This window comes from Papilio machaon, chromosome 5 (genome assembly GCF_912999745.1).
Source record: "Papilio machaon chromosome 5, ilPapMach1.1, whole genome shotgun sequence".
Classification (NCBI taxonomy): Eukaryota; Metazoa; Arthropoda; class Insecta; order Lepidoptera; family Papilionidae; genus Papilio; species Papilio machaon.
This window is the reverse complement of record NC_059990.1, coordinates 5,867,515-5,939,603: the sequence shown is the minus strand read 5'-3', so window position 1 is coordinate 5,939,603 and position 72,089 is coordinate 5,867,515. Positions and strand designations below refer to the sequence as shown.

Here is a 72,089-nt window from a genome sequence, read left to right as displayed (position 1 = left end):
ACAAAAATTTTTCAAAATGGTGCCTTTAATTCTCCTAAAAAAAATTAACAATATGTTTTCGTACAATTGTTTCGGGCGTTGGGACACAAGGTTATATTTGTCTGAACCACATACGTGGTTCAATCAATTTTGCCGTATATTGCCGTGTACTGCAACGCAACGCTAATGAACTTCGTGTTGTTAAATACCAGGAGTACATAAAGTTTGTGATCACACTGTTATGTCAACTCATAGCAATAGAATGGCATGATTGCTGTAAACTATGAATGAATACATATACATACATAAAAAGGATTGATGCAATTTGTGTTCGTCTCTGTCACCTTAAGTTATTGCTTTTTGTATGTTTACGAAAAATAATTCATATCATGTTAAATTTTAAGTCACCGATATAGCGGAAGTTTTTCTCGTTTATCCCAACGCTTGACATCCATGATGGATGTATCCATTAACACATCTTAAAGGATATATTTTGTTGGTAAATGATTGATTATATTTTAAACTAATATTTTGTACAAAATTAATAATTCTTAATAAATTTTTTCTCAAAAATGTACCTTATTAGTAGTAGTACCCTAGAACATCAAAATCAACGGAACGGAAAACATCATTATGCAACCTGCACATGTCTGAGACGAAATTCAATAATATTTGTGAAGTCAACCCGCACTGGGCCAGCGAGGTTGACTATGGCCTAGTCATCCCTAACTTGGGGTAGGTTCCGAGCCCCTCAGTAGGGACATATAGTGAGCTGATGATGATGTACCATTATTCAGTTATATTTAAAAGATGTATGATCTGAAATGAACTTATTTCTAAACGGAATGTTTGGTCCATTAACCAACAGTTTTAACACATTTCGCAATTGGAAGAAGCAAGAGAACATTTCTACAAGAGACGGCCATTTTGCATTAACTTTGTATAACACTCGAGTTGACATGTCGTGTGTTAGTACAAAATGCCGGGTACTACATAAATTGGGTCGATCTGTTCCCGCAAATCGCTTGTTACGAGATGCGGAAACTTTCTTAATGTTTCCACAAATTTGTCGCGTCATGAAAGCATCGCGCTGTGTGGGAAACATTACATGGCTATAAAACTAACGTATTAACGTACACATCCTGTCACAAAATGTAACGTAAACAGTTTAACATACCAAACGCAACAAATTATTCTTAGAAATTCTAATTACATTGATTAATTACACTTACAAGAAATATGACGTAATCAGGATGCAACTAATTATTTCAATTTCATAAATAACACAGGTATATTTTATTTGTTACCTTTATTTTCTCAAAGATAATCAGAGATCATAATATTTTACACGTATTTCGACTGCAAAAATCACAATTTTTTAACCAAAACATTGAAAAAGATTTTTAAAACATTTGCACACTATGTTCAATGATACTATTAATTTTAACAAGCACAATTCTTTTATGTAGAAGTATGTTTTAAACGAAGTTCTTGATCTCAGAAAACCAACGTTGATTTGTAATATGATGTTCAATTGTTAAATCAATTTCATTAAAGAATTATTGTCAAATGAGAAAAAAGTAAATAGAGCGTGGAGCGTCAATTACATCTGATTGAAATTTATTGCGACATACGCCATTATTCCTAATAAAGTAGCATTATACATTATCACTGTAGAACTCTATTGTCATGCCCCTTGTATTAATAATTCATACACCGTTGTCATCCCTTTCATTTTCTCTGACAAACTAAAGACTACATAATGTAATAAGACAAGCGCCACTGCATTCTAAACCCACAATTAACAAGTTAACGGGTGTTTCCCGACGGGTCGATCGGCCTAGCGATCAATCGGCCCAATGGGATTTTTTTGATTGTATGGACTTAATTGGCCCAATGGGAATATTCTTTTTTCTACAAACTTAACTGTGCGAGTAATTATGCTAAAGAAATTCATTACAACAGTTCGGTCTGGTTTAATTGTCTTTTTCTAAGATACAGTGCCAGAAAAGAAAAAGATCAGGAGCCAAATGTCATGCAAAATAAATTGAATATTACACATTCCTATAAATACCATGCGGATGAGTGTATCTTATTTATAACTTTGTATTTTATTTTAAAAGCCGATCGCTTTGATGTTACACCTTCGAGCAAACAGATTTTATTTACTCAGAATATTGTGTGAGCAATTTTTTAAAATAAAATATTATATATTTTTAAAGAAGATGGCCAACGATTCACTTAATAAATGACCGCTAACCAAAAATCGGGAAAAAAATTCACAGAAAAAAAAAAATCCTTTTCTTATCCACATTATTAAACTCCATTGCCATTAGAAAAGAATAGCTCACACATCAGAAATACGAAATACTTTTAGTTCACTCCTGTTTTCTGTGAGTTTGTGTTTCAGCGGTTAACTGGATCATTTATGCAACAGATGTTACTTGAGTACCTTTAGTGCTGTCTCACTGAATTAGGACGACTAATAACTTCAAGGCAATGGCAGCAACAAATAAACAAGGAAGGGAAGAAATTAAGTTTGCTGTATACCATATTTGTACCAACTAGTTGAAAGATTGATGGTTATATGAATGCACGGAACACATAAATAAATTCATCTGCATTTCTTCCTTGTCGATCAGACGTCAAGAGCGTCGAATTGTGTTTGAATCAATATTTGCGCAAAGTCCATCTAACGCGCTATATACGTTTATAAATAGATCCATATCAACTGAGATGTTCTTTGCGAGCACTTCACAAAAAACAATCCGCCATTATTGCAGTGATTTATTATTCTCGGCTGTCAAAAGATACATACGTTAAAATTTATAACTGATACCCGGATGAGTGGTCTGCCACATACACTTCGGATCAGATTTTGTAAGATACTTAATTATATTTATATTATTAATAATAATAATCTAAAGCACGGCTTATTGCCACACTCGCTCTATCATACTGTATACTATAACAAGTGAGTAGTTATTTAGGTAAGGCGTCAAAACAAGAGGAGAGTCGCAAAAAATAAAATATTCTTTTAACAAAATGCGTATAATCAAATTAACTGGTATTAAAGCAACATTACAGTTTCTTATACAATATAATAAACATTCATTTTCATATAAAACTAAACAACTGGCAACATGCATAAGATTTTCCATCATGAACACAATTTTATAACCGTTCCATAATAATTATTAGTTATTTATGATATACAGTGATAGTGGATATAACATTATACATTGACAAATATCTGGCAACTTTTCTAAGCATTATGTTTAATAAAATATGTTTAGGTGGTGTAATAGGTTTACAGAAAGTTTTACGATCAAATCGGTGACATTACGTCGTTTTAAATTGAATTTTATTGCTTATGATTCACTTCGCATTTTCTTTGTTGAAAATTTTATCTTAAATAATGTTTGTTTTTCAAGCCAACGGCTAACAAACAATATTCACTTGCCAAAAAAACGGAATTTATTGACTTTTTGCTTTATTTCGTAACTCTAATGGAACAAACATTAAATTTAATGAAATAATTATACTTTATGAGGCTTTTAGTGCTAATCACTAGTGGGTTCACCCATTTGGGATGATAATCGTTCACTAAAAAGAAGACAGTAAAGGAATTAAAGTATGTCGTGTTAAACTCGCTACAAACGTTCACCTATACAGTTTTTAAATAAACAATTTGACTGTTCAGTTGAAACTTAACGTCTATACCGGCCTTTAACTAGAAAACTAAAACGACAAGACACACAGTGTGATTTGTGCGTGCCAACAATTTGTTTGTACTTTTAAATACAGCGTAGCTTTGGATTATTGTAACCATGTCATCATACAGTATCAGAACTTTAGGTCTCTATCACATTTCATTGAATAGTTACATTACCACTATCTTTAACATCAGGTTGGATTGTGCTGAAGCGTAGATTTAGTCGGAAAAAACATCTTACTTGTACTTAGGTACTTTATTATAATAATTACATTATTGAAACAAAGGACATTCAATTCCTTTCTCAGACATAGACGCAGAAAATTAAAGTTCTTTGACAAGATTTCTTTTAGTATACCACAATCTGCAGTCAAAAATGGACGCATATATAAAAATATTTCACCAATATTTTGTGCGTAAAATTTTCAACTAAAATAAATCAGCACTAAAAAAAATATAAAACAAGTGTCAATCTTTTTGTGTAATTGGCACAGCACCTGGGTCGAATACCGCGGATCAGTCCGACCGAGGAATCTGGCATTCTTACTCTTTAGGTACGAATGTCCCAAATTAGACGTTACTTCAGCAAACTGACACGTAATTGTCACCACAAACATACCTTTATTTTATTTATATGTGCGCATCATTTTTTTATATTCTACATTATTATATCATAAATAAAAAATGTTCTACTAAAAATTATTTTTCAATTAAACTACAAACATTTTATACTTAAAGAAAACACATCATGGAAACAATATTTGACAAAAGAATGTCTTATGTGTCGTTATAAATAATACTTGAATATAATAATTATTTATAGAATATACAAAGTTCTTTACAAAATTGCACGTTAATATTTATAATACACCTTTTTTCTGATTGTATCTTATCCTGTATTGATAAATAAACTTAAAATGTTTATAAAAATTTCACAACAAATTAACAAAAAAAAACAATTGATTTTTCTATTTTAACAAACAATTTATATTCCGTTTACAATATTAGAACAGTTCATTTCAAAACATCGCTCACAGTGATACACAAAACTGTCAAACAATTGAAAATATTTATTTTTAAATTCAACCTTAAAATATCAAACAAATGTCTGCAGTAGACAAGAGAGTTAGAAGTTAACAGCTGCCAAAATGTCTGAATAATGATTAACGCTAGGCAGCAATCAGCTCAAGAGTAGAGAAATAATTATACTTCGGGAACCGTAAGTAGGACCAGATGACATTTACAGGTGTACAGGTAGAGTTACAGAATAGCACAAATGTATTTTCATGCGACGGTAAGCCATAGAAAAATATATTTTCTTTGTAAGTGAAATTAGGTTTTTATTTGATCTTATTAGATCGCTTGAATTTGAAGCAATTGAATAGAAAGTGTTTCGAGGTCCATCAGTGGGTTCAACCGTATAACACATGCGTTGAAACGCAAAGGAATTTTGTTACTTTTCTCGAAAAGTTGTAGCCCCAGTTGTATCATATCTTTTCCTGTCATACTAAGAAGAGACGTGTTTTACTACAAATGTACTTAAATTATACTCTTAGCAAAACAATGTGAGAAAAGAGTGTGGTCCCATATGGTCATGCGCACTATTTACGAATGGTCAACAGTTTGTATAGGGCTTCATCATCTCACTTATCAACACGAATTAATAACTTCAACCATAAATTCTTAACTAAAGTAATAATACTATGAACAACAGTGTACTTCTTATTATAATCTACATTTAGATGAAAATCTTAGCCGGGAATAAAGCATTCGTTGTCCTCTTGCACGCTATAAATTGTACATACGAACAAAAGACAAGAAAAATATCTTTAGACTCTTTTTTTTTGTTTATTTGCCTCTTCGAAGAAAAACAGTTTTGGAATGAAAGCATCAATTCCAAACGCTTAAATAAATATCGCTCAGCATCTGTGCACTTTTAAGCGTATATTTATTTTCTCGAAATGTTTCTTGATGAAAGATTTATTCGCTCAAGAAACGCAGCGTGCGTATTTCGTGTAATCAGAATGTTAGGCGAGTAGATGCTAGACAGACGATTCGTAAATAACTATTTGCACAATGGGAGGCTTCTGAGGGCTTTGTATTGGAGTTGTGATGTCCCTGATGACCGCTTCTACGGCCGCCTCCAACTCTAGTTGTCTCTTCTCACCCAACATATCTTTACCGCTTCCAAGTCTAGGCATGGTCACCTATAACAAAAAATAAAAAAAATCCACCATCTCAAATCATTTCCACTGTTTTTTTTTCATTGTAATTTAAAAATATTCCGTAAATGATGATAAATAAAATTAATTGCTAAAAAAAATATAATATCGCGGACTTTGTACGTAATAATGAAACAATTTTGTTTTTAATGTAACAAAAAATGATCTTCGTGCGTAATTGATTACGCCATATTTCCAAATCAAGTTTTAAATAAAAAATTATATTCTTATATGAAGAGTATAAAAGCAAACGCGTTTCAATCCAAATGTTTATTATATAACAAGCTACAATTTGGTAAGCCTAGTTTAAAAAAAGAATAAAAGAAATTGGACTGAATCATATTAGTTTTTATACCCCAAATATTATACTACCTATAATTATTCCTTTATATTTTTGTCTAATTTGATCATCAGTTTTTACAGTTGTAGTATATATTATTTTTCGTATTTTATTAAAATGATTTCTAAAAATTTAAATGAAGCTATTGTGTCTCTAAAATAGATAAACTAAAGTGCACTTTAAATATTTACATCTAAAATGTAAGCTAAACTGTTTGCTGACGAATTTACTTACCACAGAGAGTAAAATTAATAGATGAAAAGGCCAGCTAAAGATAAATGGTCTTGTGCGTAAATTACTTGCAATAAGCATTCTTAGAATGGACCATAAATTTAGTTGATTGATAACTTGTTCTACGCTCCAGTGCATTTACGTATTTGAATTCTAGTGGAATTATATAATTAATATTTAACCTTCACATGTATATAATAAATGCGGTTAAGGCAAAACGATAAAATCTCTCAGACTTAGATACAGATAGATGTGGACATTTATATTGGGCTTCCACGGTCAAAACACGTGAATACATCATATTGTAATACCGCTCGGTCTCTTTGAAATTTACATACATATGTTATCCTACTGCAAGTAGACAGTCACATATCTTATTTGAGTCACATTTCAATTTAAATCCTTCCAAAATGACGTAGTGTTTAGAGATATCAGGAAGGCCGCCGTGACTATGACGCACTTTTATAATAGATCGATTTTACAACCAATGGATCAGAAACTTATAAATATACACCGTAAAATTCTACTCGTAGCTTATCTCATTGTATCAAAATTTAACGATTTAGAGGAACTGCGGTATTTTAAAATATTTATTTGTCTACACAGTTTATTTTATTTCATTTATTATCTATGCTCATAAGCCACTACGAATCTAAGTTACTTTTGTGAAATTTAAGAGTATGCTTAAATAGCTACGCTTTAACTATATATAGATATATACATAAAATAATAGCCATAATATGTACATAGAATTTATGCTTACCAATAGAAGATTACTTAATAAATAGTTAAAGATTCAATTTCCTTTTTCAAATGTGAACGTTATGTCTATATTTACTAGAAAATAATTCTTGATGAAAACAAAAAAAAAGCATTTTTATTTTGCTTTAATACAGTGATATCACAACCTAAAAGAATATTGTCATAATTCTGTCATTTGCGTTGGAAAATATATCAGAGACAAACTCACCTGCAATACTTCCCATTTAATAAGAATCAAAGTTTAAAACGTAATTTTAAAAATGTATATTTAAGAATGACAACTGAAAAATTCTGTAAAATTAAAATTTCTTTTTGAAGCTTGTTAAAGTCGCAAATTAAGTAACTGGCGAATAGCTTATGTGGCTTAAAAGGCGCAAGCTTTTTTAGCTAGCGTTTGCCTTAAAAACCCTTGTAAGGCATTGTACCAACATACCCTCGTCCCAACGTGAGTCTTGTTACTGCTGTCTTTCTGAAATGTTTGCACAACATGAACGTAGATGAAAATGTTGTATATGAAAATTAAAATACAACAATAATTTCGTTATAAAACATCCACCTAACCATTGCTTGCCTGTTTTCTAAGGTCTTTCGTAAGTTATCTCAATTAACTTCTTTGAAAAGACAAAGACAAACAAGATATAAATAAAAAAATACTATATTTAAATTGAGCTTCAAAGGTACAATTGTCAATCCGATACATGTTCTTTACATTGGACAAATGAAAGTGTAGCAGTTCTAAATACGTTCAATGGAACTTGAGCGGCATAAAAAGAACGGTTGTTTTATTCCAAACATAATAGAGCTGTTCCGAACGGTTTATAGGGTACTAAAACTAAAAGGGTGGCTGTTGCCACATCGGTACTCGATGACCTCGATCCTGAGCATAGCACAACAAAATAAACAATTAGACTCTATAAGAGACAATCGTTTGTGTTCACAATGTTACAAACTTTAACATCACTAATACTTAAAACAAACGGCCAATGTAACTCTCGCACAGATTAGCTATTTTCCAGCAAAAGTATCGTCAAAATCATTTCGGAGGACTTGAGGATAGGCAGACAAACATTTTTTTTTTTATTTTCGTTATTAATATCGGAAATACATTATGTGCGGGAAATATGCTTTTTATATTACAGAGAAGCACTCCAATTTTATTAATTGAATAGATAGATAGATAATTAAAACAGATAGATAAATTAAAGGCCACAAAATCATTAACCAGCCAATGAGTTATTTAAACGGAAAGATCAAAAACAATTATCATCCAATAATCGAATTTAAATGATATATATCTTGAAATTAAGAATTCCAATTTAACGATACACATTCAGGCACTCATATTGTACTTGTGTAACCTAAAAAACAGTTGATATTTTTAGTTAGACATACCCTTTATGTAAGGGTTAAATAAAACAGAGCACGTATTGCTGTCAATTAAGAAATATATTCTACACATTTAAATCAACACGAATACCTTTCAATAAGATCGAACAAGGCCATGGACGTCTATTACAAAACACAATATCGGTATTTTATTTACATTGGAACAGAATTTCGCTCGTACGTAGCAACGAATAAATAGTGTGTTCATCTCGACGTTTTTATTCGTCCGCGAACTAAACTGAGATAGCATCTGTCAACACAATCGATCCGTCGGCAATTCGTGACCACACTAACGCTCACAATAATTCTATTTGATCAAGTAAATTGGCTTTACCATAAGTACGAAGCTTAAATATAATCTTATATATAAAATTTCCATGTCACAATATTAGTTACCTTACTCCTCCGAAACGGCTTTACCGATCTTTACCAAATTTTATATGCGTATTCAGTAGGTCTGAGAATCGGCTACTATCTATTTTTCATACCCTTATTAAGTTTTTTTTAACTGCGCGCGAACGGAATCGCGGGCGACAGCTAGTATGTATATAAAACAGTAAAAAAACTACCAGTTCATGTGATGTCCTTAAAGCTCGCATAATACTGGTGTCTCCTATTTACCTAGTGCTAAGGAAAAAGTGAATTTAACTAACAAGAACTAGATTAAACATTCCGAAGATACCAAAAAATTTACTTAACTCTAAATTTCACTAAAAGTACAATCATTAACCAATGACAAGCTATAAATCTTTCCAAATTCATCATCGTATGATGCGGTGAGAACTATCTACTGACCGGTAAAATTCAACTTCCAATAGGAACTTTCCCCAAATCTAGTAAAATACAGTTGGGACATAGACGTACTACTTAAATTTACTATGAATCTTTCAAACTGCACCAATTCATATGCGGCGTGTCCTACTTACGGAGAGTTAATAAAAAATTGTAAAATTCAACTTACAATAGTGAGAACTTTGCGGAGATCGTTGTGTAGCGCAGACACGTCGACGCCACGGCCCGCGTCGCCCAAGCGTCGCAGCGTGTCGGCGAGCGGACCGGAGAGCGCGCGCAGCTGCTGCCAGGACCTGGCGTACTGCCGCCGCACCAGTTCGATTATCGTAGACGTCAGCGCCAACCCGATTAATATGTATAGAGTACACAACAACATGTACTTTGGTCTTTCTAGAAAAAAAAAATCGCGTCAATATATTTAAGAATAATACATTAAAAACTAGCTAATCTTCTGTGATACGTCTAAGGAATAGGCAATGATAACGCTATAACACAGGTGAGCAATAACTGGCTTGAGATCGGTGACGTCACTGCGGTGTTCTGGTTCGTCGTACAGAATGTACCGTGAACCATTGCCAAAAATGATGGGCGCATGCGAGTAGAAGGAGTTACATCACTCCATACAGTTGCTGAGTGTAGTAATCGCGTTGTGTTCGCAAACTTTTATCACAATGTTAAACGTTTAAATAATTAGGATAACCATGTTACCTTACTTGGATGGTGTATGTTAACTTACTTGGAACGAGATCACCGAATCCGATGGTGGTCATGGTAATAAAACAAAAGTAGAAACCGTCGTAGAACGTCCAGTCGTCCTCCCACATTTTGAACAACGCCGCGCCCGCTGAGAGGTAGACGAAGAGAAAGCAGACCGCCCACAGCGCGTACAGTGAGCGCTTGCTCGCAGGGTTTACCTCAGACACGCGACTGCAGCATTCTGAACCAAAATAAGCAAAAGTTACTAAAAAACAAACACTAGATACTGGAAAGAAAAAAATAAACTGTTGATTGTGCCCATATTTTTTTATGGGTGAAGGGGGCAAACGAGCAACTAATCGCCTAAAATTATTTGATCCGACGCCCATAGACATCCGCAACCCCAGAGGAATCGCAGATGCCTTGCCGGCCTTTAAGGGAGGTGTACGACCTTTTCTTGAATTTCCCTAAGTCGTAACTGTTTGGAAATACCGCTGAGGACAGAGTATTCCACAACACGGCTAAGCGAGGTAGAAAGTTACGCGAAAACCTTGTCGCTGTGATACTTCGGAGAATAATTAGAACCGAATGATATATCATTTTTCAAAATTACTTAAGACTTTTAAGTTATACGTATGTTTATGTTTAAGTTATGCTTACGAACAATAAAAATATAAATTTTAAAGTTTAAAAAAAATGACGTGATGTTTGTAATTTGATGTGTGAAAGTTTAAAAAGAATGATATTAAAATCTCTAAGGACGCTTTTAAATTCACTTACTCGGCAATGCGGGTAACTGTTTTGCAGCAACAGACAAGACTGTGGCGAAAACCCTTCCCAAATCCGCAATCACTGTGAGCGTCAGCGGTATTCCAATAAGGGCATAAGCTATGCAAAATAATCTGCCCCAAAATGTTTCAGGTACAATATTGCCGTATCCTAAAACAAAAAAGTTTGAGTTTTTTTACAACTTTAGACAATATTCATTAAAATCGTTTGGAGCCAATGGCGCGCTTTTTTTCCAAAACCAAGTGTCAGATAGATGTAGTGAGGGGAACGAAGCGTTGATATTTTTGTAGATCTAGTGCTGCGCCGATACACCGGCACAGTGTCAGTTTTCTCTCTAACAATAATTAGGTGGAAAACAAGCAAACGGGAACCTACGTACGCTGAAATAGCAAAGCGACCAGTGCGCATAGAAATCCGCAATTGCAGGTGCGTTGCCTATCTTCAATCGACGGAGCACCTATTTACTACCTTTTATTTTATACAAAAATGATCTAGTTCTAAGATAAATTTACGGTAACGCAGAAGCAAACAAAATAAACTCGATGTGGAATTAAAATGAAAATTTCAAACTGCCAACGTAATGTAAATGCACTGGTATGCTTACATGTTTTTACACACCTATAGTGGTGAGCACCGTGGACGAGAAGAAAACAGCCTGTAGTATGCTCCACCTTTCCTCAGAAGGTGGAAACTTTTTCTCAACTTCTAAGGACAGGCCGCTAGATGAAGCTTCTTCTAATATCTAAAATTAATCACAATATAACCAAAAGTAATCCTCAGTAAATAAAGATAGCAAGCAAAACTCCGATAACCGGCAAGTATCGCTTTTTAGGATATACCGTAAATTTTAAGAATAGCCCAAGATTAGGAGTTCTCTATTGACAATTTTTTACAAACTAACCTTTGGTTGAAGAAGTTAAAACTGTTCAATAAAATGTTGTTGTTTGTATAGTATATGATGTTCACTTTTTGCATCTACATACCTTTTCATAAATTGCTAATTGGTCACTGATTAACTTTTCCATGCTGACAAATTCTGTTCCATTCATTCCGTAATCGGAAACAATACGTATAAGATTCCATCTTTCCGATAACAATCGATCTCTGTGATACTCCTGCTTTGCCACTTCAGCTGGAAACTCCAAAGCACGGAAAACCTGTGTACAAGAATATCAATTACTTAATTTAAAAATATATTAATTTATAATACTATTGAAATTTACAACCTTTTACAGTGTAGACATTCATAAGTTTCCATATTCAGTGCACGAATTCAAATAATATGACAAGAATGTACATACATATATTTAATAATTTATCTTTACAGTTGTAATTGTATCGTTTCGGTGGTGGCACATCAAAAATTTTCAAATTCTTTTTCAAACAAACAAACAGGTGCTTTCTTCAATTTTACAGAAGTCGTTTCCAAATTGGTAATCGATTCACCAAATCCTTTACAAATAGGTATATACGGTGGTACAACTTTTTGATGTAAGATATCAACCCAGTCTACTTCACTGAACCATAAATGATGTTTTATGTCAAATACGCCCGATTTCAAGGAACCAAATCGTTTCATTGGATCAAGAAGTATTAAATTTTTCACGAGAGATTTACAATTAGGCGTCATACAATCGGGAGTCTTAAACCGAGCTTCGAGTATTTTTTCATAAAGATTTATTGTATGAGAACTGTAGAAAGGTGGATGACCAGCAATCATTTCGAATATAAGAATACCCAGAGCCCACCAATCGACGGGAAACGAATATCCTTTTGATAGAATAAACTCAGGAGCTAGATATTCAGGTGTACCACATAATGTCCATGTTCGGTTTTTAATTACTTTACAAAAACCAAAATCGCAAAGCTTTATATATCCGTTTTCAGATAGTAAAATATTTTCTGGTTTCAAATCTCTATGTATAACACCACAGTTGTGAAGATATTCTATCGCTAAGACAACTTGAGCGGCATAAAACTGTGCTAATGGTTCCGACAAAGCTCCTAGCTTTTTTATTATAGTAAACAATTCACCGCCCGCTTCGAATGGTAAAATCAAATAAACATAGACGTTGTCTTTACAGCAATAGTCTAATGAAATCAAGAACGCAAAATTTATGCATTGCAAAATTCTTTTTTCACGGTGCACCTGTTTAATAGTATTGTTTTGGACAATCTCCGCTTTTTCCAATACTTTCATTGCATGATATGTAAAAGTATTTTTTTCTCTTACGAGAAATACTGTACCGTAAGCACCGACACCCAACGTTTTGATTTTATCAAAATCTTCCGCTGATTTATCGCACTGCGTAGGCTTTTCATACGTTCTAACAAATTCTTGTTTTAAATAATCTAAATAATTTTTATGATTAGCTTGTAATGCACTTGAATAAAGCAAATTGGCTTCTACATTTTTACGAGAGGGACCTGTCATATTGTCATAGTTTTGGATTTGTTTGAATTTCGCATTTTGTCATAATGACAAATAAATCATGTTTTAATAATTATGTAACATTGCAATATGTGAATAAACACTGACAAATATAAGAAAATAAACATATGCACGTACATACAAATGAAAGATTTATGTTTAAGCTGTTTGTCCATCAGCCCTAAAACCTTCACTTATTTTATTTGATTACATGATTATTGTTATGAGCACCACCTGTGAAACCATCTAGTGTTCAAGTCATAACTTTATAACTTAAGGAGTAGAAAATAATGAAACAGAGAGAGACAAATAATGAACAGCTATGTTACTTTATTTACGGATTATTACATATATTCTCTAACTATCAAGACATAATAAAATCTAATTATTTGTATATAATTCTAAGTGTAATGATAACACTAAAGAAAATTATAGGCAAAAATCTCCGCGCAAATGACGAACTAGAAACAATAAAAAATCTTAAACGATATTAAAATCGTGGTTAGCCATCTCTCAGCCTTCATACGCTCGTAGACGATGGAGGCTCAAGGAGAGTGACACAGTCTCATATATTAATGAAAATTGATTTAAAAACAAATCCTTGTGACATTAAGAGAAAGTGCAACATTTTCCATTGTTACACAATAAGCAAAATTCTAATAAAAATATTAAAATTCTAATGGCTATACAAATGCACAATACTGAGCTTGTAACTGTGCCACGTATCCTCTGATGAAACATCCGTACAAAGTACGAGTTATCTATGGCAATATATTTTCGTACGAGTATTTTGGCGTTGGTAACCCTTAGATAAAATATAAGAATATTAAACTTGGTACATCTTAAAAATCTGAAAATTCCGATTCAAACATGCATTTTGAACATTTTTTTAATATATCTTGATTAGTTGGCATCAATTCATCCAACTCCATTTCAAGTGAAACATTCGGCATATAAGGAGGTTCGACACTTTGCTGTAATATTGAATTCCAAACCACCCCATTGAACCAAGGATGGGCCTTAATGTCGAATGCACCGTTTTTGAAAGAACCGATGCGCTTTGATGGATTCACCTGCAAAAGACTTCTAAGAAGTTGTCTACAATCCGTATTGATCGTCTTCGGACATTTGTAATGACCCTCTAATATTTTATCGTATATTTTTGCCGGTTGTGAATCATAAAATGGAGGATATCCAGAGAGCATTTCATATATTAAAATACCTAGAGCCCACCAGTCCACTGGGAAAGAATATGGTTTAGAGGATATTACTTCTGGTGCTAAATATTCCGGTGTACCACAAAGACTATAAGTCTTTTTTTCAGATACTTTTGCAATTCCAAAATCACACAATTTTAAGTATCCGTTGGAAGCGACCAAAATATTTTCCGGTTTTACGTCTCTGTGAATTATATTACAATAATGTAGATATTCTAACGCTAGAGTAACTTGGCTGGCATAAAATTTCGCCAAAGCGTCCGAGAAACTGCCAAAGCTTTGTAAAATCTCAAATAATTCTCCACCAAACATAAGAGGGAAGATGAAATAAACATATACATTATCTTTAAAAGCCTCGTCCAAGGATATAATGAACGGAAACCTGATCGCTTGAAGAATATCCTTCTCTGCGATTAAATTGGTGACGGTCTTTGTTTCGATTCCCGCGGCTTTCTCTACTGCTTTCATGGCATGATAATATAAAGTATTTTTATTCCTTACTAAATACACTGCACCATATGCACCACTTCCGATATTCTTTATGATATCATAATCATCACACTTTCCTTTGTATTTTTCTGGTTCGTTGTACCTATTTTCGAAATCTTCTTTAAGAGTATCCAAATGACGCAAGTAATCAACGTGGTTCTGATATGTAAAGGACGATTTGGCCATTAAAAATCCAATTATAAGTGAATTTAGTTGCTTGTTTCATATTTGTTAAAATATATAAATACGAACATTGACTCAGCAGCCACGACGCCGAAGAATATTGACATTTTATGACGTACCATGTTGACATATCATCTATTGATAATAAATGTAATATAGGATGGACATAAAAATACATAAAAAGAACCCTTCGTCTTGAAATGGCAACAAAAAAAATTATTTAAAATTCGTTCTCATCTTCCCATTGCACTGACACACTGACATTGTTGATTGTCTTCAAATTGTCAAAGTATTTTATTTAAACGTAGTGTAAATTTTTGAGTTCGAGATAATTTGATGCATTAATATGCGGAAAAAAGATAATTGGCGTCATTAACATAGAATAAGTCTTAAAAAAATTAGATTTTAAATGCTATAATTCGTTGGATGCAATTTGCAACACGTACGTCAATTTGACGTACGTGTAGAATATTGTATGTAATGGTGATTGTGGCGCCCTCATCATAGTTGTATTCTTGGTCAGACTTTACTTATAAAAATTAAAATAAATCTTTGGCCTTATTATTATCATTAAAATACAATACCAAATTCATCCACGTTTTAAATACTTTCGTTAAGCACGATGATAAACCTTCTGTTTAATAAATCTTGTGTTGCAAGAAAATCTCGCAACACAATATTAATTATTATATTGACTTTCATCTATGAAAATGTCATATTTTGTTCTATCAATGTTTTTGTTTCTGACTTCTATCACCTCGTCTATTTATCAAAAAACTTAAAATTTTAATTTACTATTTACTGGTTCAAACAGGTATTAGAAATGGCAGAGGATTCCAATCGATTTCTAACATCGACATCTTCTGGCGGGGGTTACAGTCAAGCGAAGCAAGAACAATATACCCTATACTTGCGTAAACTTCACAAAGAATTTCTGGAGATATGGAACGAAAGTCCCGAAACGACTGCGAAAATATCTGATTTCGAGAAATATAAAGTTTTAGGCACTGGAGCATTCGGCGTAGTGTATTTGTCTAAACATGTTACCACCGGAAGATATTATGCTATGAAAATGCTTGAAAAAGAAAAGATTGTCAAATTAAAACAGGTGGAGCACAGTTTTTATGAAAAGAAAATATTGTGTGGACTCAATTTCCCCTTCGTTGTATATATGAAATACTTTCTCAAAGACAACGTATACCTTTATTATATTCTACCATTCATTCCGGGCGGTGAAATGTTTTCTCATTTACGTAAATTGGGAAAATTCGAAGAGGCTACGTCGAAATTTTACGGCGCTCAAGTTATTTTAGCTCTAGAATATCTTCACGCATTAGATTTAGTTTATCGTGATTTAAAACCGGAGAATATATTGATAGATCGACATGGATATATTAAGATAACAGACTTTGGATTTTGTAAGCTTATCCACGGTAGAACTTGGACCTTGTGCGGCACCCCCGAGTATTTGGCTCCGGAAATCATTTTAAGTAAGGGTTACGGGTCTACCGTGGACTGGTGGTCCATAGGAGTACTGCTTTTTGAAATGAGTGCCGGTTATCCACCATTTTTTGCTTCAGATCCAATGAGAATTTATGAAAAAATCGTTGCTGGAAAATATCGATGTCCGAGCCATTTCACAATGGAATTGAAAGACCTCATATCGCATGTACTTCAAGTCGATGTTACGAGACGTTATGGTAATCTAAAAAATGGAGTGTTAGATTTTAAAAATCATAAATGGTTTAAAGAAATGGACTGGGACGCACTTTTGAACATGCGTCTCCAACCGCCATTTATACCGAAGGTTAAACATCCGGGGGACACAACGAACTTTGAAGTTTTCGAGGAAGAAAAAATTAAGGAAAGTCCAATTAACTTATTTGAAGACGAATTCGCTAACTTTTAATATAACTACTTTACCGTTAATATAAACTGCTACTAAGAATACGCCAAATAGTTAAGTTAGAACGATAAGAAGTCACAAAGTATTTTAAGTTATTATTTTTTTGAATTATGACTTTCAAACTATAATAATTTACCACAATTGTTCCACGTAACAATTTAAGACAGGAATTTAGTTTTTTTTTAAGCCAGGTATGGATAAAATATAATGCTTTCGTCTTTCTTTATGGTAGTTCTTATGTCTTAATTGGTGCGTTATGAAATAAACCATTTGAATTGCCTTTATTTTTATTTGACATCGACAAACAAACCATAAGTTTAGCCTTCGTTTATTAAAATATCTTACAAAAGTTTAATAATTTTATATCAAAAAAAAAACAAGAACATTACTACGGCCTTACTGGAGTGATTTGTGTTGTTCTTGTCTTTAGTAGTATAAATGTGTACTCACCAATCCCCCTCCGGCGGTATATAGCATGAGAGCAACCAGAAGGCCGATGTGTGAGAGCGCAGCGCGCGGGCAGAAGCTATCCCAGCGCGACGGCTTGCTCGGTTCAGCGCCCATCAGCGCCTCCGTCTCCCATGACACGCCCTTCACGTTCTTACACATCTCAGACACTTCTATACACTTTAACTGAGCAATCACACATTACTAAGGTCCATGAAAGTAATTATAAAAAAGTTCATTCGTTGAGCAAAGCTGAAACAGTTTCATTATACTTGAGGACAATACAATATCTATTGAAATATGTGAATGGTTTTTTCTCACTCAAGAAGTTTATTTGATGTGAAGTTTACTATTAATAAAGCATAAAAGTTACTTAAGTTTTAATAAAAGTAAGTTAATGGGAGAATAAATTATAGTGGCATCTTTTCTTTTCAAGAGACCTCAACCACCAAAGACATAATGCTTATTAATGGAGTCCCTTGGTGTAAAAATCTCTAACTTAATCTGCACTCAAGGAGGCTTTTTATCTAGTTTGGATGGAGGCAGAAACCTCAGCTCTTCCTCGTGTTCTTATTACCGTTTAAACTCAATTTTATATCCAGCCGAGCCTTGTAAAAACAGGTACTCATCATACATGTAATCTTAGTTTGCGTGCAACTACAGGTCATCGATTCTTTGTCAATTATTTTTCACTGCGGTTCCATTAAAATCCATGCAGACTTAACATGAAATCATTATGAAAGTACTAGGCTTTTCGAATAAAAAATAAGGACTAAGAATGATTTGTTTAAAAAAAATCAACAAAACAGGACTATGAACTGGAAAGGGGATAAAGAAATATTTATTTATTTCATTGGATTCCGAATTATTTAAAACTTAATTTTCATTAAATTTCTGTATCACATTTTACACTGTGTAACTCCTGCAAAAAGGTAATCTGCAAAAATGTTTAAAGGTATCTCAGTACCGGCTCAACGGATCTTGATGAAATTTGGCACAGATGTAGAACATAGTCTGGAAGAACACATAGGTTACTTATAACGTTTCTTTTTTCAATTTCGCGCGGACGGAGTTGTGAGCGACAGCTCGTATTAAATTAATTCTTTAGAACATAAACAAAATGTAATTTTCTGACCTAAATTAACCTTTTTTCACATTAAATTAACATTGGATTTAAAAAAGGGCGCTTATACACGCGATTTAATTATAAATCCCCTTCCAGACCATACTGCAACACCCACAGACATTAAGCGAACTATAAGGGAAGAAAGTGTAACCAATCAACTTTTTGAAATATACTTTTATTTTTTCTATCGAAGCATCGATAAGACTCATCTTAAATGATTCTGATAATTTTTCTATGAACATTTCATTAATTAATTTATCAAAATATAAAATTTCAGCTTTCATGTTACAAAACATATATGTAGCAATTCCTAATTAACATTGCTGATCCAAAATAAATCTTAATATTACCGTAGGCTATATCTGCTGAAAAACCTGCGCTAAATCATTCTGCATTCTCATCATATCTGTTAAGTATCTCTGTTTTTTATTTCGAAGAGTGTTTTGACAGTATAAACCCCGTTCTAAAGGCCAGGCCTTTCACAGAGATTCACATAAGCCATTATCCTAAGTAGATAAGTGGGTTCAAACGACTTATTCAACAAAGTTGGGTCCCAGGGTGATATTTTCTGCTTATGTCCTGTCAGATATAAAATGTAATAACTTATGACGAAATACATTTTGCGTGCTTAATATGTTAAAGCATATAACGTACGTATGTATCAAAACAGTTGCTATATGTTTAATTAAAAATCAAGCGCGATGAACTTAAAAACTGATACGATTAAATAGACTTTATATAATTTTCAGCATTAAAGGTGTTACATACTTGGAAGGCTTAGATAAGCTAAACTTAAGCTGAAATATAATGATAAGAAAGCATCATAGTACGACGAAAACATTTTTATTTATTTATTTTGTGCCCTAATTAAGGTCAGCACTTTTATGCAATGACTCAAGGAAAATCAGTCATGCAAAAACAACATAAAAGTAATTGCTTGCGCCAAAGATTTATTTGAACACGTACGTAACATATTGTTTTCTCTGTTACTAGCATTAGTTAAGATACAGAAAATAATTTGTCTGACTACATCTGTTGCATAAATATGGGTTTCCACTGCTTTTGAGGTACATGTTATTATCTCTCATCTTTCAAAGAAATTGATAGGACGATATGTTTTTGTACGGTTGTTACGTCAGTAGAAACTTACGGTAATGGACTAATAGAAAACATTTTAACAAATATTTCATGAAAGATAATTCAATTCTCACGCAAATTAGCATGACTGTTAGAACTAGTTAAGTCACGTGGTAGATTATTATTACACAAAAGTGCAGATGGCAATTATGAATATTTTATTTCGCTGTATAACTGTAATATTAGTTTTAACTAGTTGTAACAAGGAAACCTTAATCAGCTCATATGATGATAAGGATTAAGAATTTATAAATTAGAAATTATTTGTATAATTTTTGATGCCTAGGTCTAAGCTAAAATTAAGAAATAAATATGCTACTAATAAAGGCTGGTACGAGTAAAGCGTTCAATTGTAATTCAATTCTTTTGTAATTTGACCTAAAAAAAAGACGGCATATTATCGTTTATGTAGCCTGCATTGGCGTAAAGTTACATAAGCTATTGAAGGATAAAATTAATAAGTCTTAGCCTCAAGACGCATTTAATTATTTTCTTCTTACTTTCGTATAAAGAATTGAATTAAAAATATTTTACGAATATTTTTGACCGCAACGGAAAAGTAACAACTTCCTTGAAATTAACTACTTTATTATGGAATACATATCACAAAAAATAATTTATATTAAAAAAACGGGGTTACTAAGCACTAATTTTTACTAACCAATTTCTAGTATTTTATGTCATCTACGAATTTACAAAGCACGTGTTCACTGACGAAGTTTAAACCGGATGAATTGAATCCGCGCGGCGGGAACACATCCTATCCCGTCCGAGTATCGCGAAGGACTGAAAAGATTTTGCTTGTAACCGGGAATCGCGATAAGCAATGGTCATTATTAATGTAAGTAAAGCCAAATATATTTAGGTCAACGAAATAACTTTTTTCAATATGTTATATTTGTTCTTGGATATATTTCCTTAGTATAATTAAATGTACATTATTTGAAACCAACCTAGGCTATAATAAATTCAAGAATTTCTTACATAACCATGTGTAGTCCCATTGTGATTGAATGGACTAACTGCTATTTGTTAGGTATCTAGGTTCGAATCAAAAGCATGAATATCATACCTTTTGTCCATAATTACTATTTTTGTCACCCAGACTGCTATGGAGCTTTAAAAATTAAACATAAGTAATAAAATAAAAAACATAAATAAAAAGTACTATAAATATAATTTAACAATGTTCATATTTGACCAGCGTTATAATAATACGAAGTAAATATTTAATTGGAAAATAAATTGAGTAATTCGTAGACATATTAACAATTATTATTTCCAAGTGGCATTGATAAATCGATGTTTTACTGTTATCGATGGCTAACGCTATCTCTAGCGACACTTCGGACATCGATTAACACCAAGTCTCTGAAAAACAGACAGATATCACTACAGTTAATAAAATTGACGTGGCTGTGTGCATTAGGGTTTTGTGCGTCTGTCTGTCCGCGGCTGGACCGATTTTGACGGGATTATGTATGCGGGAGGAACATAGGCTATTTTCTAATTCCAAACCGATAAAGTCCCGAGCTACAGCTAAGTTATAAATATATATCAGTATAAGTGAGGTGATTTACTATCGAGGCTTGCGGCGAATTTATTGGTAGCACGCTAACGCCTAATCTTTCTCGTAGATTACAATTCCGTATTGTTAAATGTTTTTAGCATCAGGCGCTTTTTATGTTTATTTTCATAATTAGTTGTGTTATGTCGCGTTTTTAAATCAGTTAAGGACAATTTCCTAACATTATATTACTATTTAATTACCGTGATTATAAAATACAAAATTAATATTTGCTTTTATTTAATATTTTCTCGCTTTTAACACACGCACAGGAATGTACGGAAATAATTTTAACACTTTATTTCCACGTGATTAAAATGACCTCATTACCTACTACGAGTACAAAAACATTTTATTAAACGAATCATTCATAACTATACCCAAATTCACTCGTCCAGATAGATAGGTAAACAAATATTAATAGCCATTTTTCCTCACTGAGACAGGACCTTACAAACAGTATTTTTTTTAATATTTGTTTTTTTTATTACATTGGTAAAATAAATCGGTCTGTTAAAGAAAATATAGTTATGTGACCTTTCTTTTGATACTCGAGGTTTGTTTGCTAATGTTGGAATGTTTCTATGTCATAATACCTTCTATATTTTACATTGACCAAGATTAACAAAGAGCTAGTTATACAATTCCAATGACTATTCCTTAAATATGTCTAAACAATGTGTTGAAAAATTTTGTTTTCCCGCCAACGATCCCCGCGTCATTTGTCACCGGCATTAGTCCAAGCAGGAAAAAAAATTGGCTTGCACTCAGTCAACAAAAATTGTTGCCAATCACTTATTGGCTACGAACATTCTTTCTGTCGTTGACTTATATTACCTTGTCTAATATTTAGAATAGACCGACAATGTTATTTGACCTGGTGGGCATAAGCCAAACTAAATTATAATAGCGCACTAGCGCCACCCCTCCAATATAAAAAACTGTTAACAGATCTATGTCATACTGCAGCTGCCTTATCATGTTTTGTTTTTTTTGTGTCCCTTTCTATGACTAAGTAGATTTTTCATATTTTCTGACAGAATTAACCGCAATAGTAGTGCTTCTCTTACCGTCCCTGTCAAGTTTGTCGCACTGTACCTCGTCAAATATTTATTATTCGTTCGAAGTTAGCTTTTAAATGTTTCAGAAGTAGAATCCATCAATGAATTGTGACCGCTCTTTTCTGTGCATGTCATGATTTTATAATGAATCCCAAGGTGTTTCCATTGTGCCGACTGGCCTGCCGATAAATCGGCCTAATTGCCCAAAAGAACCTAATACCACAAGGAAACACATTTCGTTTATTTACATCCAGAATACATGACTTTCTTGTTTATTATTAACAACCTAAAATAATTTGTATAAAATACTGACATCATTTTAAATAATTATTAATAATTTAAATATCATTTAAACCTGAAAAAATAAAAAGAAGAAAAAACAGGTCACTAAATTGTTAACTGTATTCTAGAATTTCACTAACGCTGTTACATTTGTGTCTTGTAATCTATGTTTTGTCAAAGAATGAAAGGACATTGCAAGGAGATTTTATGGTAAGCTTATCATAAATAAAGAGTGGTCAATATCTCGTATTATTGTATTACAAACTTCTAAATCGCAGCAACATCTATCCACGATAATAAATCGATATTAAAAATGTATTGATCGTAAGTTGTCTAAAGTAGTGAGGGAAACATAAATACGTATCTCTTACAAACGTTGAGGAGAAGAAAAAATATTCTCACTGATATATTCATTCTAGCATTGTTACATGATGACAATGCAATATTGTCATGTTTTTACTATGAGGCAAAGTACTATACACATCATGATAGAGTGACCACTGATAGCACATCCATTGTAGTGATAAAGCAAGCTCAGGTAAACTTATACGTCAGGGGTGGCCACATTGTTGTACCTGTACAAAAAGATTTCATTTTGCTTGAGCATATTCCGTTTTTTGTCCGTAGACTGCGCTATGAGTCATGAAACGAACGCATTAGTATCATTTATATAATATAAAATTATAAAGTTAATTAATGTAATGAAGAAACGCTAATCTTAATAATAGCTTTTTGCCTTAGTTGTTTTTTTTTTTTTATTAAAAATTTTACAGACTAAATAAATTTCCTACATATTCTTTGCAAAATTCTTGCATTCATACAATCAACAGTTTTAGTAAACAATTTTCTGTAAAACATAATATTTTGTATTTAGAATAGCTAACCATCTAGTCTAATTTGAGGGAAACACCTTACTCTTCGAAATCGGTTCAGCTGTTATGCCTGGTTAACAATATGGCAGTACGGTAGGTCAGTCGGGTAAAAGCATCCTATTGTACTGCAGAGATGACGGATTTCCGTTTAGTACAGTCCTAGCACACTTCTTTCTGCATCCTTTCGTGTTGTATTACTAATTAGTTTCAGATATTACTTAATATTAAAGCATTAACCGTAAACCAAAGTATATATAGAAGTATAAAAAATTAAAAAAAGACGTCCGTCTATAATATTTAGAATCCGGCTATTTGCAGTCAATTAGCAAAGGAAATAAACGATGGCTGCAAACCCGCAGCCTCATAAAACATTTGCAAAGGCGGAAAAACTGGAAGCTGTAGCAAATGTCAATAACTCGAACCGAGAATATTAAGGTTTTGTGCTGAACCCTGACCTATCAATCGGAAAGAGCAAAAGGTTATTTTATCGTTCAATTCTAAGGACATGACATTAAAAATATTCTGATGTACGAAATTCCGCTAAAAAAGATTCTCTACTGTGGGCCTAGCACGACAATCACATTTGTATCGTCATCGTCAGTTAAAAACTAGCTGTCGCCCGCGACTCCGTCTGCGCGTATTAAAAAAAAATTAGCCTAAATGCTCTTCCAGACTATGCTCTACATCAATGCCAAATTTCATCAAGATCCATCCATCTATTCAAAAATTCACATTTATAATATTAGTAAGATTGTATGTTGTTGTTAAAGGTGTACTTTACGCCCTATGATTTTTCGCTGCACAAATATTATTACAAACATTTTTGATTACGATAGGCCCAATGTTGAAAGGCCTATCGTAAACTTCATCAGATCGATTATTTTTATGATTTAATCAAGTGGACAATGACTGACTTGACTGGGTTGTACAGGACCGATCATCGTGGCGATCTTTGGGGGAAGCCCAGCTGTAGGCGTTACGTGACTGAGAAGAAGAAGAATCAACTGGATACCGATTTTTTATTACGAAATCCGAAAATTTCTAACGCAATACAGGTATGAGTAGGTACTTATTTTGAACAATAACAATTAAAAAAATAAAGAATATAAGACCATGGATGTTTTTTTTTTAAAGAATCAGACCTTTCCTGTTACAATTGATTCTGGGTAAATATTAAATGTAAATTACCGCAGTTCGTGCTTGAGAACAGTGGACAGGTTTTATTGTGTACAGGTTTTATTAACCATTTCCTGATTTGCTGCTAGGACAATAAGGCAAACAGCAGTTATGCAACAATTTAAAACAGTTTTAAAGATGAACTCACTACTAAACACAACAGATCACTTTACAGAAGACTTAGTGTAAAGTTTAAAGATGCATATTGATTAATTTTTAAGAGATATAAGTCAAACCAATAAATAGATAAGAAATATTACTTTGCGGTCAAATATGATGACAAAGTTAACGGATAATCAGAGATTAATTGAAACAAGATACTTTGTCCTCATTTACTCAGGGTTGTCAATCTACCTGCATGCGTTTTTCTTACTTCTTGTTGATTTATTTATAAACATAGCTCATTTCATTACACGAAGAGAACCATGAAATAAAAAGAATATTCTCATAAGACACTTATTTCATTTATTGACAAAACTTTTTTTTGTGTTGAGCATTTACGAACTGGCAATAAATCTACAAAACACTAGCATCCACATAAATATGAAATCCAAATATGGACACGGACATATACGAAAGATTCACCCTTACCCAACGTTAAAGAAATATTTTAAAAGCTTGTTCTTTGTTGGATCAAATGTTGATACTGTAAATCATATGACTTATTGTTTTCGTAATTAAGTTTCCTGATGCTTTATGAATTTTGATTACGTTTGAGTAAAATATCGTGAAAGAATTTTTACCGTAAAACACAAGTGTAAGGGAGTACAATATCCATTAATGTTTCACGACAGTAGAATTCTACGTTTAGACACAACATTCTATTATAATTAGTAATAAACATTTGCAAAAACAAAGGTGGTTTACCCGGAGTGGTGTGGCATTCGGGGCAGACGACGAAAAAACCTCCATGGTCTTTTTTTTATAGGGGCTTTGGTTGTCTGTCAATAACATGTCAGTCCCACAGCAAACATATTACAAATAATAATAATTAATAACGAAAGAAAGTATTTACAAATGTTATAAGGCCTTTAACACCATACTCTGTCTGCTAGGTCCAACAACACTAAGCCTCGTCAAATTGTACTTTTTTAAAGAATTCTCTTCTCTCCTACTCGTTTGTACAGCAAACACTTTGCACATCTTGGATGACGCCGCAAGATACACAGTTAAATGATTGACTTCCCGGCCAAAGCCATTGACTTGTCAGGCTTCGGATGACTTGGTCATACCCTCTGTACTCTATGGTTAACAAAACAAAAAACAAAATCACCGAATTTCTCGTCAGTCTAACGATTTATAACCACGTTATATTTCAGCTTGGATTTAGAATCATCTTACAATAACTTACAAATTACTTGCGGTGGACCAAATAAATAAAATAAGATAAACCAAGTACTTTAGTAGTAATAACATTAAAAACAAAGAATCCCAACTGGAAGTATAATTTAATAATAACATATTTTATTTTTATATACTGCTAAGTTTTTGTATTATAAAAATAATATCTGAATGATTTTCCTCTTATTTTCTTATAGTTTTAACATTATAGCTTTAAAAAAAATTACCAGTTTACGCTATATGAACATGCCACGAGTAACTTTTTTGTGCGTTTGCGTATCCATATTTATAGGTATATGATATCTTTCTTCTATTTTTACCTACTGTACTAAACCGGTTAACAGATTTTGACGACTAAGGTGCCATACAATGTACTGCAAAGCATGTAACGTCGATTTCAATGGAAATAACAAATAATATTTACCAATATCTCAGGCTGAGAATGTAATTTTTTGTCTATGTATTTAGTTTTGGAAAGCGTAGGTCTTTTAATTCATGACGCAAACATATCTGTTTTTAAAGAATCCTGTGTTTATTCTTATAAAAGTAAAGTTATTTAGATAGGTTTGTTATTATTTCTCATTTCTGTTGAATTCGACTGAACATAATTAATTCAATTATTTTTTGCCTTTAGTCAGTATAATTTTAAAATTTAATTTAATTTTGGTAATGCTTTAATATAAAATAAACAATAATAAAAAATAATATATAAAAACGTAAAGTGCTATGATTACGAAAGCTAGAATGTTCTAAGGTCGCGCAGAACACCTCTTATCTATTAAAAAATAAGGATTTGTCTTCAATATTATCAATCTAGAATTACTCAGGATCATTACTTGTTAACATTTAAAATCTGTTTTTCAAAATTAGCTGGTGTCACTTATATTTTTGGCTATTGTTGTATGACATACTACTCACCTGTGATTTCATCAGCGCATAATTGAGAAAGTAGCCTAAAATATGCCTGCGAGCATTAGCTACCTTCCCGTCCAAGTCCCATCAAAATCGGTCAAATCGTACTTTTTACAAGAAACAAACGCGGCCTTCCGGACAGACATACGGACAAAAAGTTTAAAAAATTTCATTATCATTATCATTATCATCTACGCAAATACATCATGTGTACAATATGATATGATATTTTTTCGATATTACATACAGACACTCCAATTTTATTAATATGTATAAATCTATTTTTATTTATAAATGTGTTCGCAAAAAGAAATAGCTAAATTGTATTACTTATTCCAATATTTTTGTTTATTATTTTTTAGTAATGCCATATTTTATATTTATACTAGTGACAAACCTGACTTCACACGTATAATCAATAATGGATTTCCTAATGATCTTATTATCAATTTATTAATTTTAATAGATTTTATTTCGGACTCGATATAAACAAATAGATTTCTTGAAAACTCATAGTCCTTGTCCTTGGATTGTGCTGTCAAGAAAATGTCTCGCACTAAAGATGCACAGTCGGGGTAAAATATAGTGCTACACAAATTAACGTAGTTACATAGTATAAGCAAATCCCGCGATTTAGATTCATGAAATCATTACAAAAAAATAAATATAAATAAATATGAAGGAAATTATCAAAATTATAATTATACATGGGACAGCAAAAAAATTGCAGCAGTATTATTAAGGTATTATTTTATATATCCAAGGTATAAACGAATAAAATCAGTCGCACATAAATAAGATGGAAGTAGCCTTCCTTGCGGCAGTAGGCGTCGAGTCGTGAACAAAACATCAAACTTGTTGGCTTTACTGTACATATTTTTTTAATTAAAAATAAAAATGCATTTTAAAATAAGCATTGTGATATATGTGACACTATTTTGTTATATTAATGCTGAAGAAGACGTATTACGTAAGTATTATTTTTTTCATTTTCATAATAATATCTTTACGATTTAAACTATAACAAACTTTTTATGGTAAATATAAAAATTAATAAAGAGTAGTAATAATAATACATTTAATCGTATTTGTTTAAAATATGAAAATGCAATCCTTGTCGTAATTTTTTTGTTTTGTTCCGTTTCCAAACGGAGAAATTCTCTGGTTTATATTCTAGTTCAAAAATATATATAAACTTGATCTTAAATTAAATATAAGCTAAAATATAGCACATACTAGCGGTATGTTTCGGCTTCGCATGGGTGGATTTATCTTTAGTAAAAACATTTTTTAACAATATTAAAAAAGCCTATGTTACTCAGAGATTATGTAGCATTCTAATGGTGAATAAATTTACAAATTAGGTTCAGTAGTATTTTAGTTTAATCGATACAAACATACAAAAATATAATATATCTTTCTTATTATAACTATAGATAACAACAATTATTACTTTAATGTTTGTTAAAAGTTCAAGACCTTTTTAAATTCCGCATTGAAATTTGAAAAAATATATTTACATACAGAAATTAAATAAAACCTTTTTACCTAGTATGGACTTAATTAACTTACATTCGCATAATTACTTCCATAAGATGGACTCGAAAGTATTTACGACCTGCCAATGTTGACACATTTATCTCTTTAATATTCTGTAGGACACAATATCACCATGAAATCATCGATTACAATTACAATTTGTGATCCATTAAAATAAAATAAAAATTGCTTTTAAATTCCCTCAAGGTAAGGTAAATTGCTTAAAGACTGGTTAATATCACACTAATGCATATATATATTTTAAACTTTGTTAATATGTCGTCAGTTGTACGAAATTGCAAACAGCAATGATTTTGTAATTAATCTAAGAGCTTAAAAAGCTGAAATTATTACATAAATTATTACCGGGAAAATACAATAGAATCATTTCTTTTTTAAGTCCATCACAAACCGTAATTTATTCAAGTGTTCAGTCAGTAGTTATAAAATAAACATCCTAACAATCAAAGTTAAAAAATATAAAAGATATATAGTATAGACTATTAAAGTGTATTTTTATCGTAATTCGTTTTTCCTTATAGTTGTGTGAATCACATGCAAAGACATCCTGCATAAAACAATACCACTTTACAACGTCATCAAAGTCATGCTATTGTCTGCAATTCAATTAAAATGCACAAGTTCAATCTGTTCGTATCTATATTTTATTAGCAATCGATGATATTGTTTTTTAATTATTTTCCGCATATAATAATATACTTTGAAGGTCACTAAAGATGGATCAGAAATGCCTCGGAAATAAAATGTCTTATTGGCATGAAATATTTTAAAAAAAGATTTAATAGGTACCTATTTAAGTAGAACAGGTTGCTTATATGGTTACTTTTAATAGCCTACTCATATTTGGGAGTATTTTTTAGACTACTCGTATAGTTGAATTCAACCTCTGCAGATACAATTAACCCAAACGTGTCACCAAAAATCACTTATTCTGCATTGGAATTCTCATCTTCTTCCTCACGTTTTAATGTTCTTAAGTTTTCCAAAATCCAATTTGTCTTTGCGGAAAAATTAGTCTTAGCAGTTCTCCATTTTTGCGTATATAAATGGATTGAAAATGGGAAATGTAAACATAAGAAAATATATATAATATAAAGGACATCTTATTTTAAAGTGAGGTAAAATATTGCATGTACCGCATCTATAGAATTATTTACGTGTTTAGAAGTTTGCAAGTTCATTTGAGGTAAAGAGCTCAGTTCTCGAGAAGGTCAAACTTCATTATATCTTTCATAATTCTCGATATGTAAAATAAAAACATTTGTTTAGATATGTACATAATATATTGTAACATTAACAACAAATTGATAAATTGCGACACTTTACATTATCATACTTAGTTTTGTGCATGATTAGCGGCTTGTGAATTATTGATATTTAAATATATTATGAATAACAAATGTTATGTTTGATTTTCTTTCTTCACAACGATAAATGTTTTTTTAAATTGTATTTTGCACTATTCTCTTATAACTATTTCGCGTATGCTATATTCACATCAACATATAATAAATCGTAGAAAGCACATTTCATAATAAGGAGTAAAATTAGTATATTTATAAATTAGCAGTCGCCCACGACGTCGTCAGCGCAGAATAAGAAAAATGCCTGAGTTATTCCCCCACATCTAAGCTACCTTCCAGTAAAAGTCCTGCCAAAATCGCACCAGCCGTTTCGGAGATTACCCGGAACAAACTTAGAAGATCAATTTGAATAAATCTTATTTTATTTTCGCAGTTTAAAATTGCTCTTATAGCAACAGATTTTGTGTATGAAGAAAAAAAATTAATTGACCACGAAACCTGTATGATAGTGCCATTAATTGTTAATTCTTACAAATTTAATTCTATAAGTTATTATACTCTGTACGATTACTCCAAAAAAAAATACATCACTGTTGTAATCCTGTTTTGGATTGACGTTACAAAACCTGCTTATAACTTTGTTATTAACAACTTATACTTCATCTATTTCAGATGACATGATTACATAGGTTGCGATATTATGTAATTTTAAATAAATCTATTTATGTTTTCGTATGGTTATTTGAAATGTAAATATAAATTTAAATATAGCCCTGGTATATGACGCCACTGTGGAAGGCATTGGGAAAGGCCTATGCCCAGCAGTGGGCAGACAAAGGCTGTTGATGATGATGATGATGATATGACGCCAACAGCTATATCAAATTTAATATTGAAGCTACAAAAATTCGCATACAACTGAAAATTAATAGAAATGTTCGGAAGAGCATTGTATGTGAACCCTGAAAATCCTGAAAAACTATCGTAGCTTCACCCCTTAATTTCGTTTATTTTGACCGTCCTAATAGTTGATGAATGTTTTGATTGGATTCTTCTTTTAAGTATTTAATATTATTACTATTATAATCAAGAACCTCAATGTAAAAATCCATATAAGTTGTTTTTTTTTGTTTCGATTTTTATGCAAATTATTAATGCATTATTTACGACAAAAATGGCGCCTGTGAGTGATATAAATATTATTTAAATAACAAATTGATGTTGCTTACTAATGATTATTATTCATTTATTGTATTTTGAGCAAAAATATACAAGATCAAAATGTGGTTCGCAAAATCACCGACAATTCAGATATAAAAAATTAGAGATGATGACAGCACAAAATAGCTTCGCGAAAAAGTTTTTAACCTCTGTGATTACGAGAACTTATGGAGCAATAATTAAGTCGTGATTATCAGATGCTAACTAAATTTATGATTACATCATGGGCTACTTGATACGCTGTCGGTCATTAAAATGATGTATGAATAAAGAGAAAAATATTCAGTGACAGAGTTAGAAGAACCACTTTGAGGACAAAAAAAAACAAAGTTCCAATCGAGGTACTTCAGGCACGTTAACGCCCATGGGACGCGCCCTAAACACGTGACTAGGTCTAACTTTCCTTAGGGATAGTTCTTCTTTGGGTAAAGTTTGTCCGAGATGAAGTTTATCCATAATTTTACTCTCCTTTTGCATGTTTTGAGATGATGCAACGTTTTCTTGTTGTCTTAATTGTAATACAGACGGGGATTGCATTGATCAAACAAACACAGTTGCAACTTCACGATCCCTTTTTAGCAACGGTATAATACACAATTTAAATAACAATGATAATGTCAAAAGACACATTAAATCAATACGTGTTCATTTGGCAACCTTCACAAAAATGAAACTTGCAACTGTCATTTGTTTGAAATAGCAAAGGATATTTGATTGGGTGTAAAATATTATTTCGCAACACATATGTAAATGATATGGAAATTTGTAACTCAAGGGTTATATATATTTTTATTTTCAGCATCCTTCATAAAGAAGTGTGACTTCAATGATAAAGAATTAGAGAGATGTATTAGGAAACAAATAGAGAACAGTCTTTCTCGATTCACAAAGGGCATTCCCGAGCTGGGCGTACCGTCTATTGATCCGGTGCAACTGGACGATATCAATATCGACGGGAATGGTTTGAAATTAAAATTCGCAGAAGCGGCCATGCACGGACTTAGTAACAGTAAACTAACAGATCTTAAGTGAGTATACATTTATACATACATGGAATCTTTCTCTGTGCTAACAAAATTTTTATCTACCTCTCTGTCGCCAAGACCGCGGGAACGGCTGCACCGGTTTCGACTGAACTTAGACGGGAAGATAGTTGATGCACGCGGGCATATTATAAGCCATTTATTAAACTTGGCTTATACAGTGAAACCTGGTTAAGTGAGACATTAAGGGACCTGCAATGTCGTTTCACTTATAGAGGTATTCCACTTACCCAGTGTCTCAGATATACAGGTATAAATAAATATCTGTCTCATTTACAGAGGGTTCCATTAATAGAGGTGAGAATATAGGTTATTTCAGTTATACAGGTGCGATCAGAAGAAGTGGGTGCGAAAGAGTAGATTTTGGCACATTAAATTCGGCACAAACTTCTTCGCGTGTCTTCCCACTTTCATAAACGGATATTAACTTCAGTTTTTCACGTAAAGATAACGATTGTAGCTTTCGTTTTGACATTTTTCAAATAAACATAATGTATGATAGTAAAGCGACACTAAAACTGAAGGTAATTGAAGCTCAAAATTTGTACTTGGAATTACGTGTGGAATTTGTGGGTAGAATAAGAATGAGTAAACAAACAATGTCATCTCAGTTACAGAGGTTTATGCATATAAAATTTACTCGCTGTCTCAGTTATAGAGGTAACTATGATGATAAATCGAAAGAACAAATCCCAGATATAGAGGTTTACCTCGTCCCACTAACAGAGGTAATTCAGTGCCAAAGTGTTGGGACCTCAGCATGAGTTCCAGTTATGGAGATTTCTCACTTATCCAGGTCCCACTTAACCAAGTTTCACTGTAGTATGCCCGCGTATAGAAAGATAGATGCATAGATAGTGTAAATGTTACCACGTAACTCCAGAACTACAGAACGGAAGAAATTTAGAACAGATATAGATTTAAAAATAATAATAATAATTTAATAACGTACATTGTTAAATTTTTTATGTGAAATTTTTTATTGGGTCTTTTTAAGCTAAATTAAATATGTGTGAATAGTAAAAATTGGATTAGTAATAACTTCACTCTGCAATAACGTCTATCGGCTACTAACACAGTTTCTTTTAATTCCACTCGGACAAAGACGCGGGCGACAGCTAATGCTAAATAATTAAAATTTATTGAAAATTTTCCGAATGACGTACTCATTTATAAACCCTAATTAATTTCATTCTATCTTGACACAATAATATTACGCATCGAGTGGAATAATATTGTATGCAAATGATGTTGCAAAGAAACTGATTCAAAATATGATTCATCTTTCCACAATCTCAATACAATGTTTACAGAGTCGATATTGGCAGTGATGAAGAAGATTTCAATTTAGGCTTCAAGGGTAATATGAGTTTGACAGCTAAATACAATATTGATGGCAAGATCCTAATTCTACCAATCAAAGGAGATGGTGACGCCGTCGTTAAAGCTAGTAAGTTTTTACATATTAACTTTAACCAGTATGATGTAAGCAAATACATACATTACACACATAATCTATATATATAAAAGAAAGTCGTGTTAGTTACACTATATATAACTCAAGAACGGCTAAATCGATTTGACTGAAAATTGGTGGGCAGGTAGCTTAGAACCAGGAAACGGACATAGGATAATTTTTACCCCGTTTTCTATTTTTTATTCCGCGCGGACGGAGTCGCGGGTAAAAGCTAGTACATAATAAATACATACTAAATTTTCGCATTGAAGGTTTAAATGGAGAAATTAGGAATAATAAGCAACTTTTTTAATGGTTTTCAAATTTTTCGTAAATAAAAACTTAGGCCTAAACTTAGTTTTCTTTATCTAAATCTATTTATCTATATTCAGATAAAAGTCGTTATCATAGACTAATTACATCAAAGAATTTACATCAGTACCTTGACCTCCAGATATAATCTTAAAGTGCAATCAGTTGTAGAGCAATAAAATTAAAATTCACACAAAGAAGTATTTGTTACAAATACATATGGTATTGTATACAATTAATCAATCGATTACATTGACGTAACGATTTTATTCACAGATAATGTCGAAGTGAATATCCAGAGCAAACTGGTTCATGTGAAGGACAGCAAAGGACGCAGCCATTTAAAACTTATAACACCCAACTACAAATACGACATACAAAGCACAACATTCGACTTGAAGAATTTATTTAATGGAAACAAGGAATTAGGTAAGAAATACACTCAATGTTTGGAAACGCTTTATAACCGGATTGAAGCAAATGTTCTTAGCTCGCACTCCTTTAAATAATTTACCATAAGAACTTTTGATATATGAATTCTACTTGCTATTCGCATTTAATAGTGCATTTTGACCATTTTTTACTGTAGCAGATTAAGAGATTACTTTTTATTTATTTTTCAGCTGAAACGACTCTTAGCTTCGCTAACGAAAACTGGAGACAGCTAATGGACGATCTCGCGCCCCCTGCCATCAAGCAAATTGTCCGCACCGTTATTAAAGCCATCAACAAATTCTTCTCCAAAATTCCCATCTCTGAAATGTTGGAGGGATATAAAGATTCCTAAATATTAACTTGTTACTGTAAAATAGTTTTAAATATCTATCTTACTTTTATTCTATAGAATATGACCACGACTTTACAAGCGTAACGGGATAGACACATAAGTGACAATTAATCAAAAAAATTAAACCCGATGGACTGATTCAAATGACCCCTCTCGGTCAAGCTGAAAGTCTGTGTTAGAGTGTAAGATTATATATAAACTATCGAATAATATTACGTAATAAAAATTCTACGATAAAATTGTTTCTTTTATTTCCAACTAGCTTTTACCCGCGACTCCGTCCGCGCGGAATAAAAGAAATGCACACAAGATAAAAAAGTTTCTATGTCCGTCTCCTAGTTCTAAGCTATCTCCCAATCAATTTTCAGCTAAATCAGTTCGACCGATCTTGAGTTATAAATAGTGTAACTAACACGACTTTCTTTTATATATATAGATAGACTAGCTGTCGACCGCGACTCCGTCCGCGCGCAGTTAAAAAAAAATGAAAAATAGATATTGGCCGATTCTCAGACCTACTGAATATGCTCACAAAATTTCATGAGAATCGGTCAAGCCGTTTCGGAGGAGTACGGTGACGAAAACTGTGACACGAGAATTTTATATATTAGATTTTGTTATCTTTTTTAGCGGACTTCTGTTTCTATTTTCTTTTGTTGTCAACATGTCTACATATATATCGATGGTAGGAATTGCTAGTTGATAACTATCAAAGAAATCTTATCAATGGATTATGATTTTCTAATTCCAAAGAACTATACGTAAAGAATACACCACCTTCCAAATTAAGGAAATGGAAAGTACAAAGAAGTTCTTTTTTTAAAAATATATGTATTTCTTATCTCATTCCTTTATTTAGCCTACCTTTCTCTAACATAAAGGCTAGTTAGTTGTTAGAGTTAGAGTGTTTACACACTTATGCAATTAATCTTCGAGGTCTTTGAGATCTTATAAAATGAATGCTACTTGCTGTGATAAGTTAATTTTGACTTCTTTAAAGTATAAATACGACATCGCTTAGCACATTAAATTGCTTAATCTTGGATAGCTAGCCATGAATAGTCAACTTACTAGGTGAAGGTTGTCTCATCTAATAATATTGTAAAGTAATAAGTGATTTATTGCAAAGAGACTTTGGCAACCAACATTTGACCTTGATAGCCCGTTGTTTATGTATAAATTGGAAACAGCACTGCAGTCAAAATACGTTTATTTTGATACATATTTATAATAAAACTATTTACATATTTACAACAATTATTTCATCATGCTCTAATGACTACGACTTGTCGTTGTATCCACTTCCCGCGCGGTTCTAATCTTCATTTTATACTTAATCAAAAAAAGACAAAGGTCTTAGTGGCCAGTATGCGACCTCTTTGGCAGAATGCTTAATTTTTTCTTTGTCCACCAAAGAGTTCGGATCCGTAATTTTTCTCTCAACAGTACATTTTTTTTTTTTTTTTCATAAGGTGGCAAACGAGCAAGCCGTTACCTGAGTCCGCCTAAATAACGAAGCAATCGCTGCCCATAGACATCCGCAATTGCAGATGCGTTGCCAACCTTTAATCGATAGAGGAGGGGATGCATAGAAAGAGGATATATCCTCTTCGTCCTCCCTATCCTATTTTATATTCTTCGTCCCCCTCCTCTGTCAAATCCACTTTCCCATCCCATACTTTCCTTATAAGAAAAGGTTGGGAAGGGAACGTGGACTATAATTAGGACTCCGGCACCACACTTCTCAGACGAAACGCGGAATTGCTTCCACTTGACGCCTGTCTTCTGTGTGGTCGTGGTATTGCACCGGTCGACCCGGCACATACATGCAACCAATAAATATTGTTATTGCGGGATCTATCACTGTAAAGAGATAACAAACCTTAATACATCATTTGTCTAACATTAACAAACCTTATACTCGTATACTGTGAATAGAAAAACATATCTTTGATGGATCGGAAGACCCAATTTTATTAGTATAAATACAAAGTTCACGTATAAATTGTAAACAATTAAATTTAAACCTTTTTCATGCAACGTCTTCATGATTTAAAAAGTCCGATCATCATTATCAAACTTACACCTAATTGCTTCTATCGCTTTCAAGTGAGCTTGCATTTGAAGTGCGTGTGTTCATTGAGAAGTTATTCATCGAACTTGGGGCGCGCGTTCTACTCCAAGGGAAAGTTGGTCGATATCGTCGGTACCACAATACTCCAGCGAGAGCCACCAACAATAAAACCACACCTACTGACATACCAACAATACCAGCTGTGAACTGTGGTGCAGATGCAACTGAAACAAAAACAAAACTCTAACTAAAAAGACTAACGATTGATTAAATCTACAAATTCTGCGACTATTAAGCATCGTGTGACACTTTACTATTAAAAACCCTTCAAGTATAGTGTTATTTAAAATATCTTCAAGAAATTCTTTTGTTGAGCGATAAAGATCACGTAGTTTATTTTATGGTGTACAAAACATTTGAAGCAGTATACAATTTATTGTAGACAATAGACAGTAATTTATAAGAAATGAAAAGATTACCAATGAACGATAATCATTCTTGCAAACTAAATATTATAAATTCTAGAAGAAGAAATTTAAATATAAGATAAAAATTATGATTACGCTATTCTTGATTACATGTTTTACTGATAAATTATAATTCCAATAAGTATGTTGATTTGAATTAATGTAGTAAAAACAAAAATTTCTTGCCAGATTACAAATTTCATATCAAATCTCAAAATTTAGCAGGAAAGCAAACCGATTACCAAAACATGACTTAAAAGACTATACCTATTTGTACCCTGATCCTTTTGACTACGATATTGTAATCACATCTCGTTAGCTGACTTCTCTCCCTCTATTACGGCCCCCTTTAATTTGTAAGATACTAACTGTACGACTACTGTAAGATTTTTGCATACTATTGTTGAATAGAAGGCATGATCGACTAAATCATCCATCATTTATCTTATCAAGTCAACTTTCAATCCATTTCGTTTAGTTCTACACTTACCGACACCTAAACTTTCATTTTTAATTACTGCACAGGATACTAGATCAAATTATAACTGTTCGATACTTACCACTAGCATAGACAGTTATGTGATCCCGGGATTCTAAAATTTCTTCGTTTATCAAAGCGGCACAAGTCCATTCTCCGATGTCCTCCTCGTAAACAGGATTTATAGTTAAAGAGCAGTCTCCGTAATCAAGACTCCGATTTGGTGTGAAATAGTAACGATTTAATATTGCACTGAAAAATTATTCGACTTAAGGCAAGGGAAGTATTTTTTTATTCTACTGTCATTTAAGATTTGACATAAATGTAAAAAAGGGTAATGGGTTACTTTGTTGAGAGTACAATTCCCGTGTCCTAATTTTAATTCCCCATTCCCAATGTCTATTCCTGTGATTGTCTAAAATTCTGATAAATGCCGCAAACATCTTAACATTCTGATGCAATTGACGTTATTCTAATAGCATTAAGTTACATTAAACTGTTTATTGCCATTACAGTAATTACAAATCAAAGGTAGCAAAAACTGGTAGTAATGATTAAGTTATTATAATCTAACTACTGGGCAGATTATTATAAACTACAATGTGATCATTCTCGTTCGTCACTCTTTTTCACATCAATTAATTCAATTACTTATTAAATTACAAAAGAACTTACCTACTTTCACTCACCGACTGGTCGACCCGTATACCCACAAATGTTGGCGATAGGAATCTACAATATTCCAAGGGTCTGTTACCATTGGCAGTGTGGCAGAACAGAGTTGCTGAACCACCAATATTAGCTACAACTTCCTTCTTATTAGCAGCCAGAGGTCCGGTTACTCTTAGAAAAACGCTGTCAATTATTTCCACTCCCAATTGTTCTCTAGGACCCATATGACAAGTCCATTTACCGGCATCTTCTGAAGTGACATGCGCGAAACTGATCCCGCAATCTCCAACTTGGAGATTTTCTCCCGTATACCTAGGTAGTGTAATAATTTAAATCAAGTAAAACGTAAAGATCTCTTAGATGTATTAAAGTGGTGTGATAGGAGATTATTATCATAGTATATTGCCGTTCACCGTCTTATTTGACAACAAATGTCACTTTGCGGGCTCTACCTCCGTTATTCACACAAGAATAACGAAAATAGTCAGGTTTACTTATAGAATCTTACCAGAACAATTGGTCATCAGTTTCCAGTCTGCCGGGAGTGTACTGAGTTCCATTCGGGTGCTGAAACCAACAGTAAGACAGGGATATGCTGGCTCGGCACATGATGGTGAATGTCATATTCTTTTGAACGAAAATAGTCCTTATGTCTTCCATCTCAGAATTCTGTAACTCGCGAGCTATTCTGGAACCTGTTTAATTACCTTCATATTATAAAGTATAATTCCAATTAATTTACGCGCTCGACATTTTAAATTTGTCAACTAACGTGATACAGAATAAGGTACTTTACCGACAGCAGCACAGCAATAATAGAGCTATAATTTGCCTGGCAAAAATTAAGGATGGAAAAAATGTAAGTTATTATGAGTGAGTATCATACTCACTTCTCGTATCAGGAGCAACACTAACAAGAGCCTGCATAGGAGGTTGGGATCTTATCGTTGTTCCCTCCCACATCTGGACACCGACAGAGCACCGCCAGGTGCCATAATCTTTAGCTGTTGGTTTTTCTATCGTTATACCACAATGCTTCTTTGCAAAACCTTCTCCATAATAGCTGTAATAGATAGAAATTTCTATACAGTGTTTCACCGATTTGTTCAGTTTTTTTATTTATTTTCTTAATCATCGTCAGGTCAAGACATAAATTGTCATCACCATATCATCAGCCACAGATATCTGGTGCATCTTGGTATCAGCATCAGGACAGCTCCCAGACTCCTGCCTTCTCGTCAAAGCTTATGCATCTTGTGCAAGGTACTCCTACAATACATTTAATATAATACCTGTGCCGCCCATCACTGAGACCATCTACAACATTGTAACCAATATTTTCCGATGACTTCTGGAACCGACAAAATGTGATGTTCTTGGATGTGTGAAGAATATTACAGTATAAATGCATCTTGTTTTCAATCTTGTCTGTTACGTAACCAACGTCCAGGCGTTCAGCTAAAATTTTACAAAATTAGCCGATGTTATTTGTAAGAAGATAAATTGTTAGGAAACGTATGTAGGAAAGATATTAGCGAAATGTAAGGTAAATATCAAAAAAGCTAACAGCCCTAGATTTTTTGTTTGCAGTACACGCACTTCATTCGTTCTTACTTTCGACTGTAATTTGTCGTTGTAGCTCCAACTCGACAATTTGACCGGGCAGACCCAGCTGTACATTCCACACGCCTTGTATAGCTCTGGTCGTGCGATCGAGCGTAACACTGCATTGTCCAGGTACCAATGAACTCTCCGCGAAAGGTTTCTTCACCAGGCAATATGAATTCTCTAACGTAGTCAATTCGATTTTCGCCTCCGTTTGGCCGTCCTGAAGAGATATTGGAGACGCGGAGTAAGACGTTTTAGATTCTGAAAACAAAAACTTAGTCAAAAGTTAGCAGTTATACGGTCAAAGTCTTTGGAATCTCATCAATCAAACATTCACATTGTCCTTATATCATTGTCTTGACCCTTACAGGGTCATTGTTTTAATCGTACAAAAGCACTTATAATTTCTACGTTAACAACATATTACAATAATAATTATAGAAGGTTAGCCTAAGGTTTTGTAAACAATATTTACTAAAATTGTTGTTAACAATGCAACTTTAGTTCTAGGAACTAGGATTATTTATCGCGGCATTTTATGACATTCGACAGTAAGTTTAAAGTGTAGATTTTAGTTGTTGACAGAGGTTGCTCCTGATCCTGATCTATGGTTGCCAGATCTCTGCCATTGCGGCGACTAGATTATGGATACGGCAGCACCTGTGAGTTTTTCTGAGCAATTATCATTTGCATTTGCACTAACTTTGCCGCGACTATTATAGAAGTAATAGATGTCACCTGTCTTCAATCGGCTTCGATAAAAAAGGGGGTCTTCGGTCATCATTTTTTGAAAATAATTCTTAGAATTTACACCTAGCTTCATTTCATAGTAAGTAAATTAAATTAAGAAAAATATGAATGAATCTTAGTGCGCGTCTTGAGTGGGCTCTGCCGCGTACATGGGAACCCGTCTTAATGAACGCGGCGCGATACAATATCGACAGTGCTGAAGAGAAGACGATATTGTGAACATAGTCAGTATATTTTGTGCCGGAAACTTGAACAAAAACACCAATGACGTCTTGGTATCAACCTCGTCAACGACGCCTGCGCAAAACGCGCCCACCGCCCCCTCAAGATACGCTCTAAGAGCGCAGGCGAGCAGCCAGCGACGGGCCGCGTCCGCGAAATAATACCAGTCCCACTCACCGTGATGAAGGGCCGCCGATGGGCTCGAAACTAGTCGGTGCCGACACCGGACAAATGTACGTGAGTGTTTTATCCGTTTTCTATATTAGTTAATTATAATGACTCACGAAAGTTTGAATAACTGACATCGTAATCGGAAAGATGCGTATCTAAGTAACGATATTTCGCTGCTTACGTTTAATCATGATTGAAATATCTTTGCAACAATGTTGTTAGGTATATCAGTCAGATATCTGACGTAAGCCAAGTTTGTAGTTAATCTCATTGCGATAACCACATTACAATCAGTACACACATAAAACAATAATTAACTTGTCAGACAATTTTTTGTATATTACAATAGCCATTTGTAATTTGTATTGGGTCGATATAGTGTAGTTGGCTTAGAATGCCATTTTGGACACCAAGAACACCACCAATCTGCAGATGCTGGATTCGAATCCCGACATTGATTTTTCAATTTTCGATTTATGAATGAATATATCTGCGAAGAAATTCATCCCTAACCTAGGTTAGCATCCGAGCCCCGAGGTGGGGACTTATATTAACCCTAGAACCGTACCCATATCAGAATTTCATTAACAGTACCCTGGGGTACAGATGCACCCCAAAAAAAAAACGCATTTACTAAAGGATAATAAACTTTTATTACAAAAATCAACATACATATGCTTTTTTACATTAATTGAGTCTTTTTTATCACAATTGAGGTAAACTAATTAGGAACCGTTAAACAATTTTAGCATATTTTGCTTTGGTGCTCATTACAAATAAAAGTTTTGCACGTAGCACATTGTGTGCGCGATTTCCGGTCCTAGAACCTTGGACAAAAGGAACACCTTCCGAATTTTGAATTTAAAGGAGTTGCCACAGCTCCTGGTCGTTTTTTTCCTAAAATACCTCCAATACTTATTTGCAGGGACATTGGCAAAGTTTGGTACTGAAATCTTTCTTCCAGGTGAGGTTTGATGAGATTAAAAGCGAGAGTCTTCAACTAAGTGCGCCTATTTCTGAAATCTTGTTTATTAGTGGCCATTGAAGAATGCAGCAATATCATAGAATTAATCCCCACAGTATTAAGAATTCCATAGAATACACAAAGGCTCCAACGGCGAGTTTTGCGGGATACGCTGTATGTATGACAAAGCTGGTCAATGGATCAACGCCACCCTTTGTTTGATTATAAAAACTTAGATTTCTGGCAAAGTCACAGCCTTGTCTTTATCTGCCTCGAAGTGCATGGTGGAAAGCATGAGGACGTTTTTCTTTTTACCTTTGCTAAACTTTGGAGGAATATATGAAAGCAGAGTGAGTTCATCATGAAAAGCAAACGAAAATCTTCAATAATTCCATCTGGTTCATCTTCTAGCTCCTCGCCTAGAACACCTTCCCCATCTTCCGTCGGCAATAAGATATTTTCAATTTCGTTTTTATTTAGAATACGCCGTGACGCCATCTGAAAAAATAAAATCACAGCTATGCGAAAAAAAATTGTAACTAAGAAAGAAAATATCTATGTAAAACAAAAAAAAACAACTTTTAACATATACAAAGTATCTACATTACGTTGTGATTTTTTTACACTAATTCATATCCAAAACAATACAAAAAACATAATAATAAACAAAATTATAAAAATATATATGTAATAAAATACTTACGTTGATAGTACTCTGGGGTACTGGTGTACCCCACAAGCAGCGTCCGAAGTCTTGTCCCTAGCAGAACCGCTGTCCAACAAAAGCATCCACGCTTCCCCCCGCCCTAGGTAAATACCCCGGCGCGCGAAGCAAACAGTCGAGTAGAAAAAAAGTTATAAAGGATTTTTAAAAAAAAAATCGATTTGTACCCCAGGGTACGGTTCTAGGGTTAAGCTGATGATGATGATGTTTATAAGAACTCTTTCTCGTATAATCAATCACTTTAAACATAGGTGGGCACAGTTAATCAAAAAGTTAACTTCGTTAATCGTTAATTCGTTAAATAAAAATTTAACTTCGTTAATCGTTAAAGCGTTTAATTTACGAAAATTTAACGCAAGTTAAAGTTAACAGTTAAAGTTAATTTTTGTTTATATCACGAGTATAAGGCGCAAGCGGGAAATGGCCATATGAATAATCTCCGAATCGTATGGACCGATTTTGTCGGGACTTTCAATAGAACTTAGGCTATTTTTTTACTGAGCTTACGAAATCTCGGGCGATCGCTAATCCTATCTATAGTTTAGTTATATAATATACTAAAATATAATTTAGACAATAGGAGCGATGTACTAATGCCTGTACCATAATAATGACATAGCATGCACTAGTTACACACACTTATATACTACACTGACAATGATGGACAATTTACTTTTTCAGTCAATTTTTTTATCGACAATCCGACGTCACGGAATTAGAGAGCTAACTAAATTTAGACACAACAAATTATCTATTAAACAGTAAGACATGTGATGATATTCAAAAGAAAACAATCAAAACTTTTGTGCAGTATTTACATTTATCTGTTATTATTTGCACCCGGATATTCATTCGCTCATACTCCAACAACTGAACATTTAATTTTATGTATAATTTGGTAATATTTTTTTATTTTATTTTAGCTAAGGACCCACGAACAGACTTATCATTTTTACGTACTTTTTATTTATTAATATAGATTTATTAATAAAACTTCTAACATCAGAGGAAACTTATTATAACATTGATAAATAAACTATATAACCAATCCAGTGATACATCTCAACGCATCAAACCATACAACTGAGATGCCTTCGATAACTTCTATCATCTTATGATCTATCGTCCGATCTATTGTTATATGTTAAATCAAGTTAAATTACTCTCAGTGTATAGAGCATAACTTACACGACATAACGAAAACAACCGATCGCGGGTGATGTCTTCTCTCTTTCTTATCACCTATAAAATCGTTATAGTTAATTAGTAAGAATATGTTTTGAATTATTTTCAACGACATTCGATTATTTTTAAAATAAACTTTCGATATACGTAAAAAAATCGATGTCTTTTTGTAAAGGTCACTTGTGGCGACATTTCATATATTAAATTTAGTATAACACAGTTTAACATTATTTCACTAACATAATTATTTTATCTTTTTCCTCATTCTTTCTCGTTTTGTCGTATACTTTTTTTTGTAAACAAACAAATTATCTTCGCTATTGTCTTTGCGCAGCGCACGTGCATCCCCGACCATTAGAAGGGTTGGGGCCATAAATCCATCGAGTTCGTTATCGCATTCTCTGTGCGGCTGTCCATTTGATCCTTTGTTCATATTTTTGTTGTTGTTAAAATTATTTTTCGTAGAATATGAAGAAGCCCCAAAAAAACAAACGACGGTAATAAACACCTAAATCCCTTTTGTTTTTGAGGAACGTTTATTGCGTGCACATTTCGTCTTTCGAATTTTTAAATTTATTTTTCATTGTTTGTTTCTTATCTACGCAATGACAAAAAAATCCTATTTGTACGCTTTTTCAAATGAACCGTAAACTATTTTTTTTTAATATTTTTTGTTGTCTTTAAACTCCAACATTAAAATAAACATTTTTGTCTGCAACAAAGTTTAGTTGTATTTTAGTTACGACGTTGAAGAGTAATGCACACTCGATTATTTTGATTGCAATTCAACGCAGAGTTTATCTTTTTTAATAGATTTTGCGTCTCACGTATAACAATTATTGTATTAAAAGTAAAGTGTTTTCGAACCTTATGTTGATTTTATAACAACAAAGTCTTGTTCTAAAAAAAGTGATGTTAAATAAATGAAAACCAGTTTTAATGTGAATAAAATGTAATAAAGACTATTCGAGATATTTGTGTAAATGTGAAATAATTATTAAACTTTGAAGGTGTCTAGCGCCTAAACTTCGCAATATTTGATAGAGGTAAGTTTGTTTAAATCGTCACTATTTTCTAACAAGGATTCTGTGGTACGCTTTTGATCACGTCTATCCCGGCCGCTCGGTGTATTGTATAACATGCATCACACTCACTCGTTCTCGTTCTCTCTCTTTCTCGTTCACCATTCGACTCGCCGACGGTCGCCGAACAAAGCCGAACTTACGAATGTAGCCTGATGCATAATTTAAATAAAATGACAACACGTCAATAAGTGTCTATTGTAACAATTAACGGACTAAATTAACGGAAGTAGAATTTAACGGAAGTTAACAAGAGCGTTAACACTTTTTGAATTTAACTTAAAAGTTAATCCGTTAAGGAAAATGTTAACTTCGTTAATTAACGATTAACGGATTAACGAGTTAATGCCCACCTTTGACTTTAAAATATACGAGTTATTCTTTTTTTATATAAAATATGTAGCGTGTTACTTATTGACACAATTTCCAAAGAGGCATTGTAGTTTTGTTAAGCATTCCCACTTCTTAAAGCTTAATTAAATTCATACCTTCAACAAATAATTCCGTCCAACCTGTGAGTTTGTTTGAACCATTGGCAGTCAATCGCCATCTCCCTTCATCATTCATTGTGACATTTCGTACTCTCACTCCGCATCCGTCGGTCCATTTTGTATATCTACATATTTTATTTAATTGTATAGTATTTAGCACAGTAAAAAATCTAAGGTATCGCATAAAGCTTTTTTTAGAAAAGACTCAAAAAGCTACTGGCAATGGAGTATTAGTTTTTTGATTACATTTCGTATACCAAACTTTTTATAAGTAATACTTACCTAGTACTTGGCGGGGAGTTTATGTTAAAAGTTAGGCCTGACGGTGGAGTGATTTCACAAGAATTTTGCTGTTCCAAAGTTCTATCAAGTTTAAGTAAAGCTTCGTTCCCTTGAGCCACGCGAAGAGTGTGGGGCCATCCCAAACCATGTTGCATTTTAAAAAGATTTTGTACCTTAACAGCTACGACATTTTGAGATGAACCTTTTTGTACCAGATATGTTGATACTGAAATTTGATAATATAAATTAATATTAAACTATTAAGGAAAGCAACAAATTATGTTAACTAGCTTAGAAAAATTTTAAATTGTTAGGAAACTAGTTCATGTTGTAATCTACTAAGATTCGGTAAATTCTCTTCCACAGTCAGTTTCGTGCTTGTGATATGGTCTTACTCTGGAAGTTATTTCCTAATGCACGGGAAAAAGAAAAGGGGCGGGATTGTTTATGGGTAAGTCGAGAAAATATTGCATTTTTTTCTTTAACTTCTTTGTCAATAGGCATATCAATATGCGGCCAAATTTAGACAATGTCTTAACGACACAGGTGGGCACAGTTAATCGAAAAGTTAACTTCGTTAATCGTTAATTCGTTAATTAAAAAATTAACTTCGTTAACAAGTTAAAGTTAATCGTTAACAGCTAACCATACCAAAATTATACATAATAATTTTACACTTATGTGGCGACACTTGTTTAAAATAGTAATTTGACTATACATTTATAGAATGTACACATTAGTATTAGAGACAAGTATGAATGCATTATAGTATATTTCATTAGGAGTGCGGAAAGCCTGTCATTGCAAAGAGTTCCGACAAATGTCTACCCGAGCCGAGGCGCAGCAGAAGGTGAGGGTTGACACTCGGAACAAGTTTGACAGTTCCGCACGTGTATTAAACAACTATTTTTAATACAGTTGCGAAAACATGAAGCAATTTAATAGAATAATACAAACACAATAAACTCAAATAACTAAAATGTTTGGAAAATGGCGCCAACCGTAAAAGAATACAAACAGAGATTTTTTTGTTTTCTTCACCCATTCTGGGTAGGCAAAGGGAACTATGCCCAAACAACCAAGTCAGTTGATTATTTTTATTGATATGAAGTGAAAATGAAATTTAATGAGATGAAATAAAATGAAAACTAACCTAATTCATTGAATCAAATCATTAAATCTGATATTGTAACAAATTAGGAGCTTCTTTTTACAAAAATTTGCATGAATCATAAAAACTTCAATAATATTTTTTTTGTAAAAACTTCGTGGTTGGTTTTTCTTTTTAACAGACATTATTTTGACAGTTGGGAAAGAGAACGCACGAGTTTAGAAAAGCTAAAGAAAAAGCACGAGTAAAAAAATGTTTTAATACAGTTGCTCAAAAAGTGGCGTATTGCAGGGACGAAGAGCGTTCGGAATGTGGGCTATTACATACTCGTGCTTTTATATACTCGTAATGAAATATACTATTTCGAACCTTCTTTTGATTTTGTCCTGTTGGTCACGTCTTTCCCGGACGCTCTGACGCATCACAGTTTCACGCGAACTTCACATATATCAATTATCAACCCGTTCGTTCACCATTCGAGTCGCCGACAGTCGCCCAACATAGCTGAACTTACGAGCGTGGCGTGGCGCGTAATTTAAACAAAATGACAGCACGTCTCCAAGTTTCTAAATTAACGATTAACGGACTTTTATTAACGGAAGTTGAGTTTAACGGAAGTTAACAAAAGCGTTAACACTTTTTGAAGTTAACTTAAAAGTTAATCCGTTAAGCAAAATGTTAACTTCGTTAATTAACGATTAACGGATTAACGAGTTAATGCCCAGCTCTGCTTACCGAGATTAAGAACCTTGTCTAGTCAGGCTTTTCTTTTCGAACAATTACTCATTTTTATCAAAAATAATTAGGTAATAAAGATTTATCGGAAACATTTATTAAAAACAATTATTAAGTATAGAGATAGAAAATTAAGACAAATAAAAATAGATAATTATAAAAATGTATCGTAAAAATAATATATCTTTTTCGAAATAATCATCTCTTAAAAATAAAACAAATATATAAAATAAAAAAACACTCACCGAAAAATATCGTTAATATAAATCTAAATCGTGATCCCATCATTTTTGTTTACACAAAACACATAACTTTTCACAATAACAAACACAAACTGAATGCAACTTTGTTCATTCACCTGAGTAAAATTTTTATCAGCGTTCAGCTAAAATAATCACTGATATTAAAGAAGAATTAAGATATTTATTTATGATTATCACTTAAATCTCCCAAACATTTTTTGCTTACCACCTATAGATAACTAGGAATGCATTTAAAAACTTGAAAGCTTTCAATACCTCGTAGCAGTTTGTTTAAAAATACAAATCGAATGACAGTTCACACACCAAAATCGGTCCAAAGGACTGTGGTTGGCGAAGTGAATAAAAGCAATTAACTTGTAATTTGCCCTGGATTCAGTCCCAACCATAACACCATGTACAAATGTGTTTTTCAATTCAAGTATATTATTTAGCATGAAATTAATAATTGTAGTATGTACGTTTATTAATTTCATGCTGTATATATTAATCTTGAATTTGACACATGGGTTTCTGTTACTATAATACATATGCACAGGTGTAAAATTGGGGAGAGTAGATTTGCTTAAAAATTTACATACACTGTTTAACAAACAATGTTCAGGACTTTTTTTAATTCACCTTGTAAAGGTCTAAAATGAGGGGTACAAGTTTGTTTTAAACTCTTCGCGTATGAAGTAACGAGAAATAAATATCTAAAATACTTTTCATAGAAACGTTCATTTGATTATGGCTATCACTTATCGTATTCGATATCAATATTCATATAAAAAGTGCTAGACAGACGAACTGATGGTCAAAGTTTTCGAGTGAGTTCCGCGTGATATTAGACAGTGTAGGTAAAAGAGAGAATATTACACTCTCGATAAGTTATATTATCAATATTACTTATCTTATTAAACAAGTGATCCTTGTATTTAGATAACATTGTCAATCTTACTAATATTACAAATGCGAAAGTTTAGATGGATTGATGTTTGTTTGAAGGTATCTCCAGAACGGCTCAACGGATCTCACTGTTTGGCAAAGATGTAGAACATAGTCTGGAAGAACACATAGGCTAATTAGTAGCTTAAGCAAGTTTTTCTATTAATTCCACGCGGACAAAGTCGCGGGCGACAGCTATTTATGATATAAATTACAGGTGACTAGAAATTCTTTGTTATTTCGCTAGATGGAATTATAAGACCTAGTGTTCGCCCATTGCTCGAAACTCGACCATCTTACTAATGTTACAAATTCTTACTAATACTACAAATGCGAATGTTTGAATGGTGTATGGAATGGATGTTTCTTAGAAGATATCTGCAGAAAGGCTAAACGGATGAATTGAGAAAGTTCGGCATAGATGTAGAACATAGTTTGGAAGGACACATAGGATACTAAGTTTTTTTTTAATTCTGCACGGACAGAATCGCGGGCTACAGCTATTAATCTATAATCAAAGATTATTTAAACAATGAGTGGCAAAGGATATACATACGTCTCCTCTTTCTTGTCTTACCAGTTAAATTAATAAATACTGTTTTGTGATGGAACCGTTTGCCATATTAAATTTTTACCAGAGAACAAGTACCTAAATTGTTTTTATAAATTAAATTTTCTATTCAGGAGAAAAAATTGACTGCGATTGTACAGTCCCTGTTAATTACGAGGCATGCCTTTTAAGTTTTATCGTTTGAAGAAAAAACACAACTAGAACCTTCTAGATCTATATCTTCTACATTCAAAGTATTCACCACGTAGCTTAATATACTTTTCCATTCGCTCAAACCAGTTATTATAACATTCGTTCTACTCTAAAGTGCGGCTGTTCAAATTGGCTGACTTGAAAACGTCGACACTGCTTCAACGAACTGAAACTTTTGACCATGAAGACTTTACTTAATTTTTGAAAATGTTAAAACTGGCTTAGGTCAGGACTGTATGGAGAATGGTCAAGAAGTTCTACTTTTTCCTTTTTTAAATACTCAATCGTTTGACGAGCGGTGTGTGAGCTTGTGTTGTCGTGGTACAGGATGATGCGTCGCTTTGAGTTAGATTTTCGAAGTTCGGCGATGACTTGTGGTAAACAAACTGTGGCACACCACTCTGCGTTAACCGTTCTACGATCTTCAAGTTCAATCGTCGCAACATAGCCAGTTTTTTCCAACAAACGTGGCCACCATCTTCTTTGAAGTGCTTCGAGAACGAACAACTTTCGTCGGCCTTGAAAGACCTAGTTTGTATTGTTGTTTGGAATCAGGATCTTAGGTACAGATCCAAGATCGTTCACCACTGATGCGTAGACGTGATTTGTCTCTCCTTGGTTGAACCTTTGCAGAGTTTTCTTACACCATCTGAAGCGGGCTGCCTTGTAAACGTCGGAAAGCAGATGTGGTATCCAACAGCAGCAACAGCTTTCTCACACCAAGCGATTCAAGTCCTTCTGAATGGTTGTCCCTGAGATGATTGATCTTCGAGAATTAGTTGTCTCACAGCAATGATCTATCAATTAAGTCTATCTTCAGTGCGGGCGGATTTTGGGCGTCCTTCACGAGGTCTGTCACTAACACTAGTATGTCCACGTTGGAATTCTAAATACCAGCGTTCGACAGTCCGCAGACATGGAGCTTCATCACTGAACACGGATGTTAGCTCTTCAAAACACTGAAGCCGTGTTATGCCTCTTCTTAAGTTTTAACATTTTCATTAGAGATTCATTTTCGTATGTAACCTGATAGATTCCAATAGACGCTGTGACTAAACCATAGCACTAATCCTAATCCTTTCAACTGTTTTTGGGATTCGAATATAGAAAAGTTTCAAATTCAAAATTGCCGGGAAATATGGAAATGACATAACTGAAAAGGCATGCTTCGTATGACTTTTTTCCCTGTTAATTTTATAACAAAAGTGTTTTCTACAACAATATGTTGTATAATAAACGAAAACCATGGTTACAAAATGAATAAATTCTATTAGACTTTTCGAGACATTTGGATAAATTTGAAATAACTAATAAACTTTGAAGGCCTCTAGAGTCTAAACAACGCAACTTTGGATAGAAGTAAGTTGGGTTACATCGTCATATTTTTACCAAAGGTATCTGTAGTACTCCATCGTACACATCTTTCCCGGACATCTTGTATAAATATCTTATATGTAATGAGACTTTATAGCTACTCAATACTTAAGTAGGGTAGGTAGTCAAATAAAAACGTATACTCTAAGGAAAATGTATTTATAATTATTGTTTGCTTAACCTAAATAACAATATTGAGATCTTTATATTTATCATTCAAACTTTATTATTAATTTATCTGTTACTTTGTGCTTCAATGGAAGAAACGGTATAACATCATCTGCTTCTTTCATTTGTGTTGTTGGCATCTGAAAAGGATGGTTTTCGCTTTATTCTATACTAGCTTTTACCCGCGACTCCGTCCGCGCGGAATAAAAAATAGAAAACTGGGTAAAAATTATCCTATGTCCGTTTCCTGGTTCTAAGCTACCTGCCCACCAATTTTCAGTCAAATCGATTCAGCCGGTCTTGAGTTATAAATAGTGTAACTAACACGACTTTCTTTTATATATATAGATTTTATCGTATCTTAGTATAGGATTAAGTATCTTGGTTTGCAGAGATTGCTCCCAGAGTTCACAAGCAGGTTGTGGCTCTTCAGTTATCTAGACTAGTTGAAATGACTTTTATCCCAAGCAAAAAAGTCCTAGTTTTCTTTTACTACTATAATTCATTTTCTAAACTTAATGTATAAGATTATTTATTTTAGGAATTTAAAGCATATTTCTATTTACTGTAACTTATTTATTTGATATAAGCATATTATATATATAAATAAAAAAATCTTACATTTAAATCCCTTGCCGTTGATTCTTTAGCAGTAAACTCCCGTAGGACATAATTTGTGTTCAACATGTGAAACATTCTAGTCTCATGAGAACGAACTAGAACATCATCCACACGTAAAAAGTACCGCAGTAAGACATACCAATATGATGGCATCACTCTCTGAAATTACAAAGTAAGTTTTTAATATTATTTATGAAAATGTGTTCTACTAAGTTCAACTTTTAAATGTTATTATTAATTGAAGTTTAAATGTAGCACATGTCATTTCCATCCAATAACATTTATATTTTACTTTATGGTCCAAAATTGTAATGCGGCAAAACTTTTATCCCACTCTTCTATAATTTTTTCTAAAAAAAAAAGTTCATAACACATCTTCTATTGTAATAGTGACTAATATGTTATTTTATATCATAAGGTGATAAACAAACAAACGGCCACCCGAATACGCCAAAATAGCACAACATTGACAACTGCCATAGCAGATGTATTGCCAACCTTTATTCAACGTAGGAGAGGACGCACAGAAAGAGGATATTTCCCCTTCCTATGTGACCTCCATCAAATCCACTTCCCAACATTTCCTTAATCATCAATAAAAGGCTGGGAAGAGGACAAGACTAAAATTAGACTTCTGGCACACACATCCATGAGGTGAAATGCAGTATTACTTCCACTTCCTGACTGACTTCTGTGTGGTGGTGGTATTACACAAGGTCGGCCCATTCATGCAATGCATGTTGTTGTTGATGGTCTCTACCACTGTTAAAACTATCTAAAAATTGTAGTTAAAAAATAATGTTTTATGTATGTCCTAAGATAATTAAAAAAAATTATACCAATCTTTACAATTTTTACTGAAAGTTTAGAGATTCCATGATCATGCAATTCATCTTCAAACAATGTCAAGTCATGATAGAAGAGTATTTGGTCTTTTTGTTTCAAAATTTCAAAATTAATTGTTTCATCTGTTGGCTCCACAACAATTTTGTCACTTAATGTGCCTTTGTAATCTGTTGAAAAAGTCCAGTCAAAGTTTTGTTTCTTCTTTTCAGCATCTGGTCTGAGGGGCAAAAATATTTGTTGATTTTAAAACGATTTTTTAAAAAACTTAAATTATGAAGGAAATAAGAATTAACATTATGTTATGTGCAAGCAATTAGCTGCTGATTTTCACTGATAGTTCAAATACATGCCCACCGAAGTGCAAAAGCCTGCCCGAGAGAGGGTTGACAATAAACCACATCATTTTAAAATTTAAGAATAGAGTGGTAGAAGACATCCATCATGTTGTATTGGAATGTGCTTGGACCGTACATGCCAAATTTCATCAAAATCCAAAAAGCCATTCCGGAGATATCTTCTAACAAACATCCATTCATCCATCTAAACAGATTCAGTCACATTAGAAGAATGGTCGCATTGCAACAACGTCCCTATCATAATTAAATTTAAAAAAAATATGAAGATATCTAAATTTGCCTTTTAAATAAGTATGAAAAAATTGTTACAAGTTTGTCTCAAGATTTTACCTTGATTCCTGCCATGCTTCTGCACATGAAACTTCAATTGCCTGAACTCTACTTGAAACCCTCTTCAAAGCATCCAGGGGGTTAAAGTTTATGCAAGCACCATTCGCGTGTTTCAAGTTAAGAATGTTTTTCGGAAACACCATATCAGGAAAATGTGGAATATTCAACTCCTTGCAGTAACTAGAAAAATGCCGATATAAAAAATTTCTATGATAAAATTAATATTTTATATCTTTTTTTTGTGAAATACTTACACACAAAACTGACAAAATTGATCGTCATCTCGTTCGCAAACTACTTTTGTTGGACAGACACTTGGTAATATACGACTGACATCGTACGAGATGTACCAAGGTCCAAACTGTATGGATTGAGAATTTGTAATATACTTCCCAGAATCGAGTTTGTTTTCCTACACAAAAATGTTAGAGTGAATATGACTACTTGATGTTTATAATCCTATCGCTGTGTTACAAATTCATTACCTCTGGAATGAACATCATTTTTATATTCGATGAAATATCTCAGTTTTATAAATTAAATCTTACTGACAATATACTTAATAAATTGTATAGATATCTGAAAACACAGAACTTGATAAATAAAACCTGGTGAATCGCAATTTTCCACAATTTTCTATTTATTTTATTATTGAACTGAGCAAAAATATTCTTTGATTAGTTGACAAGTAAATAATATTGCCAGTATTAAAATTTTAGTTACCGTCCAAAAAATAACTGTCCATTAGTTATTTTTCACACTGAACCAACATGCTCCTTGTAAATAAATATCGCTTTACAAATACACATTTTTTCCATTTTGTTGTAAATATAGCGTGCAGGGTTCCAGAATTTTTAGTTTAAGAATGTTGTGAGGCTCTGAGATTTTTATTATCTCGTCTGCAAATATTTCTTTTTAGGATGGAAAAGTTAAAGCAGCTGTTACTGTAATTTTACACTGCTAAATGATAAACTTGAGCTTAGAATTAGACTATAAGTAGTGTGAGAACTTTTTCGTGCGAAATGGCAACCCTACTACGCACATTCGCGGGCAAATCAATATGGCCGACTGGAACTGGAACCGGTCGGTTTGTGTTTTGATGGTTAATTTTAATTGAATTAAATTTTTAAATAGTTATAGAATTAACGATTATTCTCGTGACTGGTAAACAGTATTGATTATATTTTTAACTAAATATGGAAGCTCTTATACCAGTTATAAACAAATTACAAGATGTATTCAATACTGTCGGGGCTGATGCCATTCAGTTGCCTCAAATAGTAGTTTTAGGAACGCAGGTATAATTTTTTTATTATTTCATGAAAACAATTAGAAGTTACGTACTGTAGAACTACATATAAATATCTAAGTTAACGACCTGTATTCTGAAAAATTAAACGGTTATGTAAAGATGTCACTAAAGTTCTTTGTCCCCATTTCAAATGTTCATTGTCCGTCCTTTTCAGTGATATATGATTAAGTGCAAAGTTTTGCTAAAAAAGTAATGATTTTTTTTTTAATTTTAACCTGCATGTAAATTAATAAGAATCAATCTGTAGACTTAGATCGTCTCTGTTGTTTTTAGAGCTCCGGAAAAAGCTCTGTTATAGAGAGTTTGGTGGGACGTTCCTTTCTACCCCGTGGTCCGGGAATCGTGACCCGACGACCACTAATCCTACAATTAGTGTATAGCCCGAAAGACAGCAAGGAGCATCGTTCAGCTGAAGAAGGTATACTTATCATAGTTTTACTATCAGCTTAATTAACCTTTAGGCAAACCAAAAATTATGTTATTCAATGACTTGGCATAAATTTTAAGTGTTCCATAATTAATCAAACTTCAGTATTAAGTTTGGATAAATAGAAATTTTAGTTCATATTATTTTATCCTGTTATGTGATTTAAATAGTTCTTGCATAATCTTATCCCATCCATTTTAAGGCAGCATAATGTAAAAGAATGGATGAGAGAAAAAATTTCTATCTCTTCATATCTATTTTAAAACAATTAGACAATCTTTAAGTGCACATAAAAGCAATGTTTATGCTTTTTGTGTGATTCTCACAAGTCATCATTATCAATTGAACGCTATTTTAATTGCTCTGTTTCTTGCAACTGCTATGTAATTACCACTGCTTTTGTGTTTACTGGAACAATAACCTTTAAACAAGATTGACTGCTAGCATGGAAAATTAAGTAATGACATTTAGTGCATCATATTTTCACATATGTTTTATTAAACACTAAATATGATTGTAATGGTAATGCAGTTTTAATAATCAATATTTTACTTTAATATAATTGGGACAATTTGAATGTACAGCGATATAATGCATCAGCATAATGTTTAAATAATTATTTTACTTTGCTATTAAACTCAACAAAATTATTTGCATAATTTTTTTAGGTTAAACTTATAGAGTAGCAAATTAAGCATATTAAATTTCCATGTTTTTTTTTTGCACAAAATTTTTTTGAAGATAAGAAAAGTATTATCAGCATATTGATTAGGCATGTTCTATTTGTAACATCTAACAAATGTCATAAACTATGATGATTATTGAATTTGTTCATTTTAAACACTGAGCAATTTTGTTAGGGCATGATTTCCTAAATGATTTAACAAGCTTAATTTTTTTCTGAGTACTGTTCTAATTTAAAAACAAACTACATACTTGTATATAGTACACTAGCTTTTACCCGCGACTCCGTCCGCGCGGAAAAAAAAAAGGAAACGGGTTAAAAATTATCCTATGTCCGTTTCCTGGTTCTAAGTTACCTGCCCACCAATTTTCAGTCAAATTGATTCAGCCGTTCTTGAGTTATGAATAGTGTAACTAACACGACTTTCTTTTATATATACAGATGTGGTTTTTGCTATAATTTAACATACCATCTGGAAATTTCTCTAACCCCATGATTTTGCTTACATTGGTAATGAAATATGAATAACAACACAAAAAATTAAGACAAAACACACTGTAATTATAAATTTATTGCTTCCATTATGTTTTGAATGCCAGCCAAGATATCATTAATAACTGAATTAAACATTATTCTCTTACACTCATTAAATATGTTTTGCAGTATAAAAAGTTATTTAAATAGTCTTATTTTATTATCTACATTGTATAGAAAGAGGGATACAATAACAAATAATATATAGAATTTATTACATATGTACCTGGTAAGTCTTGGCATGATCTTTTGCAATGGTTAAAAACAGGCCAGTTATATTTGTGGACATGTGCTAATGTCCCTTCATTGCCTTTTTATTAACCCTGTAATGGTATCAAATGTATCTCTGTATGAGTCTTAACAAATATAGTTTACGTAAAATATAGCTTCGCGTAGGAATTAGTCAATAAGTTAAGTCTAATTTGATGTTTTTTTCCCCAAGTGTCTAATGTAGATAAAATAAAGATGGAATTTTTTTTTTAGGTACAGTGAATTTAGAAGAATGGGGCAAATTCCTGCACACAAAAGACAAGATATACAGCGACTTCGATCAGATTCGTCAGGAAATCGAGCGAGAGACGGATCGCATGGCCGGCAGCAACAAGGGCATCTGTCCAGAGCCAATCAATCTCAAAATATACTCTACCAAAGTTGTCAATCTCACACTAGTTGATCTTCCTGGTATTACAAAGGTAAGTACTATTTTTCAAGACAGGCAAATGAAGAAGCTCCCATACACTTCTGCATGGCCAACTTATCTATTATTTGTTGATATATGAATTTTAAAGACAACCATTTACTATGATCTACTTCAAACTATTCATATCGTAAGTCCATAATATCCAGTCTAGATAAGAAAACTGTTTTATGTGACAATGACACTGCATTATAAACTTGATTCAACAAAAATACATAAGCATGAGTATGGTAAAAAGCCATTTAGCTCTACAGTATACATAATCTTACTAATGATATAAATGCGAATGTTTAGATGGATAGATGGATGTTTGTTTGAGGGTATCTTCGGAACGGCTCAATAGATCTTGATGAAATTTGGCACATATGTAGAACATAGTCTGGAAGAGCACATAGCGTACTTAACAAGTTTTTTTTTTATTGCCGCGCGGGCATAGTCGCGTGTAACAGCTAGTATCGCGTAAAATGTACCCAGATATGTATTAACTGCAGTAAATTTTAAATACTGATTTCCAATGTTCATTTTTCTTTGTTGTAATTCTTATAAAATTTTAAATTTACATTAGGTTCCCATTGGTGATCAACCTGAGGATATTGAAAATCAAATAAGGAATCTAATAATTAAACACATAGCAAATCCAAATTCGATAATCCTTGCGGTGACAGCCGCTAACACCGATATGGCGACCAGTGAAGCTATAAAGATGGCAAAGGAGGTAGATCCTGATGGCAGGAGGACGTTGGCTGTTGTTACCAAGCTGGATCTCATGGATGCTGGTAAAAAAAACACTATTTTATCAATTTTTTTTTTTTCAGTGGTTACAACTCTACTAGCTACTTTTTACTAGGGATAAGTTAAAATAATAATAAGGTTTTTAACACTATATTATTTTTTTAAAGATAATTATAAACAAAGTTTGGTTAGTAATTAGGATTACACTAAGGGAATTCCAATACTTGCTTGTATTTTTCCCATTAGACTCCCCCTTAGGGTAAATTTGTGGGTCTTGGGTGCCTTGACCTCAAAAGTCGTCGTCGTTTTTGTTCTCAGACAAGCAGGTTACCTTCCGAGGTTTTTTTCATCGAGGTACGCGTGGTTAGTATGGTATTTTTTTTATTTCTCAAGGTGATGTAGCTGTGCCCATAATCTTCATTCTCAGGGTAAAGGATATTGTGGAATGTGTTTTTTTAAATGTATTGTCTATACTCATATTATTATTTATACACTCGTATATTTATGTACATCATATAAAGTAAGTTTATTGTAAATGTGGTCTTATAGAGGATATGGTTAATATCAAGTAAGCAAGTAAAAATCAAAATTCATTTTAAAAATATTAATGTTAATAATACAGGAAAATGTATTACAAATTTATTCTACCGTGAATACAATCTTGTGATATTGCAGCAGAATGACGACTGTGATTTTTTCATTTGTGGTCATTTACAATTGATATTGTTACGTCTGGCTGTCGCATTCTCAGGCGAGTCTTTGTTGTGACAATGATGTTTACTCACTTTTATACATCACAGACGTGTAAAAATTGATCAAACTTACCAAAGTTTATATTATCTTTGCTTTGAACACCAAAAATACATGAGAAGAAATATGTTTTTTGCATATTTTTTTCCTATCTCTACTTATCTATAATTTTTTTATATCAAAAGGTGGCAAACGAATAAACGGCCACCTAAATTCGCCGAAATAGCGAGTCGACCGTTGCCCATAGACATGCAGATTGCCTACCTTTAATGAACAGAGAAAGGGACGCACAGAAAGAGGATATTTCCCCTTCCTTTGCGTCCCCTCTTCCGCCAAATCCACTTCCCTTTCCCAACCTTTCCTTATAAGAAAAGAGTGGGTTTGGAAAGAGGACTAAAATAGGCCTTCGGTACCACACTTATCAGAGGAAACGGGGAATTGCTTCCACTTCACGCCACTCGACCCGGCCTATTCGTGCACCCAACAAATGTTGTTGCGGGATCTACCACTGTTACTAAACTCTACCACATAACTAAACCTAAATAAGTAATAAATTGTACCTACGACGATTAGTATTGTTTTATTTTCAATCAGCAAAATAATTTATTAAATTTTATTTCTTAGTTTAATGCTGTTGAAATTATTAAAGGATTAAATGCACTAATCTTTACTCTATTTTAAAAATACAATGAGGTACCCCTGTTTTGTTCATATTATGCCTATTGTATAAGATATATTTAGTCAATTGTATCCGAACGATATATTCTCAGCAAGACACGTGCTTCATTGTTTCTTAATATGTGAGAATTGTTTTTATAATTCAAAACACAAATACCTAAACTATCACTGACAACTTCCACTAATGTTTTTGTTGTATTAATGTTGTTAGAAGTTAATTTACTTTGTGTTAAGCGTTACCATAATCATCTCGATACAAGAGAGATTAACATATTTGTTTTTGGGTCATGTATAAATGATTCAGAATATATTTACAGGGACTGACGCCATTGATATTCTGTGCGGTCGTGTGATCCCTGTCAAGTTGGGCATCATCGGTGTTGTCAACCGCTCGCAGCAAGACATCATCGATAACAAGACTATTTTGGTACGTACTAATTTGATATCCACATATTCCTATAATATTTGAAGTAGTAAAAGTCTTATTGTCTATGGTACGTATAGCAAATTACTCGGGTTCGAATCCGGGGTTCGACTATTGTCGGAATCTATTTTACATGATTACACGATTTGCTAGTATTTGTACGAAAACGTTCTCAACTTATGCATATGTTACAATTTATTTTATTTACAATATGTCATTATATTCAATTTATTTCGCACATTATATATGTACATCTAATATTCAAAGTCCACTCGGTTCGATTAGACATAAGCTATTTATTTTATGGCTATTTGATACAAAACTCAGTCGTTATTTTATATGCTATTTTAATTTATTTTAAAAGACTTTTAATTTTTTTTTTCAAACCTATGAAAATAAAACATTTCAATTGTAAAAACTACATTCCGTTTCTATTTCGCTGTGCGCTCAACCTTGTCCACTGTTGGCGCTATTTTTTAATTACTTTCACCACAGCCACAGTAGCAATAGCAAATCTTGTAATTTTATAACCGCACTATAGTTTCACCAGACTACAGAAATCTTTAACCTACTTGTTCAATAGTGTAGATGTATAACTGTACAGGGTCTTGTATAAACGTCCTCATAAATAATAATTTCTGAATACACGGTTTATCAAATACGATAGTCAGAACTACCTATGATTTTCTATTCCTTTGTTGTGGATATGCATCTGTTAAACCTCTCACTTTTATTATTAAAATATGATTCATTTAAGTTTTCGGTCCATCTTGATATTTAAAGACTTAAGGAAATGTAAAAATGATATATTTAAATATTTTTAGACAAATTTCAACGAAAAAAATTAAATGTTTGGGATTCAAGACGTGTTTTTTTAAATAGGACGCGTTAAAGGATGAAGCGACCTACCTACAGCGGAAGTACCCCACCATAGCAACGCGGAACGGTACCCCGTATTTAGCAAAGACCTTGAACAGGCTGCTCATGCACCATATAAGGGACTGCCTGCCCGAGCTCAAGGTGGGTCTAATTGCTCTAAAAAATTGATTGCATAGTCAATATTTAATGGTAGTATTTCCTGTTGTTTTTTTTTTTTAATGTAATACTAGAAGTTGTGAGTTCAATTCCCTGACGAGTAAATTACGACTTTTTCGAATAATTTTCCGTTTCTTTGAACTGAATACAAAATAATTTGAGAAAGAGCCTATAAAAATGACAATCTATGTGATATAAAATACGAAATTATGTAATATTTCTTAAAATATGTCAAAATATCCTTAGGTTGAATTATTTATATCAGAATACCTTAAGGAGTGAGCTGGTTAGATAAAGAAAAAATTGTTACGTTTACTCTTTCACAAATATGATTTCTTTTTCAAATATGCTCTATTATTTTCAAAGAACTTGTGTAGAGATAAATGATAAACTTTGTAAATGTAACATAATAATGTTCTATCAACAGGTCCGCGTTAATGTGATGATATCACAATTCCAATCATTACTGAACTCATACGGCGAGGATGTCTCTGACAAGTCACAGACTCTGTTACAAATTATAACAAAGTTCGCAAGTGCATATTGCTCTACGATAGAAGGCACAGCTAGGAATATTGAAACAACAGAATTGTGCGGTGGTGCCAGGATCTGCTATATATTCCATGAGACATTTGGAAGGACTTTGGACTCTATACATCCATTAGTTGGTAAGTTTTTTCATTAAAATATAAATAAATGTGTAAATTAGGGAAAACTTTAATATCTAACAAGTGACACAGTGTTACAGTGGTAGATCCCACAATAAAAATATTTGTTGGGTGCATAAATGTGCCGGGTCGACCGGTGCAATACCACGACCACACAGAAGACAGGCGTCAAGTGGAACCAATACTGCGTACAGTCTGATGAGTGTATTGCCGGACGTCTAATTTTAGTCCTCTTTCCCTTCCCACCCTTTTCTTATAAGGAAAGAATGGGAAGGGGAAGTGTATTCGGCGGAGGAGGGGACGCATAGGAAGGGGAAATATCCTCTTTCTGTGCGTCCCCTTCTCGTTATTAAAGGTGGGCAACGCATCTGCATTTGCGGATGTCTATGGGCAACGGTCACCTCGCTATTTCGGCGAATTCAGGTGGCCGTTTGCTCGTTTGCCATCTTTTGATATAAAAAAAACAAGTGACTTAGTTCAGTTCATAAATTGAACCATCCTTATGCAATGGAAAAAACTAAACATTAACCTATTTTATTAAACATTTCTTTAAATATGAACTTAGTAATTGCATTTGTAATTCACAGGATTAACAAGAATGGACATTCTAACTGCGATTCGTAACGCAACCGGACCTCGACCTGCTTTATTTGTTCCTGAAGTCTCCTTTGAGTTACTTGTCAAAAGACAAATTAGAAGACTGGAAGATCCTTCACTTCGGTGTGTCGAATTGGTAAACTAAATGTTATAATGATTTTTAATAAGACTCAGATTTTAGACTGCTTGTAGGAATATTTTTATTTTACCTTTAAAGTTGCGAATAATTAGTATTATAAAGTCTCGAAAAAAAAAATTATCAAAAACAATGCAGTAGTGTATACAACCTTACTAAAGGGTCTAATAAAACATAGATTAATATTTTGTAACAATAGATTGCTCGTCAGCCCATTGTTAGAATAGTTATATATTATTTGAAGAGATATAGGAGATGTAACCCTTTTCGTTAGTTTTAATTTGAAAAATATTAACATTAATTGTAGGTACACGAAGAGATGCAGCGTATCGTGCAGCATTGCGGCACAGAGGTGCAGCAAGAGATGCTGCGCTTCCCGCGTCTGCACCAGCGCATTGTTGACGTCGTCACTCAGCTGCTGCGCACGCGACTGCCCGCCACCAACTCTATGGTCAGTCAATATGAACATTTATTAAACCGTTGTTCATTTTTTTACCTTTAACTGACGGAAAAGGGGAAGCAAAGATAGAGAATATTTTCCCTACCCTGGATGGGTAGGGAAAATATTCTTCCTTATAAGAAAAAGGATGGAAAAGAAAAGAGGATTCAAATGAGGCCTCCGGCACTCACACTCAAAAGATTGTTCTCAGAATGACTTCCATTTGATGTCTTCTTTGTGGTCGTGGTATTTCATAATTCATACAATGGATGTTGTTGCCGTTAAGGTCTTCCACTGTTAAAAGATCTTAAAGTTTGATGGAAAGGCGATGTATGAGAGAGTTTATTGTAGAAGTATGTATAGGTCATCTATTATGAGATATAATTCAAGACAAATATCTAGACTTCACACTTGAAGATGGTTGTAATTATCCACTCGATTCTGACGTCATCACTAATGTTGTTTTCTTCATAGGTTGAAAACTTAGTAGCCATCGAGCTCGCCTACATCAATACTAAACATCCCGACTTCCATCGAGAAGCGGCGCTGGTCTCCGGTCTTCTGAAGAGCACGGATGGTATCATAGAAGACCACAGTCCAGTATACCGACAGAAGACACCGCGCCCCACCTCTACGGTACCAACCATATTCAAAGTATATATTTTGCTTTATTATATTTTTCATTGCTTCGGGACTAATACACTAATATTAAGGTAAGTTCCATTATATATGTAAGAATTTATCTAAATATATTTCAAGATGAAAATTTATAGCCATATGTCGCTTACACTCGAGATATACAAAATTAAAAAAAAAAATTACACTTCCGCTGTAGTCATTCATATGCATACATTTCTTTAACCTAAACATCTCTAACATCAATTGAAACAGATCACATTTATCATTTACTACCATTACACATATACAATACATTTAAAAATGTATACTATATCTTACACATATATTATGGATAAATAACGGTATGCTTTGTAGTTGACTGAATGTTTGATTTACATATTATTTTGTAGCTATTTCTACAACAAATGGGTGAAAGAGGGTCCATCTTGGTATATTTGATAAATGTATGGAATGCATACAATAAGGTACGATTATTACGCGTTAATAATGTTTTGACATTCATTGTAGTGTTTTCACGCACACACAACAATCTTCACACCATTTCGTTCTTACATACGAAAGTTGACTTAACTTTTTTTAATGTACACAAGTCATTCATAGATTACTTTGAATACAATTTACTGTATAAAAATAAAATATTGAGAACTGATCGCCAACCTTCGCTAGTAAAAGAGTCACTTCAAGAATAAGAAGAATGTGTTTGTGAAATATCTACATTACAAATTCATACAATAACTGGATGTATTGTATAAAGTAACCAAATCAGGACTCTCTTTCATACATTTTTCTTTAATTCTATTGAAATGCATGTGTGTTGTCTTTTAGTTGCATGCTGGAAGTCAATTTTGGAGATTTAATTTCACGATTATTTTGTCTAGAAATTTTTTATCTTTTCAACCTTTAAAAAAAACTATAAAAACTTAGAGTTAATTAACTATGTTATAACGGTTTTATTTGTCTTAAAAGCATGATTTAGTGTGACTTAATTTTTTAACACTGATATCTGTCAATCTTTGTTCAATTTGTCTTAACTTGTTATCTCTTATTAGTTATTCTTGAAATTTCAAGTCCAATAAAAGATTTAAAGGATTTGCTAAATTATCTTGTGTTCAAATGATTGGATGTTTAACAACTTTACTAATATTATAAATGCGAATGTTCAGATGGATCAGTGAATGAATGAATGGATGGATGGATGTTTGAAGAGAACTTAACGAAATTTGTCACAGATGTAGAATTTAGGCTACTTATTAAGTTTTTTAAAGACGACAGCTAGTATACATATAAATCATGAAATATATATCGCTTGCAGCATGTGCCGGCCATCACTGACGGCCACGAAAATAGATCACCCCCGCAAACCGCTAACAGTGATTCACCCACAGGGGCACAGGTAATAATTACTACATAGACATTTTATAACAAATAGTAATACATAACACAGCTGCTTTAGACAGTAGCTTACAATACCAGTGTCAAAATCATCACTTATCAACTTGACTGAAATTTGCTTGAAAATTTGTGGCATCTTTTATTTTTTGTCATTTTGTAATTGGTTATTCATCTGTAAATGTTGTTATTGAATTCTTTGTTTTTTTTTTTTTTTTTTTTTTAATGACATTAATTATGATATATGTTTTTGTTTTAGTTCAATGGATCTCCCGAGAACAAAGTGTTGACTCCACAAAAGCCTGTGAACTTGCTCCCCGAAGTGCCAAGTCAAACCTCCAGGAAGCTCTCTGATAGGGAACAGCATGACTGTGATGTTATCGGTAAGTACATATTAAGTAATTTTAAATGTCTTCAGCACTCAGATAACTTTGATGACTATTTAACACACCCTTAGTGTAGTTTTCTTAAGTCTTCATTACAGATTGTAGTCTGAATGTGACGGTAAAGGATTAAGTTAGGTATATGAGTTCAGTTTCTTGAAAACCGCTGATAGATTTTATCTTTTTATAGGTATAATTGTATTAATAAGAAAAAGTTAGATTTTGACAAAGTTAATTGAAAATGAAACCCGTTTCTGAATAATTGTGTACATACATTTTTTCAGAGGTTTAATTTTAATTTAGTTTAAGTTGTAGACTTTTTTATCATTTTAAACATCCCCCTGCTAATTTTAGATGTTTAACTTATTCATATTAATATACAAATAAATATTTATTATTTTTTTACTATTTTATTATTTTTAGATAACCTAAATGCTAAGATCCATTAATTACATTATTCATATTATTTGTTTCATTCATTATTACATTGAGTTTCGTTTTTGTATCCGTCCGTCCGCATACGTTTTTAAAACTCTTGCCTTATAAAATATTATTGATAATCTTACTAATATTATAAATTCATATGTTTGGATGGATAGATGGATGTTTGTTTGAAGGTATCTCCAGAACAGCTCAACGGATCTCTATGAAAAATATAGATCATAGTCTGGAAGAACACATAGGCTACTTTTTTTTTTTTAATTGCGCGCGGACGGAGTCGCGGGCGACAACTAGTAATATTATGGTTAAAGATTTTTTTTATCTTTGACAAATTAATTTGCTTTCATTTCTACCTTTAAAATATAATTTGTTAAGTACGTAGAAAAAATTTAAACACAAATATATGTTATTTTATTAAAGTAATATAGTTTTTATTCACCTATCACTGAATAGTAGGTACATATCGATAATTAACCCAACCATTAAAGTATTGTTTTTAATTTATGATGGTAGGTGGACGGAGCGAGACCTCACCAAGCCAAAAGACTAATGAAAAGACATTAGAGGGCATTGTGATGATGCAATTGAACAGTATGGGTGATCTAGTCGGTGAGATACAGTCGCGGCCTGCTTACCTCATTGCTAGCCTCACCGATTGGTTCCGACCACCTTACATCTTGCTCTTTATATTCTATCGCAACCACCTGACAACTATGATAAACCTATTAGAACAGATCATTTTTATTAACCTTGAGCCATTGTCATAACAGGTTTATGTATATTCAAATTCGATGGAAATGAGAAATTATATTTCCACATGCCATTTCATTTCATTTGTTGTCTATGGATTTATTTTGGAATGTTTACATATTTATATTTATGATACAACCAAATAGTTTAAACAGGTTCATGATTATTTCTCATTTCATTCTATTTAAACTATTTTTTTTTTTCATAAAGAATAAAACAGTCGAACGAGGTCGTTGTTCTGTGCAGTCGGACAACCTCCATAAGCGAGAAACTAGGGATAGAGAAACGTCCATAAGCGAGACAAAAACCGCGGTCTCTTGTACACTCGCTTATTCAGATTTGACTGTATATTGATAAGTACAGTCAGCTGCATAAATTGTAATACACATATTCGTTGGTATGCTTCCGACCTTGAAAAAACAAGTTATTGACGTATACGTGCATACATATTTTTTAAACGTATATTTATAGATACTTATACAGCTGACTGTACATCTGTTTCGATACTAATATAATAATTCATGGCAACAAATTATTTGCTTTACCCATTTGTAGTTGTCGGGTGAGTTTGTAAAGAGCGATGCACTTTTATGCTTCTCGCTTCCAACATTTGCATGATATATGTTGTATATAACATTTAATACTATTATAATAATTTTATATCCATCAAGCCGAGGATTTTGAACTTCGTGAGATTACTGATATCGAATATTTAATATGTTTTCCCTACTACCCTCAGAAGTCGAGTAATAAAAATAAAAAAGTGAGAAAGGTGTAAGCATGGTCGAAATATAAAATGCGATTACTGATTAACCAAATAATACGTCAGACTCACTAATATTACAATGTCTAAAGTTCGATTCTACGGTTAAAGCGTGTTTCATTTTAAGCGAGAACCCTCTATAAGCGAGAGTCATGGTCTCGACCTCCATAAGCGAGAAACTCGAGTAAGAGAGAAACCACTATAAGCGAGAAAAATATCGCAATTCCTTGGAGTCTCGCTTATAGCTCGGTTCGACTATATATCTAAAATTATTGGAATGTATATAATATTGTTAAATTACTTAGCATCGCATTGCATCGTCCTCAAAAATCCTTTCAAACTAACAGCCAATAAATTAACGCCTGATAAAATAATTTTAATACTAATTTTACATACGCACTATTTTTAGTACTATTTTATTAATGTTAGAATGCATGAATTCTTTTTAAATTAAATAGCACGCTTTTGCATCAATTTCGATCATATTAAATAATATCTCTTTTATATGTTCTCAAGCCCGAATTATTTACTATGTATTTATCTGTGTTAAGAAACCAATGGTCTGGAATGTAATAAACCAAAAAATTTAATATGTCAAATGTCTAACACCGATATATTCTTAAACTGCTACAATGCTGAAAAAAATGTTCTAATGTCAAAGCAAAAGCTATCATTTGCACAGAATCATGCCTATATAGATACACATCAATAAATTACATTGAATGACATACTTTTTTTTTTTTATATAAAAATGCGTTATAAAAATACTTTTTTTTTCCTCAGAGAAATTAATAAAATCGTACTTCTATATAGTACGTAAATCGATACAAGACTCAGTACCGAAAGCTGTGATGCACTTCCTCGTGAACTACGTGCAAGACAACTTGCAGTCGGAGCTGGTGACGCACCTCTACAAGTCGGATCAGGCCGAGAGTCTGCTGAATGAGTCTGAACACATCGCGCAGAGGAGGAAGGAAGCGGCAGATATGCTGAAGGTAAGAATTATTTTAAATCCCTTTTTCCACTAGTGCGACTATCCTTGATTAACGGTCGATTAGGGAAGCTGTGTCTAATTATATCATGAATGTATGTCTAATAGAATACATCTCTGGCTCAGTCTTTTTTTCTCCTATGTTTTGAGTAATTAATATTGTTAAATATCTTACTGGATTATAATTTAGACCAAGGATCCCCAAACTATTTTGGACAAGTGACCCCTTTTTCAAAATGAACTGTTACCTCGGACCCCCCCATGGCCAAATTACCTACTTTTAAGATCAATTATTATTATTATTATTTTTAATTCTGAGTTAGGTCAATAGAAGAAGACAGAGTGAGAATTAGGAATGCTTTAAGGTCGATATTGACCTCTTTGGGAATCCCTGATTTAGACCCTTCGTACATAATGCAACGTAAATTGTCGTTAACCGACTTATGCACTACAATGTCGTATAGGTCCGTACGCAGCTCGCGTCGCCGACATTATTATCTGTCATTACAAAAGGCAATCGCTTGCAACCTGTTTGTCAAGATGGTCGTGAGAAAAGTTGCTGCGGCTCTCAAGATGGCAACGTTGAGATATATAGTTGACGTGTATTCTTGTACTGACCGAATACACGATTCGCGTCGACGATTCAACGGTTAGATTTATGTAGCCTTGTGTACGAAGGGCCTTAACTACTCCATATAAATTTTATCTAATATATAAAATTCTCGTGTCACAGTTTTCGTTCCCGTACTCCTCCGAAACGGCTTGACCGATTCTCATGAAATTTTGTGAGCATATTCAGTAGGTCTGAGAATCGGTCAACATCTATTTTTCATAAACCCCCCCCCCCCATTTTTTAACTGCGCGCGGACGGAGTCGCGGGTGACAGCTACTATTTTATAAAATTGTTGATGGTACTTGATTAATAAATGTATATAATGTACGTGTTGCAGGCTCTCCAGCGCGCAGGTCAGATTATAAGCGAGATACGAGAGACTCACATGTGGTGATATTCAGATGAAGAGGACTAGTCCTTGTATTGGTTCATTTGAGCGCAGTTTGAGAACCACGGCGCTAGGCATTTCTACTTATACTTTATCCTATAGGATTGTATAACAGACAAGTGTTATTTTACATATAATTATGAACACTCGTGCGTTATAAAAATTATTTGAAAATAATCAGAACAACACTAGTTTAAAAGAAATTATGTATTGAAGACAAATTTGAGGATTTTGTAGTTTTTATTAATTATTTTTTACTCCATTAGTGTGTTGTTGTAGTGTTGAAATATATGAGATGTATTTTTGGTTTTTCTTCAATGCTTCGCTTCTGCTCTCTGCAAAGTTATTCCATGACAAAGTTCCGTACATGGTACTTTTATATCACATCTTTGTAATAGCAGAATATCGAAGCAAACGCCATTTTTCGATATAAATTCCCAGTATACTATAGAAATTAATTTTAAATAAAAAGTCGTGAGTTTCTTTTTTAAGTAGAACTAGCTGTTTTTTTATTTATATTTATTTAATGATATTTCAAAAAATTTTACATGTGCGAAAAGCAAATAAAGTTTATGCGACTAACTAATTATTAGATGGAAGCAATCAATATTCTGTGAAATATAAGTAGGGCTCGAATCTAGACCAATTTTTATCAATGAATTTGTAATTCAGTCGGAAAAAATCATAGGCGGCAATTTGTATCTTTAGGGAACTCATTGTTAAAGCACGAGTTAAATCTATTCCTAACATAATATATACAGCAATTTAGTTGAAAATTATTTAACTTAATGTTCTATGATTATTAAACACTCGTTAATAAATATTGCAAAAATCGAATGTTTGTTTGAGTTTATTCAATGATAATTGCCAAAAGTTTTGTGCAAATTTTGATATAAGTTTCTTAAGCTATTATTAATTCATGATATTATGTAATACACGAATGTCTGCTAGTTTCTTATAATGTTGTTTTGTTTTTTTTTTATAGAATCATACCAAGATGTTCTTGTCGTTACGAGTATTATCTGGTGTTGAGTTTTTCATCAAAATAATTAAATTAATATTTTTAATAAAATTGTATCTATAAATGCACTTTTCGATGTAGGAATATCAAATGCTGCAATTTTTGTCAGCTTTCAAAGTGTGAACTTTTTTTTTCTTCGTTGCTGTTGCTTACAGTTACCATTCGTTTAACTTAAGTTAGTATTTTTTTTGCTGATGAGTCATTGTATATTTAAATCAGTGATATTATTTGTATTTATCTAAAAATATATGAAAAAGTTAGATAAATGTGTATTTGTTTGTCATTTCTCTTGTCAACACAGGGCTATGTAGTTTAGTTATGAATTATTAAATAGCAATTTTTAGATATAATATGTGTCTTGTCGCAATAAATTGAATTATATGTGTATAGTTCCTTAAATATTTGTATGCATGCTTTGTGTTAATGTCCCAAATTATGGCTGTTTAATAAATTATATTATCTGAAAATGATTAGTAAAATCGTAGAAATATACTAAAGTTTGAAATTTAAAAGGTAGATTGAAAAAAAAAATATCTTAACCCATTCAATGCTGTACTTTTGCGTTGATAACCGTAGTGGTATTGAACATGTTAATGTGAGAGTTGTAAAGTTTTCATATAATTTAGTGTTGTTAGAGGTAGTGTAAGTATTCCAGTGTTACTCAATGTGTTTGTTGTTATCCAGCGCTGTGCAGAACCAAGTGAATGTTGGAAAAAACATGAATGTATTTAAAAAGTCTGTTATCTAAATAGAAATATTTGTCACGATGTTTGTGATTTTTATTACATCCCCCCTTATTTCATTAAATATCCCCCCTTTTATTCCCCATTCCTAGTAAATATATAAAAAACTATCATCCTTTTGGTATGCGTTATTTTCAATCCTAAAAAAATACTGTGAAGATATTCAACTTGGTGACAATATGGAAACTTTGGTAATATATATTTTGAAGAATATAGTTCAAAAACAACCTGCAATTTCTTTCATGTTGTAGATTTTTATAAGCATTTTAATTGACTATTTTTAAATTCTTGTTGAGGTTATAATCATCTTGGAAACATTGCTGCACTGGAGATAATAGTGCCGCGTTGACGAAACCAAGTTGAGAGAAGTTTTTTACAATTTAGAAGTAAGAGGAGGACATCTTACTGTCACAGTGACTAAATTGTCTAAAAAATTCATTCTATGTCTAATACATAAAAAATCTTTTTCTGATTCATCAAGTCCATCCCAAGATAGTGTCTCAGGGATCCCCATTTTAATATGATCAAATTATGAGGTTTCGTAAGCAGGGGAAACCCCCAGAATAGGGACCAACGCTATAACTAAGGGCTGGCAACGGATCAGCAGGTCCTTTATATTCGTCCGATTAAAGCACTGATATGGACAAGAAAGGTTAATCCACGAGTGTATAAAATACTACATCCTCCCTCTAAAAGACGGTGTGGTTGGGGTTTTAATCCTTCATCTTACTAACATTATAAATGCGAAAATTTGGGTGTTTGAAGGACATTTGTTAGAGCGTCCCTCCAAAACGGAATTCGCTATAATTTGGCATCGATGTAATACATAACCTGGAAGAAAACAAAGGCTACTAATTAGGTTTGATTTTTTTTATTTAGCGGAGGCTGAGTCGTTCATCCTTCAAAGTCAAGTCATCTTTCTAAGTATGTTTTCAATAAGAGTAATTAAATTTTGATGACAAGACGACAAAAAACTATTTTTATCTTCAGCAAATTAAGCAATCGATTTGATAAGATAGAGGCACGCTCTGTGTGTACGTGTTTGAATATCAAAAATTAGGTTTCGTGACACAAGATGGATGATTCAAAACTGCAAATAATATAACCAGAAGGAATCTTTAAAACCACAAAACAATAATAAGCTTCAGAATTCCTTTGACATAATACGTTCGAATCGAAACTTAGTCATGCGAAATAGCCTTGTGACGTAAAAGTTGTGAGTTACGCCTACAGCCGCGGCAAAAGCCGCTCCGCCCACTGCAAAAAACTTAAGGTTTTTACATATGATATTTTGTCTTTAATGTAGGTACTTTCAAATGCACTCGATCTGTGAAAAATATAAGTACTTTCCATTATATTGAGTTAAAGATTTAGATGTACATTTCGGAAGCTCTATACCATTTATGTGTTAAGTCTTTCTAGACTTTCTGCTAAATAATGCCATAAAACAT

The 72,089-nt window shown here is 32.9% G+C and overlaps 6 protein-coding genes across 10 annotated transcripts; 3 read left to right on the top strand and 3 right to left on the bottom strand.

The window, feature by feature from the left end:
- Window positions 1-4,691: 4,691 nt before the first annotated feature.
- Window positions 4,692-20,616, bottom strand: LOC106708554 (TWiK family of potassium channels protein 9). 2 transcript variants are annotated; one of them, XM_045677875.1, is made up of 8 exons: window positions 20,510-20,616; window positions 17,589-17,837; window positions 11,896-12,069; window positions 11,531-11,654; window positions 10,904-11,062; window positions 10,164-10,364; window positions 9,597-9,817; window positions 4,692-5,901 (listed from the first exon to the last, which is right to left on the bottom strand). In XM_045677875.1, exons 2-8 carry the CDS (start codon window positions 17,745-17,747, stop codon window positions 5,737-5,739), a joined length of 1,203 nt encoding a protein of 400 aa, XP_045533831.1. In that variant the 5' UTR covers window positions 17,748-17,837; window positions 20,510-20,616; the 3' UTR covers window positions 4,692-5,736. The 2 variants fall into 2 exon arrangements, with proteins under 2 accessions (XP_045533831.1, XP_014355577.1); XM_014500091.2 differs by lacking the exon at window positions 20,510-20,616 and having other exon boundaries at window positions 17,589-17,926.
- Window positions 16,056-17,141, top strand: LOC106708557 (cAMP-dependent protein kinase catalytic subunit alpha). The gene has a single exon (XM_014500094.2). It carries the CDS (start codon window positions 16,056-16,058, stop codon window positions 17,139-17,141), a length of 1,086 nt encoding a protein of 361 aa, XP_014355580.2.
- Window positions 20,617-27,870: 7,254 nt separating the features above from the next.
- LOC106708533 (circadian clock-controlled protein daywake) lies at window positions 27,871-34,970 on the top strand. Its single transcript, XM_045677963.1, has 5 exons — window positions 27,871-28,029; window positions 31,944-32,172; window positions 33,501-33,637; window positions 34,232-34,384; window positions 34,579-34,970. Exons 1-5 carry the CDS (start codon window positions 27,957-27,959, stop codon window positions 34,740-34,742), a joined length of 756 nt encoding a protein of 251 aa, XP_045533919.1. The 5' UTR covers window positions 27,871-27,956; the 3' UTR covers window positions 34,743-34,970.
- A 1,858-nt stretch (window positions 34,971-36,828) lies between these two features.
- LOC106708522 lies at window positions 36,829-48,077 on the bottom strand. Its single transcript, XM_045678031.1, has 10 exons — window positions 48,004-48,077; window positions 45,913-46,138; window positions 45,628-45,755; window positions 40,048-40,302; window positions 39,726-39,891; window positions 39,324-39,496; window positions 38,942-39,128; window positions 38,437-38,745; window positions 37,844-38,013; window positions 36,829-37,040 (listed from the first exon to the last, which is right to left on the bottom strand). Exons 1-10 carry the CDS (start codon window positions 48,044-48,046, stop codon window positions 36,829-36,831), a joined length of 1,869 nt encoding a protein of 622 aa, XP_045533987.1. The 5' UTR covers window positions 48,047-48,077.
- Window positions 48,078-51,261: 3,184 nt separating this feature from the next.
- Window positions 51,262-53,918, bottom strand: LOC106708534 (TIP41-like protein). Its single transcript, XM_045678070.1, has 6 exons — window positions 53,889-53,918; window positions 53,658-53,815; window positions 53,404-53,583; window positions 52,721-52,934; window positions 51,872-52,030; window positions 51,262-51,390 (listed from the first exon to the last, which is right to left on the bottom strand). The coding sequence occupies exons 1-6, from the start codon at window positions 53,904-53,906 to the stop codon at window positions 51,295-51,297; spliced, it is 825 nt and encodes a 274-aa protein (XP_045534026.1). The 5' UTR covers window positions 53,907-53,918; the 3' UTR covers window positions 51,262-51,294.
- A 543-nt stretch (window positions 53,919-54,461) lies between these two features.
- Window positions 54,462-69,081, top strand: LOC106708523 (dynamin-1-like protein). Of its 4 annotated transcripts, none has more exons than XM_045678119.1 (15): window positions 54,462-54,701; window positions 54,989-55,133; window positions 56,845-57,053; window positions 57,624-57,834; window positions 59,536-59,645; window positions 60,525-60,662; window positions 61,105-61,345; window positions 61,933-62,078; window positions 62,386-62,529; window positions 62,992-63,153; window positions 64,469-64,549; window positions 64,805-64,928; window positions 65,883-65,978; window positions 67,666-67,877; window positions 68,824-69,081. In XM_045678119.1, the coding sequence occupies exons 1-15, from the start codon at window positions 54,600-54,602 to the stop codon at window positions 68,878-68,880; spliced, it is 2,178 nt and encodes a 725-aa protein (XP_045534075.1). In that variant the 5' UTR covers window positions 54,462-54,599; the 3' UTR covers window positions 68,881-69,081. The 4 variants fall into 4 exon arrangements, with proteins under 4 accessions (XP_045534075.1, XP_045534074.1, XP_045534076.1 ...); XM_045678118.1 differs by having other exon boundaries at window positions 62,992-63,171; XM_045678120.1 differs by lacking the exon at window positions 64,469-64,549 and having other exon boundaries at window positions 62,992-63,171.
- The last annotated feature ends 3,008 nt before the right edge of the window (window positions 69,082-72,089 follow it).

Coding starts and splice junctions, on each gene's coding strand:
- LOC106708523 (XM_045678118.1), top strand. CDS start 54,600: ATGGAAGCTCTTATACCAGTTATAAACAAATTACAAGATGTATTCAAT. Junction 59,646..60,524: donor TCGATAACAAGACTATTTTG/GTACGTACTAAT, acceptor TTTTTTAAATAG/GACGCGTTAAAGGATGAAGC. Junction 61,346..61,932: donor CTCTATACATCCATTAGTTG/GTAAGTTTTTTC, acceptor TGTAATTCACAG/GATTAACAAGAATGGACATT.
- LOC106708554 (XM_045677875.1), bottom strand. CDS start 17,747: ATGTGTAAGAACGTGAAGGGCGTGTCATGGGAGACGGAGGCGCTGATG. Junction 11,063..11,530: donor CACGGTGCTCACCACTATAG/GTGTGTAAAAAC, acceptor TTTTTGTTTTAG/GATACGGCAATATTGTACCT. Junction 9,818..10,163: donor ATTCGGTGATCTCGTTCCAA/GTAAGTTAACAT, acceptor TTTTTTTTCTAG/AAAGACCAAAGTACATGTTG.
- LOC106708557 (XM_014500094.2), top strand. CDS start 16,056: ATGGCAGAGGATTCCAATCGATTTCTAACATCGACATCTTCTGGCGGG.
- LOC106708534 (XM_045678070.1), bottom strand. Junction 53,584..53,657: donor CAATTTTGTCAGTTTTGTGT/GTAAGTATTTCA, acceptor GCATTTTTCTAG/TTACTGCAAGGAGTTGAATA. Junction 51,391..51,871: donor CAACGGCAAGGGATTTAAAT/GTAAGATTTTTT, acceptor CATCCTTTTCAG/ATGCCAACAACACAAATGAA.
- LOC106708533 (XM_045677963.1), top strand. CDS start 27,957: ATGCATTTTAAAATAAGCATTGTGATATATGTGACACTATTTTGTTAT. Junction 28,030..31,943: donor TGCTGAAGAAGACGTATTAC/GTAAGTATTATT, acceptor TTTTATTTTCAG/CATCCTTCATAAAGAAGTGT. Junction 33,638..34,231: donor TGACGCCGTCGTTAAAGCTA/GTAAGTTTTTAC, acceptor TTTTATTCACAG/ATAATGTCGAAGTGAATATC.
- LOC106708522 (XM_045678031.1), bottom strand. CDS start 48,046: ATGATGGGATCACGATTTAGATTTATATTAACGATATTTTTCG. Junction 39,497..39,725: donor CTCAGTGATGGGCGGCACAG/GTATTATATTAA, acceptor TATCTATTACAG/CTATTATGGAGAAGGTTTTG. Junction 37,041..37,843: donor CATAACTGTCTATGCTAGTG/GTAAGTATCGAA, acceptor TTTTTGTTTCAG/TTGCATCTGCACCACAGTTC.